The 72089-nt window shown below is 38.5% G+C and overlaps 1 protein-coding gene across 1 annotated transcript; it reads right to left on the reverse strand.

The window, feature by feature from the left end:
- Positions 1 to 11482: 11482 nt before the first annotated feature.
- Positions 11483 to 37013, reverse strand: APELA (apelin receptor early endogenous ligand). The gene is made up of 3 exons (XM_025290430.3): positions 36523 to 37013; positions 35144 to 35233; positions 11483 to 12694 (listed from the first exon to the last, which is right to left on the reverse strand). The coding sequence occupies exons 1-2, from the start codon at positions 36596 to 36598 to the stop codon at positions 35145 to 35147; spliced, it is 165 nt and encodes a 54-aa protein (XP_025146215.1). The 5' UTR covers positions 36599 to 37013; the 3' UTR covers positions 11483 to 12694; position 35144.
- Positions 37014 to 72089: the final 35076 nt, after the last annotated feature.

The following is a 72089-nucleotide window of genomic DNA, read 5'->3' on the forward strand; positions in this document are numbered from 1 at the left end:
TGACTGCAGGTACAGGGTCTGGGAGGGTGTCAACATGGACATTGTGGACTTGTGACTCCAGTTGCAGGGTCTGGTTTGGTGGGGTCGCTGTGAAGACTGTAGACATGTGACCCCATTTATAGGGTCTGGGGGGTGTCACCATGGAAACTGTGGACCTGTGACCGCAGATTCAGGGCCTGGGAGCAGTGGGCACCCTGGAGATTATGGACATGTGACCACACTTATAAGGTCTAGTGAGATGTGGTAACCTAGACAATGTGGACCAGTTACACCAGGTACAAGTTCTTGTGAGGTGGGCCCTGGACACTGCGGACATGTGACACCAGGTGCAGTGTCTGGGATGTTTGTTACCCTGGAGACTTTGGAGATGAAACCCCAGGTGAAGGGTCTGTGAGGAGGTGGTCACCCTGAGGACAATGGACATGTGACACCTGGTACAGTGCCTGGGAGAGATCACACTGGGGACTCTAGACATGTGACCTCAGAACATGGTCTGGGAAGGTGTCACCCTGGAGATGGTGGACGTATGACCTTAGATACAGGGTCTTGCAGGGTGTCACACTTGAGATTTTTGACGGGACCCCAGGTTCAGGGTCTGGGAGCGGTGGTCACCCTGGAAAATGTACACTTGTGACCAGAGTTAAAAGGTCTGGTGAGGGGGGCTCAACCTAGAGCCTATGGACATGTCACTCCAGGTCTAGGGTGGGAAAGGGTGAGTTACCCTGGAAACTGTGAACATGTGACCCCAGAAACATTTTGTGTGAGGGGTGCCACCTAGGATACTGTGGACATGTGACCTCAGGGGGACCGTCTGGGAGGAGTTCACCCTGGAGCCTGTGGAAGTGTGATCTCAGGTCAAAGGCCTAGGAGCGGGGTCACCCTGGAGACTGTGGATGTGTGACCCTGGGTGCAGGGTCTTGGGAGAGGGCTCACCCTGGAGACTGTTGGCATGTGACTCCAGGTGCACGGTGTGGTGATATGGGGCACCCTGCCAACTGTGGACATGTGACCCCAGGTGCAGGGCCAGAAAGGGGGCATCACCCTGGAGACTGTGGACGTGTGACCCTATGTACAAGGGACTGGATGTGGGTCACGTGGGAGAAGTTGGATATGTGAACCCAGCTCACTCTGGAGACATGAATGTGTGACACCATGTACAGTGTATGGGAGGGGGTTACCATGGAGACTGTGGACTTGTAACCATAGGTACAGGGTCTGGGAGAGGTTCAGCCTGGGGTCTGTGGACCTGTGTCCCCAGGTGTAGGGTCTGAGAAGGGAAGTCACCTTAGGGAGTATGGATGTGCAACCACAGGTACAGGGTTGGAAGATGGGTTCACCCTGGAATCTGGACGAATGACCCCAAGGCCATGGCCTGGGATGTGGGACACCCTGGAGATTTTGGACATATGACCCCAGCTGCAGGGTCTGGGAGGTGTGGTCTCCCTGGAGACTGTGTACTCATATCCTCGGGTACAGGTTCTGGGAGGGAGGAATCACCCTGGGGACTATGGACTTGTGACCCAAAGTGCAGTGTCTGGGAAGAGGCTGACCCTGGAGACTGTGGAAGTGTGATCCCATGTATATGGTCTTGGGGGTCACCCTGGATATTGCAGACATTAAAATCCAGGTACAGTGTCTGTGTGGGGTGTCACCATGGAGAATGTGGCCATGTGACCCTAGGTACAAGGTCTGGGAGGGGGTAACCCTGGAGACTTGATGTGTGAGCCCAGGTACTGGGTCTGGGTGGTGGGGTGACCCTGGACACTGTGGACATGTGACATGTGATCATTGGCTCTGTGAAGGAGAGTGAAAATGATGAAGGGACCAAAACCTTCACTGATTTCATAGAGTTTAGAAAGGACTGAACCAAGAAAGAAGAAATTACAACTCTTCTTTCGTACACTATCTCTATCTGCTCCACTTCACTGACTCACCCATGACCCTAAATTGAAGTGGCACAGTTACTTCTGATCTCCTTAGCCATCTTGATTAAACTGTATACATTTTCTTTTTGTCTTCTGAAAATGTTAGAAATTGCAAAGAACTTTTAAGAGAAAAATAAAACAAACACCAAATCACAGGAAGGTAGAGTTTAAAGTACATGTATTTGACAGTCCTATGGTTTGCCCTTCATCTTGCCAGTAAAGAATAAAATACAGCTCTATTGCCACAGACTTGTTCTAGTATGCCACCTTCAACATAAATACCACTAGTTGAGATTTTTATAAATTTTGAGAGGAACTTTGCCTTTCCTCTGATAATCTTGAATTAAGTAAAAGATCTCCATTGGCAGGGTATGATCAGTCATAAATGTCCCAGTGAAAAGGAACAATGAAAACAGAGACAAGTATCAAGAAAACCATGCTATGTTCAACACTTGGAACTTATACAAGTAAGGTCAACTAGACACTCAAATCGCTGAGTGTTTTATTAAACAATTACTGAAGTTGTATATGTAGAAATCTATAAGCATTTAATTATGACTGGTTTTCAACTTTTCCTGTGAATGTGAGAATCTGTACTTGCAGAAGTGTGGCTTATATTCCATGAGATGTAACTGAACTGTATGAATCTTTTCTTTTTTTTGTACAAATTACATAAATAAGTACATATATGTTTTAAACATAAATATCATGGTTAATAGCTTATGTTTACACTTAAATGAACTTGTGTGAAGGAATTCTAATTCATTGGAAAATCATTTAGAGTTTCCCCCAAATATACAATTTAAATAATTTAATAACACATTTCTTTTTTTTTTATTTTTAAACTTTACATAATTGTATTAGTTTTGCCAAATATCAAAATGAATCCACCACAGGTATACCTGTGTTCCCCATCCTGAACCCTCCTCCCTCCTCCCTCCCCATACCATCCCTCTGGGTCGTCCCAGCACATTAGCCCCAAGCATCCAGTATCGTGCATCGAACCTGGACTGGAAACTCGTTTCATACATGATATTTTACATGTTTCAATGCCATTCTCCCAAATCTTCCAACCCTCTCCCTCTCCCACAGAGTCCATAAGACTGTTCTATACATCAGTGTCTCTTGCTATCTCGTACACAGGGTTATTGTTACCATCTTTCTAAATTCCATATATATGCGTTAGTATACTGTATTGGTGTTTTTCTTTCTGGCTTACTTCACTCTGTATAATAGGCTCCAGTTTCATCTACCTCATTAGAACTGATTCAAATGTATTCTTTTTAATGGCTGAGTAATACTCCATTGTGTATATGTACCACAGCTTTCTTTTCTTTTTTTTTTTTATTTTATTTTTAAACTTTACATAATTGTATTAGTTTTGCCAAATATCAAAATGAATCTGCCACAGCTTTCTTATCCATTCATCTGCTGATGGACATCTAGGTTGCTTCCATGTCCTGGCTATTATAAACAGTGCTGTGATGAACATTGGGGTACACGTGTCTCTTTCCATTCTGGTTTCCTCATTGTCTATCCCCTGGATCATAAGGCAGTTCTATTTCCAGTTTTTTAAAGAATCTCCACACTGTTCTCCATAGTGGCTGTACTAGTTTGCATTCCCACCAACAGTGTAAGAGGGTTCCCTTTGCTCCACACCCTCTCCAGCATTTATTATTTGTAGACTTTTGGATCGCAGCCATTCTGACTGGTGTGAAATGGTACCTCATAGTGGTTTTGATTTGCATTTCTCTGATAATGAGTGATGTTGAGCCTCTTTTCATGTGTTTGTTAGCCATCTGTATGTCTTCTTTGGAGAAATGTTTATTTAGTTCTTTGGCCCATTTTTTGATTGGGTCATTTATTTTTCTGGAGTTGAGCTGTAGGAGTTGCTTGTATATTCTCGAGATTAGTTGTTTGTCTGTTGCTTCATTTGCTATTATTTTCTCCCATTCTGAAGGCTGTCTTTTCACCTTGCTAATAGTTTCCTTTAATGTGCAGAAGCTTTTAAGGTTAATTAGGTCCCATTTGTTTATTTTTGCTTTTATTTCCAATATTCTGGGAGGTGGGTCATAGAGGATCCTGCTGTGATGTATTTCAGAGAGTGTTTTGTCTATGTTCTCCTCTAGGAGTTTTATAGTTTCTGGTCTTACGTTTAGATCTTTAATCCATTTTGAGTTTATTTTTGTGTATGGTGTTAGAAAGTGTTCTAGTTTCATTCTTTTACAAGTGGTTGACCAGATTTCCCAGCACCACTTGTTAAAAAGATTGTCTTTAATCCATTGTATATTCTTGCCTCCTTTGTCAAAGATAAGGTGTCCATATGTGTGTGGATTTATCTCTGGGCTTTCTATTTTGTTCTATTGATCTATATTTCTGTTTTTGTGCCAGTACCATACTGTCTTGATAACTGTGGCTTTGTAGTAGAGCCTGAAGTCAGGTAGGTTGATTCCTCCAGTTCCATTCTTCTTTCTCAAGATCGCTTTGGCTATTCGAGGTTTTTTGTATTTCCATACAAATTATGAAATTATTTGTTCTAGCTCTGTGAAGAATACTGTTGGTAGCTTGATAGGGATTGCATTGAATCTATAAATTGCTTTGGGTAGTATACTCATTTTCACTATATTGATTCTTCCAATCCATGAACATGGTCTATTTCTCCATCTATTAGTGTCCTCTTTGATTTCTTTCACCAGTGTTTTATAGTTTTCTATATATAGGTCTTTAGTTTCTTTAGGTAGGTATATTCCTAAGTATTTTATTCTTTCCGTTGCAATGGTGAATGAAATTGTTTCCTTAATTTCTCTTTCTGTTTTCTCATTACTAGTGTATAGGAATGCAAGGGATTTCTGTGTGTTGATTTTATATCCTGCAACTTTACTATAGTCATTCATTAGTTCTAGTAATTTTCTGGTGGAGTCTTTAGGGTTTTCTATGTAGAGGATCATGTCATCTGCAAACAGTGAGAGCTTTACTTCTTCTTTTCCAATTTGGATTCCTTTTATTTCTTTTTCTGCTCTGATTGCTGTGGCCAAAACTTCCAAAACTATGTTGAATAGTAATGGTGAAAGTGGGCACCCTTTTCTTGTTCCTGACTTTAGAGGAAATGCTTTCAATTTTTCACCATTGAGGATAATGTTTGCTGTGGGTTTGTCATATATAGCTTTTATGTTGAGGTATGTTCCTTCTATTCCTGCTTTCTGGAGAGTTTTGATCATAAATGGATGTTGAATTTTGTCAAAGGCTTTCTCTGCATCTATTGAGATAATCATATGGTTTTTATTTTTCAATTTGTTAAGGTGGTGTATTACATTGATTGATTTGCGGATATTGAAGAATCCTTGCATCCCTGGGATAAAGCCCACTTGGTCATGGTGTATGATCTTTTTAATGTGTTGTTGGATTCTGATTGCTAGAATTTTGTTAAGGATTTTTGCATCTATGTTCATCAGTGATATTGGCCTGTAGTTTTCTTTTTTTGTGGGCTCTTTGTCAGGTTTTGGTATTAGGGTGATGGTGGTCTCATAGAATGAGTTTGGAAGTTTACCTTCCTCTGCAATTTTCTGGAAGAGTTTGAGCAGGATAGGTGTTAGCTCTTCTCTAAATTTTTGGTAGAATTCAGCTGTGAAGCCGTCTGGACCTGGGCTTTGGTTTGCTGGAAGATTTTTGATTACAGTTTCAATTTCCGTGCTTGTGATGGGTCTGTTAAGATTTTCTATTTCTTCCTGGTCCAGTTTTGGAAAGTTGTAATTTTCTAAGAATTTGTCCATTTCTTCCACGTTGTCCATTTTATTGGCATATAATTGTTGATAGTACTCTCTTATGATCCTTTGTATTTCTGTGTTGTCTGTTGTGATCTCTCCATTTTCATTTCTAATTTTATTGATTTGATTTTTCTCCCTTTGTTTCTTGATGAGTCTGGCTAATGGTTTGTCAATTTTATTTATCGTTTCAAAGAACCAGCTTTTGGTTTTGTTGATTTTTGCTATGGTCTCTTTTGTTTCTTTTGCATTTATTTCTGCTCTAAGTTTTAAGATTTCTTTCCTTCTACTAACCCTGGGGTTCTTCATTTCTTCCTTTTCTAGTTGCTTTAGGTGTAGAGTTAGGTTATTTATTTGACTTGTTTCTTGTTTCTTGAGGTGTGCCTGTATTGCTATGAACTTTCCCCTTAGGACTGCTTTTACCGTGTCCCACAGGTTTTGGGTTGTTGTGTTTTCATTTTCATCTGTTTCTATGCAAATTTTGATTTCTTTTTTGATTTCTTCTGTGATTTGTTGGTTATTCAGCAGCGTGTTGTTCAGCCTCCATATGTTGGAATTTTTAATAGTTTTCTCCTGTAATTGAGATCTAATCTTACTACATTGTGGTCAGAAAGGATGCTTGGAATGATTTCTATTTTTTTGAATTTACCAAGGCTAGCTTTATGGCCCAGGATGTGATCTATCCTGGAGAAGGTTCCATGTGCGCTTGAGAAAAAGGTAAAATTCATTGTTTTGGGATGAAATGTCCTATAGATATCAATTAGGTCTAACTGGTCTATTGTATCATTTAAAGTTTGTGTTTCCTTGTTAATTTTCTGTTTAGTTGATCTATCCATAGGTGTGAGTGGGGTATTAAAGTCTCCCACTATTATTGTGTTATTGTTAATTTCTCCTTTCATACTTGTTAGCATTTGTCTTACATACTGCGGTGCTCCCGTGTTGGGTGCATATATATTTATAATTGTTATATCTTCTTCTTGGATTGATCATTTGATCATTATGTAGTGACCTTCTTTGTCTCTTTTCACAGCCTTTGTTTTAAAGTCTATTTTATCTGATATGAGTATTGCTACTCCTGCTTTCTTTTGGTTCCTATTTGCATGGAAAATCTTTTTCCAGCCCTTCACTTTCAGTCCGTATGTGTCCCCTGTTTTGAGGTGGGTTTCTTGTAGACAACATATGTAGGGGTCTTGTTTGTGTATCCATTCAGCCAGTCTTTGTCTTTTGGTTGGGGCATTCAACCCATTTACGTTTAAGGTAATTACTGATAAGTATGATCCTGTTGCCATTTACTTTATTGTTTTGGGTTCAAATTTATACACCGTTTTTGTGTTTCCTGTCTAGAGAATATCCTTTAGTATTTGTTGGATAGCTGGTTTGGTGGTGCAGAATTCTCTCAGCTTTTGCTTGTCTGAAAAGCTTTTGATTTCTCCTTCATACTTGAATGAGATCCTTGCTGGGTACAATAATCTGGGCTGTAGGTTATTTTCTTTCATCATTTTAAGTATGTCTTGCCATTCCCTCCTGGCTTGAAGAGTTTCTATTGAAAGATCAGCTGTTATCCTTATGGGAATTCCCTTGTGTGTTATTTGTTGTTTTTCCCTTGCTGCTTTTAATATTTGTTCTTTGTGTTTGATCTTTGTTAATTTGATTAATATGTGTCTTGGGGTGTTTCGCCTTGGGTTTATCCTGTTTGGGACTCTCTGGGTTTCTTGGACTTGGGTAATTATTTCCTTACTCATTTTAGGGAAGTTTTCAACTATTATCTCCTCAAGTATTTTCTCATGGTCTTTATTTTTGTCTTCTTCTTCTGGGACCCCTATGATTCGAATGTTGTAGTGCTTAATATTGTCCTGGAGGTCTCTGAGATTGTCCTCATTTCTTTTAGTTCATTTTTCTTTTATCCTCTCTGATTCATTTATTTCTACCATTCTATCTTCTAATTCACTAATCCTATCTTCTGCCTCTGTTATTCTATTTGTTGCCTCCAGAGTGTTTTTAATTTCACTTATTGCATTATTCATTATATATTGACTCTTTTTTTATTTCTTCTAGGTCCTTGTTAAACCTTTCTTGCATCTTCTCAATCTTTGTCTCCAGGCTATTTATCTGTGGTTCCATTTTAATTTCAAGATTTTGGATCAATTTCACTATCATTATTTGGAATTCTTTATCAGGTAGATTCCCTATCTCTTCTTCTTTTGTTTGGTTTGGTGGGCATTTATCCTGTTCCTTTATCCGCTGGGTATTCCTCTGTCTCTTCATCTTGTTTAAATTGCTGAGTTTGGGGTGTCCTTTCTGTATTCTGGCAGTTTGTGGAGTTCTCTTTATTGTGGCATTTCCTCGCTGTGTGTGGGTTTCTACAGGTGGCTTGTCAAGGTTTCCTGGTTAGGGAAGCTTGTGTAGGTGTTCTGGTGGGTGGAGCTGTATTTCTTCTCTCTGGAGCGCAATGAAATGTCCAGTAATGAGTTATGAGATGTCTGTGGTTTTGAGTTGACTTTGGGTAGCCTGTATCTTGAAGCTCAGGTCTGTGTTCCTTTGTTGCTGGAGAATTTGCTTGGTATGTCTTGCCCTGGAACTTGTTGGCCCTTGTGTGGTGCTTGGTTTCAGTATTGGTATGGAGGCGTTTGATGAGCTCCTGTCAATTAATGTTCCTTGGAGTCAGGAGTTCCCTGGAGTCAGGGTTTGGACTTAAGCCTCCTGCTTCCAGTTATCGGTCTTATTTTTACAGTAGTTTCAAAACTTCTCCTTCTGTACAGCACTATTGATAAAACATCTACGTTAAAGATGAAAAGTTTCTGTACTGTGAGGGTCATTCAGAGAGGTTCACAGCGTTACATGGAGAAGAGAAGAGGGAGGAGGGAGTTAGAGGTGACCCAAATGAGATGAGGCGGAATCAGTAGTGGAGAGAGTGGGCTAGCCAGTAGTCACTTCCTTATGTGCACTCCACAACTGGACCACTCAGGGATGTTCATGGAGTTATACAGAGAAGGGAAGGAGGAAGGAGACAGAGGTGGCCAGAAGGATAAAAGGGGGAATGAAAAGGAGGGAGACAGATCCAGCCAGTAATCAGTTCCCTAAGTGTTCTCCACCATCTGGAATACACAGAAATTCACAGAGTTGGGTAGAGTAGAGAGGGGTTAGGGAGGAGACACAGGCGACCTGGTGGAGAAAAAGGAGAGTCCAAAGGGAGAGAGAGCAGTCAAGCCAGTAATCTTGCTCCCTAGTGAAAAATGGGTCCTGAAGATTGGGTTCTTAAAGGTACAAAATTGGTAACAAATACATAAAAGCAAAAATTAAAAGTCTAGAGTAGAGTTTGGAATTTCAAAAATACAATGTTAAAAAAAAGAAGATGAAAAATAAAGAGAGAAAACAAACAAACAAACAAAAACAAACAATGTCGCAAAAATTATAAAGAAAAAACAGGTACAAAATTGATATCAAATACCAATAAGCATAAATTAAAAATCTAGAGTAGAGTTTGGAATTTCAGATATACAATGTTATATAAAAGAAGAAGAGAAAGAAACAGAGGAAAAAAAAAGTCACAGAAATTATAAAAAAAACTATAGGTACAAAATTGATAACATATACCAAAAAGCTAAAATTAAAAATCTAGAGTAGAGTTTGGAATTTCAAAAATACAATGTTAAAGAAAAGAAGAAAAAAAAAGAAAAAAACAAGGTCAAAAAATTATAATATATATATATATATGAAGTTTGCTGAAGAAGAAAAAAATAGGGTCTTTTTTTTTTTTTTTGCAAAGTAATATGTTATAAAAGTGAAAATTAAAGGAACAATAGAGGACTTAAAATTTTTTTAAAAAAATTAAAAGAAAAGAAAAGAAAGAATGATCGTAAAAATAGTAAAAATATATCTAGGACTTTCTCTGGTTTTGTTGTGAGTATTGTGGGTTCAGTTCATTTTTGGCCAGTTCCTTGGTCTGACTTATGTTTCTCAAGATCTATAGGCCCCTTCCTATTTAGTCCATAGTAACCACAGTGTTTTAATCTATTGCCTGTAGCTTCCAAGGCGTTTCCCTCTGTTATAGCTTCTTCTGTTTGCTGGTCTCTTCAGTGTCTGGTTTCCGCCCTGACACAAAGGGGACAGTGGAGGACACTTTTTTTTTTTTTTTTTTTTTAGGCTAACTTGTTAAGTCGCGCTGTGGGGAGGGAGGGAGGGATGCTGCAAACAAATAGCAGTGGCGTGCACTCGCAGTGCATCAGCCACACTGGGTCTGCCCCCACTCACGGCGCAGGTAGCCTCCCTGCCCACACTGCTCGGGCTCTAGGTTGTTCCTCCAGGAACAATCCGAGGCCGGCCCTGTGCTGCATGTACCTCCCAGGTCCAAGCCGCTCAGGTTCAGGCACTCGGGTAGTCCTCAGAGGTGCAGACTTGGTTGGGCCTGCGTTTTGTGCTCTTCCCAGGTCCGAGCAGCTCAGGTGATGGGGTGTTTGGCGAGTGCCAATGCTGCGACTTATCGCCTCCCTGCCACTCGGTTATCTGGGTGTAAAACCGGCGCACCTTCTCAGGCAGATGTTGACCGTCCAGAAGTTGACCCCAAGAAGTTTTAGTTAGCAAAGTAGCCTGCTTACAGTTTTATACATAATGTCTCTCTGGGGCTGTGATTGCCCCCTTCCGGCTCTGGCTGCCTGTCACCGGAGGGGGAAGGTCTGCAGCCGGCTCTCTCTGTTCAGTCCTTTGTTCCGTGCGCGGGCCTGGCGGTGTCTTAGGTTAGGGCTGGCTTTTCGCCTGGTAGATATCCCACAGTCCGGTTTGCTAGCCCAAATTATTTCGCTCGGATAGTGCTCAGGATATTCAGGCCAGAGTCTTACTCTAAGCGATGCAGCCCGCGCTGCGCCTCCCTGCCCAGTCCCCGCTTGCTAATGGCATGTGCAGGTGTCTGCGCTGCTTCTGCACTGGGGGAGTTACCGTAGGGCTCGCAATCTGCGAGTTTTAATTGTTTATTTATTTTTCCTCCCTATTATGCTGCCCTCTGTGCTTCCAAAGCTCAGCACAGATTCGGCAGTGAGAAGGTTTCCTGGTGTTTGGAAACTTCTCTCTCTCTTTTTTTTTTTAATTTAATTTTATTTTTAAACTTTACATAATTGTATTAGTTTTGCCAAATATCAAAATGAATCTGCCTCAGGTATACATGTGTTCCCCATCCTGAACCCTCCTCCCTCCTCCCTCCCCATACCATCCCTCTGGGTCATCCCAGTGCACCAGCCCCAAGCATCCAGTATCGTGCATCGAACCTGGACTGGCAACTCGTTTCATACATGATATTTTACATGTTTCAATGCCATTCTCCCAAATCTTCCCACCCTCTCCCTCTCCCACAGAGTCCATAAGACTGTTCTATACATCAGTGTCTCTTTTGCTGTCTCGTACACAGGGTTATTGTTACCATCTTTCTAAATTCCATATATATGCGTTAGTATACTGTATTGGTGTTCCCGGGATGGAGCTTCGTCCCTCCCTCTTTTGTCTCTTTTTTTGTCTTTTATATTTTTTCCTACCTCCTTTCGAAGAGTTGGGTTGTTTTTCTGGGTGCCTGATGTCCTCTGCCGGCATTCAGAAGTTGTTTTGTGGAATTTACTCGACGTTTAAATGCTCTTTTGATGATTTTGTGGGGGAGAAAGTGTTCTCCCCGTCCTACTCCTCCACCATCTTGGCTCCTCCCCAATAACACATTTCATAAAAATATTTTGTGTGCAAAATTAATAACAGTAATATTAATAAGCACATTCTAGCCTCCAAAACACTGTGAATAAGCTATGAAAGGGAGACAAATTTTCATATCATAATTTCTATTTCAAAATCTTTATATATAAATCCCAATCTTCTGTTTTGGCAAAATAGGGGTTAAGGGTTAATGGATTCTCCCATTCTAGAATGTTTACAAGGTAAAATTTATAGTCAAGACATGAATAGGTAAGCCTCATATCTAGAATTAACTTATTGTAAAATATGTCACTGAGCTAACAGTCTTTGATAAATACAAATTAAAAGCATATTTAACAACTTGAGAACAACTAATTATCAATACAATTCAGACCTAGGATAGTGCCTTTCTTGGGATATCATATTATTGAATTCCTTCTGATATTTTATTTACATGCCTCACCACTACAAGTTGATAATACTAATATAAAGCCCAACAGAGTGATGTGTACTGATAAACATTGCTCTGCTTGAGACTTCATTGGCATAAGTGTATTTTAAATGTTACTTCTTAGTTGGCCTTTCTAGGAAGCTATCTATACAAATGAAGAAAAAGGGCATTAAACAGAATTTCAAAAGAAATCAAACACTGGCTGCTTATGATGACATGTTGAAGAACAGGTTCAGAAATGAACACTTTGGTTGTAATATAAAATGAGCTGCAATTAGTATTTCAGACTTTCTTTTACAAGTTTAAATGGATATTATATTCAAAGTAAAAAAAAATACATTCATAAACATTAAAGCCTATTATATAAAACTGGCAGCAATTAAGTTTAGTTCTTAGTGTTTCTATATAAATAATGAACTAATTGTTTTCTCCTTATTCTGCAAAACCAGATAGTTAATGCAATTGATCTCAAATTTAGGATTAAAAAAAAAAATCATACATATACAAAGTAATTTTAATACCTTTGGAAAATTATAAGACTAGGAAAGAACAATTTTAAACTTGTATATTTTACTATTATAAAGTTCTAAAACATTAAATGGTTTTTCTTCTTAAACCAAGTAAGAATAACAATGTGCAGAAAAAGATAAACAATTTTGCTCTTCAAGCAAGTAATTATACTTCAGACTGGAATTGCATTTGAATTTGCTATTTTCTCCCTACAAGAGAACCAGGCAGAAGAGAATCCAGGTGAAACTAATAAACTGCCAGGTGCTTTCAAACAACTTCTTTTCATACAGGAACTTCTAAACAATCACAGTATTATGTGGGTTGATATCTTTTCCTTCAGTCTTCTTCTGACAGACTCAGTGAAGTTAGATAGAGAAGATCTATATTTGGAAGCAAAGGAGAAAGAAACATATAATAAGAAACATTATCCAGCAAACCAATTTACTCATTCTTAATTTCTTTTTATAGCCAATTAATTATGAAAAGTTACTAAGGTTTTTTAGTGCTGAAATTAACTTCATATTTACTTACCTTTCAACATAAATACAGCATTGTATTTCTTTAAAAGTCTGAACTTATGCTATTAAAGAGGGTTTTATGTTAAATTATTTTTCATCTAATAAACTTTCTTTACTCAGTGACCCACACTGGTAGTCTTAACTATTTTTAAAAACATTTTGGATATTGATCCTAATACTTACACCCACTAAGAACGTTACTGGGATCAAATCAAAGATATCAGGACCCAAATCTTAATTAGGTGTATTTTATCTAACTCATAAAATTGTCCCCAAAAAAGACAAACATTTTGTCTTTTCTTTTTATGATATAACTTATATGTAGAACCTAAAAAATACAACAAACTAGTGAATATAACAACAACAAAACAAACTCATGGATAAAGAGACCAAACTAGTGATTACCAGTGAGGACAGGGAAGCAGAGAAGGGCAAGGCGGGGATAAGGAGGTCAAGAGGTACAAACTATCATGTATAAAACAAACTACAAAGATATATGGTACAACACAGGAAAATATAGCTAATATTTATAATAATTATATATGAGGCATAAAATTCCAAAATTGTGAATCAGTATATTGTATACCTGTAACATACATTAACTATAATTCAATTTTGTAATTTTATTTTTTATTTGTTTATTTTAATTGGAGGCTAATTACTTTACAATATTGTGATGGTATTTGCTGTACATTCACATGAATCAGCCACGGATGTACATGTGTTCCCCATCCTGAACCTCCTTCCCACCTCCCTCCCCATCCTGTGCCTCAGGGTCATCCCAGTGCACCAGTTCTGAGCACCCTGTCTCATGCATTGAACCTGGACTCGTGATTTATTTCACATATGACAATATACATGTTTCAATGCTATTCTCTGAAATCATCCCACCCTCGTCTTCTCCCACAGAGTCCAAAAATCTGTTCTTTACACCTGTGTCTCTTTGCTGTCTTGAATATAGGGTCATCGTTACCATCTTTCTAAATCCCATATATATGCGTTAGTATACTGTATTGGTGTTTTTCTTTCTGGCTTACTTCACTCTGAATAATAGGCTCCAGTTTCATCCACCTCATTAGAACGGATTCAAATGCATTCTTTTTAATGGCTGAGTAATATTCCATTGTGTATATGTATCACAGATTTCTTATCCATTCATCTGTCAATGGACACCTAGGTAGCTTCCATGTCCTAGCTATTGCAAACAGTGCTGCGATGAACATTGGGGTACATGTGTCTCTTTCCCTTCTGGTTTCCTCAGTGTGTATGCCCAGCAGTGGGATTGCTGGGTCATAAGGCAGTTCTATTTCCAGTTTTTTAAGGAATCTCCACACTGTTCTCCATAGTGGCTGTACTAGTTTGCATTCCTACCAACAGTGTAAGAGGGTTCCCTTTTCTCCACACCCTCTCCACCATTTATTGTTTGTAGACTTTTGAATAGCAGCCATTCTGACTGACGTGATATGGTACCTCATTGTGGTTTTGATTTGATTTTCTCTGATGATGAGTGATGTTGAGCATCTTTTCATGTGTTTGTTAGACATCTGTATATCTTCTTTGGAGAAACATCTGTTTAAGTCTTTGGCCTATGCTTTGTTTGTGTCACTTATTTTTCTGGAATTGGGCTGCAGGAGTTGCTTGTATATTTTTGAGATTAATTCTTTGTCAGTTGCTTCATTTGCTATTATTTTCTCCCATTCTGAAGGCTATCTTTTCACCTTGCTTATAGTTTCCTTCGCTGTGCAAAAGCTTTTACGTTTAGTTAGGTCCCATTTGTTTAGTTTTGCTTTTATTTCCATTACTCTGGGAGGTGGGTCATAGAGGATCCTGCTATGATTTACGTCAGAGAGTATTTTGCCTATGTTTTCCTCTAGGAGTTTTATAGTTTCTGGTATTACATTTAGATCTTTAATCCATTTTGAATTTATTTTTGTGTATGGTGTTAGAAAGTGTTCTAGTTCCATTCTTTTACAAGTGGTTGACCAGTTTTCCCAGCACCACTTGTTAAAGAGATTTGTCTTTCCTCCATTGTATATTCTTGCCTCCTTTGTCAAAGATAAGGTGTCCATAGGTGCATGGATTTATCTCTGGACTTTCTATCTTTCTAGTTCAATTTTCTTAAATGGTCCTGAGGAATCTTAGTACTATAAGACAATTTAGTACTAGAATAGTACTAATCTTAGTACTATTCAACTATTGCTTAGCACTTAGTATGGAGAAGGCGATGGCACTCCACTCCAGTACTCTTGCCTAGAAAATCCCATGGATGGAGGAGCCTGGTAGGCTGCAGTCCATGGGGTCGTGAAGAGTTGGATACATATGAGCAACTTCACTTTCACTTTTCACTTTCATGCATTGGAGAAGGAAATGGCAACCCACTCCAGTATTCTTGCCTGGAGAATCCCAGGGATGGGAGAGCCTGGTGGGCTGCCGTCTATGGGATCGCAAAGAGTTGGACACAACTGAAGCGACTTTGCAGCAGCAGCAGTAGCACTTAGTAATGCATTAGACTTAGAAAGCAATGGATTTAGAAAAGGCAGAGGAACCAGAGATCAAATTGCCAGCATCCATTGGATCATAGAAAAAGCAAGCGATTCTAAGAAAAACATCTACTTCTGCTTCATTGACTATACTAAAGCCTTTGATTGTGTGGATCACAACTAACTATGAAAAATTCTTAAGAGATGGGAATACCAGGCCACTGTACATGCCTCCTAGGAAACCTGTATGCAGGTCAAAAAGCGATTTCAAATCCTAAAATATGATGCTGTTAAAGTGCTGCACTCATATACCAGCAAATTTGGAAAACTCAGCAATGGCCACAGGACTGGAAAAAGTCAGTTTTCATTCCAATTCAAAGAAGGGCAATGTCAAAGAATGTTCAAACTACTGCACAATTGCACTCATTTCACATGCTAGCAATGCTCAAAATCCTTCAAGCCAGGTTTCAACAGTATGTGAACTAAGAACTTCCAGATGGACAAGTTAGATTTAAAAAAGGCAGAGGAACCAGAGATCAAATCGCCAATATCTGTTGGATCATAGATAAAGCTAGAAAATACCAGAAAAACAAAAAAAACATCTACTTCTGCTTCATTCACTATGCTAAAGCCTTTGACTGTGTAGACCACAACAAACTATGGAAAATTCTTCAAGAGATGGGAATACCAGACGATCTTACCTGCCTCCTGAGAAATACGTATGCAGGTCAAAAAGGAACAGTTAGAACTGGACATTGAGCAATGAACTGGTTCCAAATTGGGAAAGGAGTACATCAAGGCTGTATATTGTCACCCTGCTTATTTAACTTACATGCAGAGTACATCATGAGAAGTGTCAAGCTCGATGAAGCACAAACTGGAAGATTGCTGGGAGAAATACTAGTAACCTCACATATGCAGATGACACTACCCTTAATGGCAGAAAGTGAAGAGGAACTAAAGAGCATCTTGATGAGATGAAAGAGGAGAGTGAAAAAGTTGGCCTAAAATCAACATTCATGGCATCCAGTCCCATCATTTCATGGCAACAGATGGGGAAACAATGGAAACAGTGACAGATTTTGTTTTCTTGGGCTCCAAAATAACCGTGGATGATGTCTGCAGCCATGAAATTAAAAGATGCTTGTTCCTTGGAAGAAAAGCAGATAAATTAATTTGTCTACAAAGTCCATATAGTCAAAACTATGGTTTTTCCAGTAGTCACGTACAGATGTGAGAGTGAAAGTCGCTCAGTTGTGCCTGACTCTTTGTGACCCCATGGTCTAGACAGTCCATGGAATTCTCCAAGCCAGAACACTGGAGAGGATAGCCATTCCTTTCTCCAGGGGATCTTCCCAACCCAGGGATCGAAGATGTGAGGGCTGGACAATAAAAAAGGCTGAGGGCCAAGGAAGTGATGCTTTTGAACTGTGGTGCTGGAGAAGACTCTTCACAGTTCCTTGGATAGCAAGGAGATCAAACCAGTCAACCCTAAAGGGAATCAACCCTGAATATTCATTGGAACAACTGATGCTGAAGCTGAAGCTTAAATATTTTGGCCACATGATGCAAAAAGCTGACTCATTTGAAAATACCCAGATGCTGGGAAAGATTGAGGGAAGAAATAGAAGGGGCAACAGAGGATGAGATGGTTGGGTGGCATCATTGACTCAATGGGGTTGAGTTTGAGCAAACTCCAGGAGATAGTAGCCTGGCATTCTACAGTCCATTGGGTCACAAAGAGTCAGACACAACTGAGTGACTGAATGACAACAAAAGCAATGGATTTTAAATATATGGTAGAGCAAAATATAACTAATTTTCACTTAGGAGTAAAATTTCATTGTGGTTTGGATTTGCATTTCCTGATGATTGGAGACTGTTGAGAATCATTTCATATGTATGTGGCTATATATGTATATCTTCTGAAAAATGTCTATTCAGGTCCTCTGCCTATTTTGTAATCAAGTTATTTGTTTTTCTTTGTTTCTGATGTTGAGTTGTATGTTCAGTTCTGTTCAGTTCAGTTGCTCAGTCGTGTCTGACTCTTTGAGACCCCATGAACTGCAGCACGCCAGGACTCCCTGTCTATCACCAACTCCCAGAGTTTACCCAAACTCATGTCCATCGAATCGGTGATGCCATTTAACCATCTGTTTGTCCCCTTCTCTGTTGTCCCCTTCTCATCCTGCCTTCAATCTTTCCCAACATCAAGGTCTTTTCAAATGAGTCAGCTCTTCGCATCAGGTGGCCAAAATATTGGAGTTTCAGCTTCAACATCAGTCCTTCCAATGAACACCCAGGACTGATCTCCTTTAGGATGGACTGGTTGGATCTCCTTGCAGTCCAAGGGACTCTGGAAAGTCTTCTCCAACACCACAGTTCAAAAGCATCAATTCTTCTGCACTCAGCTTTCTTTATAATCCAGTACTCAGATCCACACATAACTACTGGAAAAACCATAGCCTTGACTAGATGGACCTTTGTTGGCAAAGTAACGTCTCTGCTTTTTAATATGCTGTCTAGGTTGGTCATAACTTTCCTTCCAAGGAGTAAGTGTCTTTTAATTTCATGGCTGCAATCACCATCTTCAGTGATTTTGGAAACCCCCAAAATAAAGTCAGCCACTGTTTCCATTGTTTCCCCATCTATTTCCCATGAAGTGATGGGATCAGATGCCATATTCTTAGTTTTCTGAATGTTGAGCTTTAAGCCAACTTTTTCACTCTCCTCTTTCACTTTCATCAAGAGGCTTTTGAGTTCCTCTTCACTTTCTGCCATAAGGGTGGTGTCACCTACATATCTGAGGTTATTGATACTTCTCCCAGCAATCTTGATTCCAGCTTGTGCTTCCTCCAGCCCAGCGTTTCTCATGATGTACTCTGCATATAAGTTAAATAAGCAGGGTGACAATATACAGCCTTGACATATTCCTTTTCCTATTTGGAACCACTCTGTTGTGAGTTGTGAGTTCTTTGTATATTTTGAATATTACCCTTTATTGCATTATCCTTTGAAAAATATCTTCCCCCATTGAGTAGGCTATATTTTTGGCTTGTTGATAGTTTCCTACAATGTGCAAATTATTTTTAGTTTGATATGGTCCCATTTGTTTATTTTTCATTTTGTTGCATTTGCCTGAGGAGACAGATCCAAAAAAATATTGCTAAGACTGATGTCAAAGAGCATATTATCTATTTTTTTCTTCTAGGAGTTTTATGGTTTCAGGCCTTACACTTAAGTTAATTTTTTATATGATGTCAAAAGTAGCTTTTTTTTTTTTTAGAGTAGTATATTCCTTTTTTTGACTGTAGTATATTTAAAAAGTAGTATTTTTTTTTTTTTTTTTGCATATAGCTGTTCAGTTCTCCTAAATTGTTGCATATAGCTGTTCAGTTCTCCTAAATTGTTGAAGTGGCTCTCTTTACCCCATTGTAAACCCTTGCCTCCTTCATTGTAGATTAACTGGTCATACGTGCATGAGTTTATTTTTGGCCTCACTATTTAGTTCCATTGGTCTATGTGTCTGTTTATGTGCCAGTACTATACTGTTTTGATTACTGTGTCTTTATAATAGAGTTTGAAATCAGGAACCATTATCTGCAAGCATTTTCTTCTTTCTCAAGATTGTTCTGGTTTAGGGTTTCTCACGTTTCCATAGAACTTTTAGAATTATTCATGAGAAAAATGCCATTGGTATTTTGATGGGAATTGCATTGACTCTGTAGATTCCCTTGGGTAATGTGGTAACTTTAACAATATTAATTCTTCCAGTTCATGAACATGGTATATCTTTCATTTGTATTAATCTTTACTTTTTTTTATCAATATCTTATAGTTTTATGAATATAGATTTTACCTTCTTACTTGCATTTATTCCTAGGTATTTCATTCTTGATGGAATTGTAAATAGGATTGTATCCGTAATTTCTCTTTCTACTAACCCTGCTGCTAAGTCACTTCAGTTGTGTCCGACTCTGTGCGACCCCATAGACGGCAGCCCACCAGGCTCCCCCGTCCCTGGGATTCTCCAGGCAAGAACACTGGAATGGGTTGCCATTTCCTGCTCCAATGCATGAAAGTGAAAAGTGAAAGTGAAGTTGCTCAGCCGTGTCTGACTCCTAGTGACCCCATGGACTGCAGCCTACCAGGCCCCTCCGTCCATGAGATTTTCCAGGCAAGAGTACTGGAGTGGGGTGCCATTACCTTCTCCGTCTACTAACCCATATAAATGCAGTAGATTTCTATGTAATTTGTATCCTGCTACTTTATTGAATTCATTGATGAGTTCTAGTAGTTTTTATGATATCCTTAGAATTCTGCATATAGCATGGGTCCCCAGCCTCTGGGACCTAATTCCTGATGATCTGAGGTGGAGCTTTACTTTTATACATAATAATAATAGAAATAAAGTGCACAATAAATGTAATGCACTTGAATCATTTTGAAACCTCCCACCTGAAGTCCATGGAAAAATTGTCTTCCACAAAACCCATCCCATGTGCCACAATGGCTGGGGACTACTTATATATAGCGTCATCTCATCCACAAGCAGTAACAGTTTGATTTATTTCTTTCCAAATTAGAATCCTTTTATTTCCTTTTTTGCCTGAGTGTTGTGGCAAGTACTTTTAATACTATGTTGAATTACATTAGCAAGAGTGGGCAATTTTTTCTTGTTCCTGATCTTGGAAGAATGCTTTCAGCTTTTCACTGTTAAGGATGATGTTTGCTCTACTTTTGTCATATATGATCTTTATTATGCTTAGGTATGTTCTCCCTATTCCCACTCTTTTGAAACTTTTAATCAAAAATATACACTGCACTTTGTCAAAACTCTTGTTGCACCTATTGAGAAGGGCATACAATTTTTATTCAATATGTTAATGCAGTTCTATTATATTGATTTATTTGTGGATATGGAACCATCACTGTGATAAATCCCACTTGATCATGATGTGTTATCCTTTTAATAGATTGTTGAATTTGGTTTGCTAATATTATGTTGAGAACTTTTGCATCTATGTTCATTAGTGATATTGGCCTATAATTATTTTATTTTTGATGTCTTTTTCTGACTTTAGTAAATAGATGGGGAAACAGTGGAAACAGTGTCAGACTTTTTTTTTTTGCTCCAAAATCACTGCAGATGGTGATTGCAGCCATGAAATTAAAAGACACTTACTCCTTGGAAGGCAAGTTATGACCAACCTAGATAGCATATTCAAAAGCAGAGACATTACTTTGCAAACAAAGGTCCGTCTAGTCAAGGCTATGGTTTTTCCAATGTCATGTATGGATGTGAGAGTTGGACTGTGAAGAAGGCTGAGTGCCGAAGAATTGATGCTTTGTTGAAGAAGACTCTTGAGAGTCCCTTGGACTGCAAGGATATCCGACCAGTCCATCCTACAGGAAATCAGTCCTGACATTCATTGGAAGGACTGATGTTGAAGCTGAAACGCCAATACTTTGGCCACCTCATACGAAGAGTTGACTCATTGGAAAAGACTCTGATGCTGGGAGGGATTGGGGGCAGGAGGAGAAGGGGACGACAGAGGATGAGATGGCTGGATGGCATCACCGACTCGATGGATGTGAATCTGAGTGAACTCCAGGAGTTGGTGATGGACAGGGAGGCCTGGCGTGCTGCCATTCATGGGGTCGAAAAGAGTCAGACCCGACTGAACGACTGAACTGAACTGAACTGATGATACTATGGCTTCATAGAAGGATTTTCAGTGTTTATTCTTTAGTTTTTTAGATTACTATGAGAAGAGAGTTGTTAACTTTTCTTCAACTGTTGAGTAGAATTCACCTGTGAAGGCCTCTGGTCCTAGACTTTTGTTTGTTGGGAGTTTTTTGATTACTGATAAATTTGATTACTTGTAATTAGTTTGTTCATGTTTTCTATTTTTTCTTATTTAGTTAGTCTTATGAGACTGTACATTTCTAGGTATTTATACATTTCTTCCACGTTGACCATTTTATTGGAGTATCATTGTACATAGTAATTTCTTATGAGTCTTTGTATTTCTGTCTATGGTGTTGGTTGTATCTGCTCCCTTTTCATTTCTAATTTTATTTATTTGGGCCCTCATTATTGCTTTTTCCTTCATGAGTCTGGCTAAATGTTTATTAATTTTAAAAAAATCTATTTCACTTATCTTTTTTATTTAAAAATTTTTGTCTCTATTTAATTTATTTCTGCCCCAATCTTTATTCTACTTTTATTCTTCATTTTTTTCAACTAATTTTGGGTTTTGATTTTCTTCTAAATCTTTCAGGTATAATGTTATATTATTTACTTGAGATTTTTCTTGGTTCTGAGGTAGGCTTGTATCACCATAAACTTCCCTCTTTGAACTGCTTTTGCTATGTCCCACAGATTTTGGATAATTACATTTCCATCTTCTCTGTCTCAAGGTATTTTAAAATTTCCTCTTTGATTTCAACAGTGACTAAACTGTGTTTGCTTAGTCATATATTGTTTAACCTACATATGCTTATTGGAGAAGGCAATTATGGTTTCTTGCATTTTTTTTTTCCCCTTCTTGTAGGTGATTTCTTGTCTCATACCATTGTGGTTGGAAAAGTTGCTTGATGATTTCAGTCTTTTTAAATTATTGATTTTTGTTGTTGTTGTTGTGACTTAGCATATGATAGGTACAATGAAGCCCTGTGCCACAACAACAGAGCCCGCATGCCACATCTACTGAAGCCTGCACACCTAGAATTCATGCTCCACAAGAGAAGCCACTGCAATGAGAAGTTTACTCATCACAACTAGAGAAGGCTCACCTGCAGCAACAAATAGCCAACACAGTCCAAAAACTAATTAAAAAAAAAAAAAAAAAAGGCAATACTTTTCACATTGATCTCCAGATTAAACATACTGCTATCCAAGTCACAGCTGACTTTTTGAAGAAACTACAACCTAATGTTAAAATCTGTATGGGAATTCAAGGGAACTAGAATAACCAAAACAATCTTGAATAACTACAAAATTGGAGGACTCACACATTCTGATTTAAAAACATGCTACAATATTACAATAATCAATAGGACTCATAGGATTAATTCAAGGAGTGACATACAGATCAATGAAACAGAACTAAAAGTCCAGATATAAATTCTTACATTTGTGGTCTACAGATTTTTGACATTAGTGTCAGTAGTGCTAGGGTAATTCAGGGAGTGAAAAATAATAATTTCAACAAATAGTGTTAGAGAATTTGGATATCTTCATGCAAAAGAAGTTGAACCCCTTCCTCACACAATACACAAAATTTAACTCTAAATATTACAGGCATAAATATAAAAGACAAAACTATAAAACTCTTGGAAGGAAATATAAATGTAAATATAAAGTATTTGTGATCTTGGATTAGTCAATGGTATTTTTAATACAACATATAAAGCACAAACAACCAAAGGGGGGAAAAATAGACAAATGGAACTTTACCAAAACTAAAAACTTTTGTGCTCAAAAGACAGCACTGAGAAAATGAAAGGACAGCTAATAGGATGGAAGAAACTAATTTTCAAATCATGTATCTCATGAGGGCTATGTATTCAAATATATAAAAGAGTATGGATGTGAAAGCTGGACCATAAAGAAAGCTGAGTGCTGAAGAATTGATGCTTTTGAACCATGGTATTGGAGAAGACCCTTGAGAGCCTCTTGGACTGTAAGATCAAGCAATTCAATACTAAAGGAAATCAGTCCTGAATATTCATTGGAAGGACTGGTGCTGAGGCTACTCTGGCCACATGATGTGCAGTACTGACTCAATGGAAAAGACCCTGATGCTGGGAAAGATTGAAGGCAGGAGGAGAAGGGGACGGCAGAGGGTGAGATGGCTGGATGGCATCACTGACTCAATGGACATGAGTTTGAGCAAGCTCCAGGAGATGGTGATGGACAGGGAGGCCTGGCATGCTGCAGTCCATGGGGTCGCACTGAGTTGGACATAACTGAGCACTTAACTGAACTTTACATCTTAACTATTAAAAGACAAGTAAGTTAATTGAAAAAAAAATGTGCAAAGAATTTGGATAGACAGTTCTCTAAAGAAGATAGACACATGGTCAATGAGTACATGAAAAGATGCTCAGTATGGTTAATCATTAGAGAAATGTAATCAAAATCACTGTAATGTTAATCACCATTTAACATCCACTACTATGGCTATAATAACAACTATTGGTAAGAATATAGAAAAATTGGAACCCTTATATAATGCTGTTAAGAATATAAATTGCTGCAACCATTGTGGCAGTTCCTCTATAAGTTAAACATAGAAACACTATATAATCCAACAATCTCACTCTTGGATATATACCCCAAATACCTGAAAACATATGTACAAACAAAAACTTGTACATGAATGTCCAGAACAGAATTATTCATAATAGACAAAGAGTGACAGTAACTGACTCCCTTGCTATAGCAAGTTCTAAATAAATAAACTTTTCTTATTCTCATTGAGAAGATCTGGCAGTTTGAGGTTCCTGAGAAAGTCAGAAGGAAAGGGATCCATGCATAGATGGAGGTAATACCTTCCATGACACATAGAGGAAAAGGAGGGTTGGTGTGGGTAGAGTGGGAACTGGATTAGGTGGGAGTCTTGTTTTATACTTGGAAGCTGAGGATATTAATGTGCTGACTTCTCTTTTCTCTATGATATGAGGCAAGGCCATCTTCTTTACAATAATGGTCTAAAACTTAAAGTGAGTAGAAAAAGTTAGAAACAGTTATTGTGGAGTGCAATGCAGCAAGTTGACCACAGAAATGCAGGTTTTTCCAGACAATTTGAGACTGGATGAAGAATTTGAAGCATTTCCAATCCGACTGCTTGTATATTCTCCAACAGTAATAATATGCCTGTCTGAAGACTTCAGAATTCTTCCAAAACAAATGAGATGACGACAGAGCATCAGGAAAACCTGTAATATTGGCAGCAATTATGGAAATAATGAATTATATAATCTTAGCAAAAGAAAGGGACCAGTCAATGGTCAATGCTTCATTGGAATGAGGTTGGAATAGTGACAGTGTGTGACCAAGCTCTGGATATGACAACAGGTGTGCAGGGCTGAAATCAGTAGAGAAACCCTTGGGAAAGACTGTATATTCTGCTTATTTTTCTTCTTTAATAGAATTTTAACAAAACAAAGCAGAAGATATGTGGTTTGCCTTGTTATTTTATTTTGAGTGGTAACAGGATTTAATTTATAATTAAAATATTATCAGGGGTTTTATTTATAAATTAGCAATATTCTGAGGAACTGTAGATACACTGAAAAGATTTTGAACATTTCTTTTGATCTGTCAGCCAGTTTAGTTGCTCAGTTGTGTCCAACTCTTTGCAACCCCAAGGACTGCAGCAAGCCAGGCTGCAGTTTCTGTTGATAACTGCTTATAATTTTAAGATCAGGAAAGTTTAGAATTCATCTAATATTTTGATATTAATGATAATGTCAAGAGAACTGTGGCATTTAATACCACACATCACTATTAAAAAGAAAAAAAATTCATCCAAGAGTGAAATGTATTGATAAAAAGTTGTTAATAAAAAGTTTTTCTCAAGTCACTTAAATACTCTTTTGCTATTAAGAACAGCATATTTTTCAAATATATTACTGCTATGTAATAATAAATTTTAACTGATATCACTAATTGAATAACAGAGAACAAAAAAGTTATGCTACAAAGATATTTTAGATTCCTGAACATGATAGAGAACAGGTACTCTATTTTTTGTTTTTCATTTTAATTTTTTGGCTGCACCATGAGACATGTGGGATCCTTGTTCCTTGACCAGGGATGCAACCCTCACACTTTGCATTAAAAGTGCAGTCTTAACCACTGGACCACTAAGGAAGTCCCTAGAATAGCTACTTTAACCAAATATCTCCAAAAATAATTATTATACACTTTGTAATGGGGAATCAGTTTCCAAAGTGAAGAAAACTCTGAAATTAGGCTTTAGTCTATCATATATATATTTTTTTTCATATAGGGAAATAAACATTTATTATAATAATATATATATAACTACTATATTTTATATATTTATAAATTCAGTACATTGTATGCATTATCATTAAGGCATCAGGGTCTTTGTAAAAGAGCTTGATATCATCAGTAAATTAGGAACTTTAAAATTTTCTCTGACATGATTCTTGGACACTGTGTAACAGGAGGGAAAGGGACAGGGCACGACTTTTCGAAGAATGACATAGCCCAAGGACACAACATAAACAGATTAGAATCAAGGGGTCCAAGATGGCAGCCAATTCGACTTTGACTAGACTTTGATCCTCAATTAGCAAGCTAAATGACACATCCAGAGGCACCATGACAGATACAAGGCACTGTCAAAAGACCAAGGAATGGGTGATGGCCCAATTCCTGGAAATCTCCACCTCTTCCCCAAAATAGTTGGAATAATCCTCCTTTTCATTAGCATATTAAATTACTCAGCCCATACAAACTAACCACATGCCACATGCCACATTTTTCAGCTGCACTTGCCCTCTACAATGCCACAGAGGTCTGTGGAGTTTGCTTCTCTCTGAATCTGAATAAATCTTCTTATGTATCACTTTTTCTCTCACTGAATTCTTTCTGTGATGAGACATCAAGAACCTGAGCTTCCTAATAAAGGAAACAAGGTGCTGTGGGTTTTGGCTAAGTTCAAGTCATGGCCACATGGCTTCGAGTCCCAAGCTGGGTTTTGGCTGGATTCAAGTACTAGCACATGGGTTCAAGCCCCAATCTGAGGTAAACAGTTTCAACTGGGCTATGATTAAGAATACAGTAATTTTCTATATTATATTTAGTTTTGAGCAAGACATTCTACAGATATTATACTCCACTCAAGAATTCCCTATACTTGAAGCTACTTTCAGGCTACAGATGATTATAGTCTAAACGTTAGGGGCCAAGTCTTATCATCAACGAGCTTATATTCTGATATTAATGATTTGATGAAATAAAGTAGAATATGATAAATTCCTTTAAGTAATTACTGGTAAAAATACAGTGAATCTTGAGAGTGGAAAATTATTTCAAACTATTTGGATCAGGGTGGGCCTCATACAGAAAATAGAGTTGGAAGAGAATCCTGGGGTAGAGAGGCAGAGTTTGCACCTGGTAAGATGAGGGAGCCATACCTGGAAGTGCAGACACTTACAGCACAGATGTAGGGAAGCAAAAGTTCGGCTTGGCATTTCATTCAAAGATGGGAACAACAAAGGGCAGAAACAGTATGGAACTAACAGAAGCAGAAGATATTAAGAAAAGGTGGCAAGAAAACACAGAACTATAAAAAAATATCTTCATGGCCCAGATAATCACAATGGTGTGATCACACCTAGAGCCAGACATTTTGGAATGCGAAGTCAAGTGGGTCTTAGGAAGCATTGCTACAAACAAAGCTAGTGGAGGTGATGAAATTCCAGTTGAGCTATTTCAAATCCTAAAATATGATGCTGTTAAAGTAATGCACTCAATATGCCAGCAAATTTGGAAAACTCCGCAGCGGCCACAGGACTGGAAAAGGTCAGTTTTCATTCCAATTCCCAAGAAAGGCAATACCAAAGAATGCTCAAACTACTGCACAACTGCACTCATCTCACACTCTGGCAAAGTAAAGCTCAAAATTCTCCAAGACATGCTTCCTTCAACAGTATGCGAGCCATCAACTTCCAGATGTTCCAGCTGGTTTTAGAAAAGTCAGAGGAACCAGAGATCAAATTGCCAACATCTGTTGGATCATAAAAAAAAGCAAGTGAATTCCAGAAAAATGTCTACTTCTGCTTTATTGATAACGCCAACGCCTTTGACTATGTAGACCAGGAGAAACTGTGGAAAATTCTTCAAGAGATGGGAATACCAGACCACCTTACCTGCCTTCTGAGAAATCTGTATGCAGGTCAAGAAGCAACAGTTAGAACTTGACATGGAACAACAGACTGGTTCCAAATAGGGAAAGTATTGTCACCCTGCTTATTTAACTTATATGCAGAGTACATCATGTGAAAAGCCAAGCGGGACAAAGCACAAACTGGAATCAAGATTGCTGGGAGAAGTATCAGTAACCTCAGATATGCAGATGATACTACCATTATGGCAGAAAGTGAAGAAGAACTAAAGAGCATCTTGATGAAAGTGAAAGAAGAAAGTGTAAAAGTTGGCTTAAAACTCAACATTCAGAAAACTACGATCATGGCATCAAGTCCCATCACTTCATGGCAAATAGATGGAGAAACCATGGAAACAGCGACAGACTTTATTCTCTTGGGCTCTAAAATCACTGCAGATGGTGACTGCACCTGTGAAATTAAAAGACACTTGCTCCTTGGTAGAAAAGCTATGGCAAATCTAGACAGCATATTAAAAAGCAGAGACATTACTTTGCCTACAGAGTTCCATCTAGTCAAAGCTGTGGTTTTTCCAGTAGTCATGTAAAGATGTGAGAGTTGGACTATAAAGAAAGCTGAGGGCCAAAGAATTGATGCTTTTGAACTGTGGTGTTGGAGAAGATTCTTGAGAGTCCCTTGGACTGCAAGGAGATCCAACCAGTCCATCCTAAAGGAAATCAGTCCTGAATATTCATTGGAAGGACTGATGCTGAAGCTGAAACTCTGATACTTTGGCCACCTGATGCAAAGAACGGACTCACTGGAAAAGACCCTGATGCTGGGAAAGATTGAGGGCAGGAAGAGAAGGGGACAACAGAAGATGAAATGGTTTTGTGGCATCACCGACTCAATGGACATGAGTTTGAGTAAGCTCCGGGAGTTGGTGATGGAAAGGGAAGCCTGACGTGCTGTAGTCCATGGGGTCACAAAGAGTTGGACACCTCTGTGCAACTGAACTGAACTGAATGTTGAGAGTCTAGCAACACTGCTGCTGCTGCTGCTGTTAAGTTGCTTCAGTCGTGTCTGACTCTGTGCGACCCCATAGATGGCAGCCCACCAGGCTCCCCCATCCCTGGGATTCTCCAGGCAAGAACACTGGAGTGGGTTGCCATTTCCTTCTCCAATGCATGAAAGTGAAAAGTGAAAGCGAAGTCATTCAGTTGTGTCCGACTCTTCACAACCCCATGGACTGCAGCCTACCAGTCTCCTCTGTCCATGGGATTTTCCAGGCAAGAGTACTGGAGTGGGGTGCCATTGCCTTAGACCCATGGTATTGTTGCCAGGAATGCATTCTGTGTGGGGGCCTTAAACCAGTATCAGACTCTGAATGAAGTGCATGCCCTGGATAGCAGTGAAAGGTCACAAGCAGACGGAAGTTCCTGAGGTGATTTCCCAATAGCCCTTGTGACCAACACCCTCCCTGCCCCTAGGGTCTGTTTACCTATGTATGTGCCTCTTAGATAAGACCCCTTGTGGCAGACCAAAACCCCACTCTTGTTCTGAATTGATCAGTCAATTTGACCCATTGCCTAGGAATCCAAAGCAAACCACCATATGCATGCATGATGGCCCTTCTCTCTGTCTGCATTCTGCCAATTATTTTCCCATGTGGCCCCTTGAGGCATGCTGGGTGCTTGCTTCAGACCTGTGAGTAATAAACTTCTCTATTTCAACATATCTGTGGTCAGCTGTTTAAATAAGGCTCACTATTCTGTACTGTGCCCCCACTTAACAGATGTTAATTTAACAAAGTCAGAATACCCACACTCTGCCTTCAGAGAATTTCCACCATGGGGTGGTGGGGGAGGGGAGGGGTCCAGTCAGTTAATACATTATTACAATGCAGTGAGTCCAGTACTTTGACAAAAGTATACAAACAGTGCTGAGAGCAAAAAATGGGCACTTAATAAAATCAGTAGGAGGTATCAAAACCAGGGAAGGTGTCTCAAAGCATGACTTGATAGTAAGGAAAAGAATAAATGAACAGAAGTGTAACTATAAAGTAAGATGTGAAGAATGGACTGACTTTAAAGTAATGGTAACAGTTCTAGCTATTATCTGTTTAACACTTACTATGTAGTAGGTATGGTTATGATAAGGTACATGCCTTTATTAGCTTAATTTTACAGGCCTGAAAGTGAAGGGAAGCTCACAAGGGATGAGCTGTGTGGCCAGAGCTAGAACTCAGGCAGTCCCTTCTTAACTCTTACCCACTCTGAGAGAGGACAAGGGAGAAGAGATGCTCCTGGAAAGATACCGTTTGTAAAGTGATGCTTGCTAAATTATGGAAGTTCTCACTTCAGCCTCCTGAAGGCTACAGACAGTTAAGGATTTTAATCAAGGTGTGACACTTTAATCAAGCTCATAAGGTATGACATTACAGTTTAAAAAGACCATATGATAAAACAAAAAAATGGACTTTCTAGAAAGAGACCTGGAGGCTGGAGTGAGTAGTTAAGGTGTGGAGGTCATGCTGGAGAGCTATAAGAGGCACTGAGATAGTCACAGAGATAAAGGAAGAAGCAGGTTATCAAGTAGAAATGAAAGCCTGGGCAATCACATAGAACTGAACACTGGGGCACTGTGCTCAGAAGTTTAGGCTGGGACAGTTACATGTATATTTCACGGCACAGTGCCTAATACATGGTAATTTGGAGAACAAAGGAGAAATATTTGAGTGAGAAGAATTAAAGAACCTATTTTTAGCTATTCATTCAATAACTCATCAAATATTTCTGAAGAGTTGATGACAGTTACCAGGTATATAGCTATGACCAGAGCAAATTCTTGTTCTCATGAAACTTACATTCCAACAAGAGAGGAAGATACTAATCAAACAACAAAGTAAATATATGTTATGTATGTCACATGGCATTAGGCTTTATGGAGAAAAACAATAAAAGGAAAACAGAAGTATCTTGGGTAGGGTGAAGAATTGTTTTAAGATTTTATTTTGGTACTTCTTTTTTACATAAAAGATCATCAGGGAAATCCTTCCTGATGACATGAATGGTATTTGAACAGAGAGCTGAGTTATAGGAATAGCTGTGCAGAAGCCATGGCTTATATTTATATATCTACTATGGCCATGGGCTTCAAGTTTCTGCAGGGCAGCTGCAATGACTCCAGATAGGCAGTTGGACACCCTATACAGGGCCTGAAAAGCAGAGTGATTTATTCCAGAGATGGTCAAAAAGGAGCAATGTATCACTGAAACCAAGGAAAGTTCATTCTATTATTTGACACACAGAGACAGCTGATGTATACATTGGATTCAAGAAGAAGGACGTCACTAGAGACCTTTCCCAGAATGCTACAGGAGCAGTGCATTGAAACTAAATGGGAAAAAAGGAAGTACCACTTTTTCCAAGAAATCTGATTGTGCAGAAGAACCTGGGTTGGTCACTAAAGAGCATCATGGGATAAATGGCACACCTTTTTTTCTTTTTTTTTTTAAAGATGAAATAGATCAGTTTTAACATATTGAATCTGCTGGGGAAGAAAGGGAGTAATTGTTGGATCAAGGTTCCTGAGATATGGAGACATTACCCATAACCAAGAGAGAAATCTCTTAATGAAAGGCCAGGAAGGGAAAACAGGACATTACGCAAATGTAGATGCATGTAGTTTGAGGGCAGGGTCCAGTTTGAACCTTGATTATCTCCATTTTCTCTTGGAAGAGGAATTATCTCTTGCTGTGAGTTGGATAAGGATTTCAAAAAGTTAAAGGGAACTAGAGGTCATTACAGGTTTGAAATATAACCAAATGGGATTGAGAGATACCCAAAAGTAAGAAGAGTTATTTCCAGAGAGCCCTGCTAATGTTGGAGACAAAATGCTCCACTGAAGTGGAGATTCTGCGCTAAAGGCAGAAGTTGGCTTTTGGATAAGCCAAAGACTGAGAAGGGCCACACAATAAGACAGAAAGGTTTGGAGGCAGAACAGAGATTTGGCAGAGGTGGATGGGGGGTCAGAAGCCCATGACTTTAAGTGATTAAGAATAAGGCAGACAGAACCAAAGTTGATCACACACAAGAGTATTTGGGTGTGGAGAAAGCATACAAAGCCCCACTGTGGGAGTGGAATGAAATAATACAAATGAACCTATATATATAAGATAGACTCACAGACATAGAAAACAAATGGGGGACAAAATGAGGAGAATGAGGATTAACAGAAACAACTACTATACATAAGATACATAAGCAACAAAGAACTATATCCAGTAGCTTATAATAATCTACAATGGAAAAGAATCTGAAAAAAATTTATAACTGAATCACTTGGCTATATACCTGAAACAAACATACTATTGTAAATCAACTACGATTCAATAAAATTGTTTTATTAAAAAGCAGTTTTATTAATTGTTTTACTAAAAATACAGAACTATAAACACTTGTATTTGGATAGCAATCAAGGGTCTCAGTTTAAATTAATGTGTTAATTTACCTTTAATGTGTTAATTTAGCTTTACCAAAACTATTTTCATAGCCATTACCTCTGAGAAAAGAGCATGGGCGATAGGGGAGTGTGAAAGTATTTTACTTTTGATTTGATATTCTTCCAGACTGTTAGAAAAAAAAATTATACCATGAATATATATTATAATTATTATTAAAAAGCTAGAAAAAGTATGTGTTAACAAGATGTGTAGTTACCTTTGCATATACTATCAATAAAATCAGGCCTATAGCAGGATGACACTGTTGGAAGTGGATATTAAGAGAGTCCAAAGCCCCTAACTCATTTTCACTTTGTAGCTCTCACATCAACCTTTGAATTTGGATTTCCTGACACCCTTCTTTTGCTTTCCTTCACTCTAATTCACTTACAGCTGAAAGTGTTGCCAAAGTATTTTTGAGAAAAAAGAATATCAAGAAAATAAATTTTATATTGAATTAACTATTTTAATTATTTATTTATATTTACTTAACTATATTGATTAATTTTTTAATTAACTCATCTATTAGGAAATCTCACTGGGGATCTTTGAAAAAGACTCTGGAAGAAGGAAAAATAGAGTGAAGATAACATAGCTTTCCCATCAAGTGAGCTGAAAGTCTAAACCACTCTAAAGTGTTAATTTGTAAAAATTCAAAGTCAACTGTTTACTTGACCTGTCCTTTTACAATCTTCCTTAACCCTAACCGAATCAAGTCAAGACAGGTGATTTTATCTAAAGCATGTAGAAAACAAAGTGGACCAATGAAGGAAAGTTCAGCCTCAGAGTTTCGCTACAAATATTTACAGCATTTTATCCAGTTGTCAAAGTATCTTTGTTGCAAGACATATAAAAAATATGCACATATTCAGGATAGTGAGAATCAGGCTATGAAACCTGAAGACAACACTTAGAGCACTGGTTTGGCAAGATCTTGGGAAAGTATCTTTTTTTTTTTTTTTTTTTTTACAAAAAAATTATTGAAGTATAGTTGTTTTATACAGTTTTAATTTCTGCTGTACAGCAAAGTGACTCAGGTATATATATATATATATATATATATATATATATATATATTCCTATTCACATTATTTTCCATTATGGTTCACTGGATATTGAATATAGTTTCCCACAGGGAAATTATCTTAATGTTTCTCTTTCATTGGCTGTTATACTATCACTGGATTCCAAAATGTGACTTTTACACATTCTTCAAAGAACTATAGCTGGAACACAGGACTAGCCTAAACACTGAGAAAATGGATGCTGTAACCTGAGCAGTTCTTTAAAAAGATTACCTACCTTTTGTAAAGTATTGCCATTATTAAATGTTTTTTATGGCTTTCGACTTAGGTTTCCCTTTGGTTTACAGATTTGGTTTACTGGTCAAAATCTTCCTTAACTTTGACAGTTCAAATTTCACTACTCTATCTTATTTACTTACAGCCCCAGTTTTTATGGCAGGTGGTTTGTGGAGAAAGCCAATACAACCTGTGACTTACTAAAGGGCTTTTGTTTGCATTTGTGAGGCATCTTTTCCTGAACATGCAGGAATTTCCTGGCTACTGTGAGGTGCCTCTTGTTACTTTCAAAAAGTCCTGGAAAAATCTTGAACTTCCATTCCTTCTAAGCACAGATTTTACCATTATTTATTTGAGACTGAAATTCATTATCAACACACACCAAGGGATTTTTAATATATAAAAAACTTTTAAAGCATGTTTTAGTTTCTACTAATTGGCTGATCAAGAACTTCCTCTTGTATTTTTCTGGATTTCGCCACCAAATTTATTTTTCATATTTTGATAGTAAAGAGTAACTTGTTACAGATGCAGGTGTAGAGAATTTGGCTTTTTATCTTAGCCCTCTTGATAAATGCTTATTAGTGAACTGCTCTTCCTTTATGTAATGCTCTACTACAGTCTTCACTGGTTTGAAAAGCATGTATTAAATATTAGCTACAGTAATCATTTATTTATTTATTTTTGGCTTCAAAATCACTGCAGATGGTGACTGCAGCCATGAAATTAAAAGACGCTTACTCCTTGGAAGGAAAGTTATGACCAACCTAGACAGCATATTAAAAAGCAGATGCATTACTTTGGCAACAAAGGTCCGTCTAGTCAAGGCTATGGTTTTTCCAGTAATCCATACTTGTAAGAGTTGGACTATAAAGAAAGCTGAGGGCCAAAGAATTGATGCTTTTGAACTGTGGTGTTGGAGAAGACTCTTGACAGTCCCTTGGACTGCAAGGAGATCCAACCAGGCTATCCTAAAGGAGATCAATCCTGAATATTCATTGGAAGGACTGATGTTGAAGCTGAAACTCCAATATTTTGGCCACCTGATGTGAAGAGCTTACTCATTTGAAAAGATCCTAATGCTAGGAAAGATTGAAGGCGGGAGAAGAAGGGGACAACAGAGAATGAGATGGTTGGATGGCATCACCCACTCAATGGAGATGCATTTGAGTAAGCTCTGGGAGTTGGTGATGGACAGGGAGGCCTGGCGTGCTGCAGTCCATGGGGTTGCAAAGAGTTGGACACGACTGAGCGACTGAACTGAACAGCAACCATTATTTCCCTGAATGAATAGTGCCATAAAAGCTCCAGTCCACAGGCCAAATGAATAGACTAATTTAGCAATTGCCTGTGTTATGTTAACCAGGCTGAGGGACATTTCTATGACTTTTTTTAAAAAAAGATATACTTCATTAGAATTGAAGAGCTTAAAATAATTACAATGGAATGTCAATTTCTTATTTTTGTATGAAGTTATTTAAACTTGGGTGATGTTTGGAGTTAACTGATTCAAACAACACTACTGGTGATGGTGGTGGTGTAAAATCAGGAACAAAATTCGATTCAGAGTATATCCTTAAAAATGCAACCATCAATATTAATTCTATTAGTGAAGCTGGAAAACTGCTATGTCATTAAGTTGATTTCATATCTGAAAATAAATATTTTCAGGAAGAATATGCTACTAAATATTGAGGTTAATACATCATCCATTTGGTGGAGCTGGGAAAATTTGTCTGAATGTTTTCAAGCCTAGAATGGTGTTCATGGGAAATGTGCTTGTTCTGAATAACATAGGGAGATATTCAGATTTTTTCAAAACACTAGTTGCAGATACATCTATTATTAATTAAATTCTCCTGGTGCCTGATTTTTTAATTATGAAAATTTTCAAACACACAAAATAGTACTAATCCTCATATAACTATCAATCAGATTCAACAGTTATCAAGATTTTCCTACATTTTCCTCATCTGTCCCATCAAATTATTAGAGCAATTCCCAAATATCATTTCATTTCTCTGTTAAGTATGCAAACCATAGTATGCATTACTTCAAGGGACATCACAGTAAAGTCATTGTCACATATTCAAAATATGCTGATCTGGAACATTGCCAAAATGTAAACATTGCCAAAACCATTTTCCATCAGAAATACCTCAGGGGAAGGGCACTCGTGAATGGAGAGGCATACATCTCCTCTGAAGGCAGTTGGGTCTGTGCAATTTTCTTCTCATTGCCAAATTAGCTGGGGAGGGGGAGGGCGGAAAGAAAATATTAGAGCATTTACAGAAAATTAGATGCTGTTTAATCTGATGATTGTGAGGGAATATTCTGGATCCAAATTATGCTGTGATTATCTGCTATCTTTTCATATATGATTGTGATATAAAAAATTAATGGGATGTAAATGCATGGCAGGTATTCCTAACAGTTTGTATTGATGCTGGGATCTAATAGTAAAATTCTCCTCCTACATGACTTCTTTCTAAATACTCCTAGCCCTTTTAGTGTATGTTGTGAATTTAGCACACATATTTCACAAGAATATTTTCCAAATTGTTCTGTAATTTTAGAAGAGAAACAATTTGAGTAGCAATTCAATTGCTATAAACAGTAAGAAGGGATCATCTATTTCCAGAGTTGCTAATTTGAAACATTTTTCTTATTTATGTAAAAAGGGCAGATCAAGAGACCTCATTTGAACTAATCTCAGTGATCAAACTTCTGGTTAACTAAAAGGCAGAAACTGAATGTTTAATTAGTTATGCACCATTTTCTGTTGTAAATGGATAAGTATATTATCAAGGAAATAATCTAACATATTTGGATAGAAATGTTATCATCTCTGTATTTAAATTAGGTTTGGCTCTTTTCCTTAAAAAACTGTCTAATTTATTTATTTTTTTTTTATCTGCCAGTGCTTTGAACTCCTAGATGTTTAGTTTTGAAGTAAAAACACTTTAAAATAACTTTGTTTACTAAGTTCCTATTAAGAACAACAGAACAGATAATAATCTTTGAAAAATGTGTCAAGTAATTTAATATTATCCTGACCATACACAGTTTTGACTTTTTTTTTTTTTTTTTTTTGGTTTGGCTCTATAAGCATACTACTACTACAAATGGCACTTTTTAAAGTGACACATCTAACTATATATCTAGAAATAACTCTTTTTACTTATAAGGACAATGTAACTATGATAGTTTTGGGATCGATTTTCTTTGAATTTAGAAAAAACAGTGGTAGAATATTTGTCATCATTTTAAAAGCCAGCTATTATTTTAAAATATCCAAATAACAGTCCTAACAGGACAGAAAACATACTTCTGAACTCCTACACACTCACTCCCAACCCCCTTCAACCACTGACCCTCCCCTCCACCCCCCATCCCCCCTCCAGCCCCCCCCCCACCCCATCCCCAACAAGCACACATCTAAGTGATTTTCAACAGAAACACAGTCAGGCTCAGAAGCCCATTCACACAAACAGATATGAAATTAAGTTACTCCGTTACAAATGGGCAAAGTCCTACCTTGCCTTTGTCCGTGGATAAGTAGAAGACTCATCATAAAAATAACAAATAGAAGAAAGAACTGGTGAAATCTCATTTTTCTGCCAATCCACAGTGGAGCTAAAGCTTACAAGGTAACCCCTCTTTGAATAGTCTGTGTGGTATCTGTGTGGCTCTCCTCACATTCTAAAGACAGACCTCAGAGCACAGCTTGCTGCGTTCTCCAGAAAGGTTAATGATCACAGCAGAGAAGGTTTCTGGTGCTGTGAGGCGGTCAGAGCCCCTTAGGCCCCACACCCCTCCTCCACCCGCCTCTCCGGCCAAGGCCACGCCCCTTTATTTCCATAAGTAAATATTGGTGACGCCAGGAGTCCAGGATTTGGGTGGAAATGTCAGCTGCCAGCCCCTGGGAGAGGCTGCCTAAGTCTGATCAGGCTGTGGGGAGTGTGTGCAATAACATACTGGCTTGGCCTCCTCCCTCACTATTTACATCTGTTTACACTTTGCACATTGGTGCCATATCCAGAAACCCAGAGGAATGACAGGAAGTCTGTTTTTTTTTTTTTCAGAAGGCATTATGAAGCTCTAATTTAGACCGTCGAATGCTTTGTGGCAAAGAAAGTGCTGAAATACTTTATCTTTTCCAAACCTATTGCAAAGTGGTGACTGTTTGCCCCAAGTCTCAAAATAGCTTAATCTATGAGGGTTTACATCAATAAACATTCCTAGAATTTAGAATGTTCTGAAATAAATCGGAATTTTTTTCTTATTCTACAAAGTGCCGTTTCTAAAGTAATGCAGATAGTTTTCATCTGCAGTACACCCAGGATTTTAAAAAAGGAAGTTCAGGCAAGCCATAAACTCATGAAATCTGGATTCTGTTAAGATTTACATATGGTAGCTGATATATTTCAGACTCAGTAATTATGAATGAGCTCAGAAGACAAAAGCATCTCTTGTCATCTTTTTCACACACGCTCCAAGATTGCTTGTAGTTTTATTTATTGCCTGTCGTATATAGCTGTTATAAATGAAAATGACTGTACTTACAATAAAGCAAACTGAAATGATAGTGAAGATACACTTGAATACAGGTAGATCCCAAATAGCAAATTTAAAGCATAAGCAAATTGTGAATTGCCAGGAATTTTGTTGCATTTCACTTTTCTAGATTCAGGCACTTGCTACTTAACCTTGGGCTTCCTGAGGTTTGATATTAATGCATAATTTGCTTATCTTCAACATCAGTCTGTAGGAATTCCTGCCTACCTGCTTATGCAAGCACTTCATAACAAGCATGTTTGTGCTTAGTCACTCAGTCGTGTCCAACTCTTCATGATTCCATGGACTATAGCCCACCAGGCTCCCTCTGTCCATGGAATTCTCCAGGCAAGTCACCATTTCTTACTCCAGGAGATCTTCCCAACCTAGGGATTGAAATTGTGTCCCTTGCGCCTCCTCATTGGCAGGTGGATTCTTTACCACAACAAGCAAGAACATACAGAATTTTTTTAAATCATTTTCTTAAAATTTTGAGAACATTTGCCCATCTGGAGACTGAAAGTATGGGGTTAAAGGGCACCATGTACCTGTGCTGCATTTGTACATGACTCTATAACATCAGTTGAATACAAGAGTATGGATTTGTGATATAAAGCTGCCTCATGAATAGCGAAGATATTGTTGGGATTCTTCACCCCTTCCCCCCAAGCTTCTCAGCACAGCAGACTGGAAAGCTTCAAGCTGGAGACACAGAGTGTTAAACTGAGCAAATATAAATGTAAGTGTTATATTGAGCAACAGGTCAATATAGATTTTGATACTATAACTTCAGGCCAAGTCTTAGGTCTACTCAAAGATATAGTAGTCAGCCTTCTGTATGGATAATGTAGTAACTACCACAAACTGTGTATACTGATTAAAATTTTTATTTTTCATTACCAGGTGACCAACAGTTAACTCCTAGGATGTAAACAAGTACTGTGGAAGATATTCCACTAGTCAGGATACAGCAAACTGCTGTATTTAAGTCATGTAACCAGTTTGAACATCAACATTCTGATTTTTTTAAATTGAGATAAAAATCTTTTTTTCCAGCTGAAATAATTATAAAGGATTAGCAAGATAATGCATTACAAATATATGAAAGTTAAGTCATTACTTATGTACATAATTACCTATTTACAAAGCCTATTTTAAATTATTGTTTCTGAAAATAACTTAGGAAGAAGATGATAATGAAGCAGTTGATTTTCACAGTATAAAAATATCATGCATAGGCTTCCCTCATAGCTCAATTGGTAAAGAATCCACCTGCATTGCAGGAGACCTTTGTTTGAGTCCTGGTTTGGGAAGATCCCCTGGTGAAGGGAACGGCTACCCACTCCAGCATTCTGGCCTGGAGAATTCCATGGACTGTACAGTTCATGGGGTTGCAAAGAGTAGGATACGACTGAACAACTTTCACTTTCAGTTCAATATTATGTATAAAACTGATGGGCAAACTGAAATGCTAGACATGGAACAGTGATAAGTGACCCAGCATTTCTGTGGGATGTGGGTCAATAGCTGTGCAAATCATTCAGGATAGTATTGAACAAGCCAGCCTGGGGAAGTCTTAATTGTAAAGGTGCAAGTGGCTCTGCAGGCAGTGCATTTAGCCTGTGGCTGGACGAAATAGTGAGTTGTCTCATTCACTTGAGCAGACCAGACCCCTCCCCATGCCCCACCTCACCATCCCCACCACAAACACACACATAGCACAAGTTGGTCTTGGAGTGGAGAGGTGAGCACCATCCCTTTGAGCCAGTACTGTGCCAAGTACATTGTACACATTACTGTTCTTAGTCCTCCCCAAACACTCAGCTCCCTGTTGATCTGATGAAAAGAGCAACTACTAAAGAGAATACAGCCTCTAAGGCTACATAAACAGGAAGAAGAATAGGTGGAATTCAAATTCCCTGACCTAGACTGTTAATCATTTGGTTCTCCTCCGTTCTAAGAGCCAAATTCTAGTTCTTATAACAATAGCCTATTTAAGCTATTGGAAAAATAAGGGTATGTTAAAAATATACTTTTAATGCTGGGTTCAAGAGTGTCCTCCCCAAATTCATTTCAGCCTGGAACCTGAGAAAGTGACCTTATTTGGAAATGGATTCTTTGTAGATGTAATAAAAGATGAGGTCATAATGGGGTAGTGAGTGCATGCTAGGTCGCTTCAATCCTGTCTGATTCTTTGTGACTCCATGGACTGTAGCCCACCAAACTTCTCTGTCCATGGGAATTCTCCAGACAAGAATACTGGAGTGGGTTGTCATGGCCTCTCTCTTGCTGATCTTGCTCACAGTGCCAATTGTCTTGCTGTATCTCACTGTGCATACTGTTCACTGAACCCATGGTGGGCAAGATGCAAGATGAGAGGCTGGAAGAATATGTGAGGAGCTGTAGGAACTGCAGATGCATTTATTCTCTCCTGACTGGTGCAGCAGCCATAGCAGCAGACATAACATAACCATAACATAGCCATAACAGCCAAAACATAACCTCATATAACATAACCATGATGTTGCTTCAATGTAGCCCCAGTGCAGCAGTAGCCAGGGCTTTCATGGTGAAGCTCATACAGGGGACCCACACCAAGTAGCTTGTGACCAAATGAGTACCTCCTGATATGCCTGCACAGTGCTATAAGTGATCTTAGCTGTTACATAACCATGCAGAGTCACTGTTTACAGGACACAGGGAGAGAGGGCATGAGAGCATGGGGCTAGAGAGCCTGACTGGTGCCATCTTGTTAATTTTCCCACGTCCTCCTCCAGGGGACCTTCTCAAACATAGTGGGGTAGACTGGGCCCTCAATCCAAAATGACTGGCATTCTTATGAGAAAAGGAGAAACATGGGGACACATAAGGACAAACGGAGAATGCCACATGACAACAGAGGTGGAGGTTGGAGTTAGGTAGCTACAAGCACAAGATACCCAAGATCATCAGCAACCACCAGAAGTTAAGAGAGAGGCAAGATTATCCCTGAGCTTCTAAGAAAAAATCAACCCTGATAACACTTGATTTTAGCCTTCTGCCTCCTGGATTGATGAGATAATGCAGTTCTTGTTGTTTTAAACTAGCAGTTTGTGGTACTTTGTTACAGCAGCCCTAGGAAATCAATATACTTTTATATATTCATATTTTCTATAAATAAATATATTCTGTATATAATTCTATATAAACGCACTTATTTTGTATGGTGGTATGCTCTATATGTCAAGTATTTCACAAATGTCCTATTTAGACATGATAATATGATGAGTTTCATCTCCATTTTACAGAAGAGAGAACAAACTCAGAGAAGTGACTTGCTGAAATTAAATAGCTGATGGCAAAGCCAAGGTGAGGCTTGTCTTCACCCAGCTCAGTGCTTTTTCCTCCTGTTTTTGGTCCTGTACCCTTTTGTCTTGCAGTTCTACCCCATCTGTCTTACCTTCGTCTCCACTCACATCTCTCTTTTTGCTCCTGTAGCTCTCTCCCTACGATAGTGTACTCTACAGCTTGCAGCCTCTCTCCTAGGCTGCTTCTCATTCAGGCTCATTTGGTCAGACATCTTAAAACAGAGTCTGCCTGATTGTCGTACTCTGTGCCCCCTTGTCCTCAGTACGGGGCTCACACTTTCACCAGAATCCTGAAACCAAAGTGTTTTGTATAAAATAACATTAAACTCTCAAATAGGCTCTTTCTGTAAACACTTCTAACCATCTAAATTATGCTACTCTCAGCTCATATTTTCTCTTATTTATTTTTGTTAATGCCATGTGTTTCTTTTCTTTGAAAAGACTTGCTCTGTTTATCCCAATTTTTCTTAACTGAAATCCTACTAGGTGTTTAGGGTTTAATCCAATCACTCAAGATCAGTTCAACAAATATTTGTTGTGTACTTGAAGTATTGCCATATTCCAGAGTCTGGTTCTAGGTACTACATATGAATAAAATGAGGAATCAGACATGGTCCTTACTCTTAAATTCAATGTTTACTCATTAAACTTTATCTAATTTAATTTTCTATAAATTCACTAGGTTTCCTCTATAAGCATTTCCTGATTCTTGTCAACTAAACATGATTTCAATTCTGTTCTAGGAATCTGGAAAATGTCCTCTGTTATCACTGCCTTTTCATAACCACAGCACTTAGTGCCTCCATTGTGTGCCATCAAACATTCATCCTGGTCTGACAGTTTCTTGAGGACACATGGACTCCTGCAGAAATAAAACTCCCTGAGTGGAGAGACTTTTCCTTTCTCTTTTTGATGTGTTCTCTGGAGCCTAGAAATATTGAATTCATGTTGACTTGAATTTGGAAATCATGAGATATTAAAAAAAAAGAAAGAGAACTTAAAACAAGAATGATTCTAGAAGTGATTATGTGCTTAGTCACTCAGTTGCGTCCCTGTCTGACTCTTTGTGACCCCATGAACTGTAGCCTGCCAGGCTCCTCTATCCATGGGGATTCTCCAGGCAAGAATACTTAGGTGGATTGCCATGTCCTCTTCCAGGTCTTCCCAACCCAAGGATCAAACCCAGGTCTCCTGCATTGCAGGTAGATTCCTTAACATCTGAGCCACTAGGAAAGCCCAAGAATACTGGAGTGGATAGCTTATCCCTTTTCCAGGGGAACTTCCAGACCCAGAAATCAAACGGGGGTCTCCAGCATTGCAGGTGGATTCTTCACCAGCTGAGCTATGAAGGAAGCAGAAATGATTATAGGAATAAAGAAAATTAATATATGAAAAAAATTCTAGAAAAGATAAATAGGGGGGAAAAAAGAGAAAATCAGGAATTAGATCAAATACTAGGATAGCTATTTATGGATTTTGACCTAGACAAAGATAGAAATTAGGTTGCCATTCAAATCTAAAAAGATATATTCTGTAACTATTCTCCAAAACTTGTAGGAAATTTTATGTTATATTCATTATTACACATTCATTATCTAACTTTCTGTTGAATAAAATTCCACTCTATCTTAGGAAAGTAAATGTTAATATTACCAGGATCTGCTCTTGATTTCTGGTTAACCATCTGTCTCTCTTTGCAGTGGGATTAGCTCCTGCCCATAGATGGAAACATTTAAAACTAATCCTTGTGGAGACAGAATACTGCTTAATTTAGAGTCTCCCTTCCCAAGAGTGTTTCTTCTTTGATTCCTGATTGCTTAGGTAGATGACCCAGGAATGGAACCAGGGTCTCCTGCATTGCAGGTGGATTCTTTACCAGCTGAGCTACCAGGGATGCCCAATTGAGAGTCTAGAGCAAATAATTTTTCCCCTCTACACGCCCCCGCCACAGTTTTTCAGGCATATGAGGGCTAGAAAGGTATCCATACTCTCAATAGTGTGTGCCTTTTTTGGAGTTATGGTTTCTTGTGAAAACATGTGTCTTGGCTCAGATATTAGCTTGATGCAGCATTTATGCAGAGAAGGCACTGGCAACCCACTCCAGTACTCTTGCCTGGAAATTCCCATGGACGGAGGAGCCTGGTAGGCTGCAATCCATGGGGTCGCTAAGAGTTGGACACGACTGAGCGACTTCCCTTTTACTTTCCACTTTCATGCATTGGAGAAGGAAATGACAACCCACTCCATTGTTCTTGCCTGGAGAATCCCAGGGACGGATGAACCTGATGGGCCGCCGTCTATGGTGTCGCACAGAGTCGGACACGACTGAAGAGACTTAGCAGCAGCAGCAGCAGCAGCAGCATTTATGATTGCTGATGTTTTTCCAGCTAGCCACATGTAGCCAAGAAGATGCTGGAGAAATTTTTGAGTGAGCATTGTACTGAATACATACTTTATCACACTCAATGTTTTAGTTTTATACATTTGATATCTTTAACATGTCTAATTCACCATTTCCTCTAAGTAGAAAGAATGCAAATTTTTGTCACACATGCTTTCAGAATCAATCAATTTTTTATTTGCTAGGATTCTGTTTTCTACAACTTCTGTTATTAGTTTTATTCTTCAGCATTAATTTGGGACCCAAGAATAGCGGTAGATAATTAAGGAGCCCTAGGAGAGCTAATACAGGAAATGAAAACTAAAAGGCATGGAGTTAGTGTAGACCCAGAAGTGGTCAGTGTACTGGTGTGAAATCCAGAGTCAGCAAGCATAGAAGTAGAAGGAAATGAGGCCACAGGCAGTTAAATAAAGTCAGAGCAAGACTGGGAATGGGTCAGGAAGAGTCAGACACAACCGAGTGGCTAAGCACAGCACAGACTTTCATTTTTGTTTGGAACAAAAATAATAGAGGTAGCAACATGTGTGGAACATTCAGACACCACTACATTATGGCGATTGTTACTCAAGCTACTGGGTTAAAATTGTTGACCATATGGCATCAAGAAAAATGTTGTCATTGCAGCAGGTTAAAAAGGTATATAAGTGATCTTTATATGTTTTTGTAATGAAGAATAAATTAGATAAAAATCTGTCAATTGCATAGGAAAAATCCCAATTAGAATTATATTATTTTTTTTAAAGAAAGAAGTGAGATATTTTTGGATTTACTGTCTCACCCCTTCTTTTAACCTTGTTTCTATGTTTGTTTTAGTCAAAAATAATCTCAAGAATTTTCAAAATAAATCCAAATGACTCCAAGATAAGTTATTTTTTTTAATTGGATGAATTATGTATGATATAAAGTTGCTAGTAAATTTTGTGTTGGTATTCTTTGAAGGTGTATTTAAGACTTTGATAATCTTGGAATTTTGAATCTCTTTTGAACCACAGAGCTCAAATGGTCTAGATTTTAACATTCAAATGATAGAACAGAAACTTGATATTTGAATCTTGGCTTGTGATGATTTTATTCATCACCAAAAGTGAAGGTAATTTGGTGTGATGGGAATAGGATTATTTTAGGAGTCAGGCTAAGATAATTGAAATTTTAGTCCTAACTCCTGTCACTAAGTCATATGGTTTTGATCAAGTTATTTTATCAGTTCTTTTTATAAATATGAAGTATTTAGTCTTTAAATTTACAAATTCTAAGTTCTCTGAAACCCTAATGTTTGGTTCTACTTCAATTTTCTTTGGCTGAAAATTTTAGAGGGTTCATTAACTGATTTAATAAAGATGAAGTGAAAGGTTGTTATATGCAGGGATTTTGTTGCATTTTACGAGAAAGAAAAATGTAAGCCCAAGGCATCCATGTCTTAAATTGACTTCTCAGAGGTTACACACTAATTGATGTGTAGTTAATGAAGTACGGAAAAATTTGTTTATCAATTTCCAAGCATTTCACCCTTCCAATCCTGACCTTTATTTCACTCCTTAGTAACATCCTGAAAAATTTCATTTCTCTTTCCCACAGAATCCAGTCCATTTAATGTTATCCCATGGTGGTTGGTGAGGTATCTAGCATTGCTGCATTTTGCCTGACTCTCTTCCCAATAACTAATCAAGAAGAATTTTCAACTCTCTCTTTTCTACAGTGAATACCCACATAAGCTATTTGACAAGGATCCTGTTTACAGTTGTTTGTCATGTCTCTTGACCCAGCTGGAAGGATAATTTTATTATTATTTATTATGATGCTACCTCTGCATTCCCCAAACTTGGCACCTGAACTAGAAATGTTTGTGATTACTCAATTATTGTGACTGTTTCAGATTTGTTGAGCCCATATCACACACAACAATATTCAAACTAATTTATATACTATTGAAGTCCAATAAAGATCCTAGAAATATAAATATTCTATGGGTATTGGGGACGACAGGGGATGAGATGGTTGGATGGCATCACTGACTCAATGGACATGAGTTTGAGCAAGCTCTGGGAGTTGGTGATGGACAGGGAAGCCTGGTGTGCTGCAGTCCATGGGGTCACAAAGAGTCAGACACAACTGAGCAACTGAACTGAACTGGAATGTTGGAAATGAAGTTCAATCTCTTACTTCATACAAATGAGAAAACTGGCATTGAAAGGCTTTCAGAAAGTCAAAGTAAGTTAATGATAGAACAAATATGCACCATAATGGTTCTTGCTAGATACAAGTTTAATGTGTCTATCCCATTAAGCTTCTCTCTATCACCTTCTATATGCCAAACATTATTGTAAGAACTTTTTACTTGAATTAACTAATTTAATCCTCACAACAAAACACTTATGTCTGTTTTACAAATTAGGTATAGAGAAACAGTTTTCCAAGCGTACATAACTAGAACTCAGACTGGATTCTCTGGGAAAGAGAAATGATATCTTGCAGGATGTTACTAGGGAGAGAAATAAAGGTCAGGATTGAAACAATAAAATGTTTGAACTCAGACAGTGAGACCTCAGAGTCCCTCTTCTGATTTGCTAGCTATCTCGCCACAGCTGCAGGAATAAAACAATCCTTTTATGTGTTTAATTTTGTGGGGCCTTCCTTAATATTTACAGTGAAAACTATTTTATATTTTTAATAATATTTTATTTGAATTTTAAGTTTTATTCATATCTTGTCTTCAAATGAACAAATCATATTAGATTTCTGACTGATGAACTCCCGGTCAAATCTTATTTTTCAGAAATAAAATGGTTATAGTAGTAGAACATGTATGCATGTATGTATGTGCTCAGAGACATTTAATAATTTAAGTTAGGATATTACTTTCTTGTGAACTGCTTTAAGACATCTACTTACTCTGTAATATAAGCACAAATCTCTGTAGAAGATGTAATACTAACTTATCAAGAACTAAACTAGGGGGATAACTATCTGTCTTTTTACTTCTGTCCCTTTGCTTTCTGAAAGCAAAGTCTCACATTAATTTCTTTAAAAAACTTTGTAAGCCAACACATATGGATCCAATTACTTAATTGTCTGCAGAGTTGTAAGGGCAGTTGCTTGTACCAGTTTTAGCAATTTTGCCAGATCTCCACTGCAAACTGAAGGATGGCTTCTCTAACTGACCCTTTGTCCTTTTTGGAGCAAGCCAATCAGTAGCAGACACAACTGGATGAGTGTTATAGGTGTGTGTGTGTGGAAAATGTTTATGGTAATCTAGTCATTTTGAAAGGAAAACAAAAAAGTACCAAATAGGAAAACCAAACCAGGAAAAGAGAAAGAAGGAGAGGGAGCAAGACAAAGGGAAGGAACTTGCATGTTAAGGAATTTCAATGGAGTCTATTTGTTTACTTTAAGGAAAATCTGTTTCACAAATTTAATTACCATACAGCATGGTTGCACCTGATAAAATATAACACTAAAGCCACACTGAGTTAAATGCATTAAAGGAAGTTGTAGAGCTGGAATTAAAAGCTCATGGAAACAATTTTAAATTTTCAAAATAGTTTCCTAGGCATCGAATCACATCTCAGCATGAGAGGTAAAAGACTGGTTAACATTTCAATGGTTCCACCTGATTATAACAGAGGGCAACACAATGTTATTTTCCATGAAAATCTCACCTTAAAAATAAAATTGAAAAATGTGACCAACCTCCTCACTTTAAGTTTTCTGCTGTAATTCTGCTCTGTTTCTCTGATTCCTGTTTAGTCTCATTCTTTGAAAAAATCTAATGCAGGAAGATTGATGTCAGTGAAATAGGGTGGAAGGAAAACTGCAAAGCAGAATTACTAAGGAGATGGCTTTCTCATCCACCATTTTGGAGACCATATTTCTTTTAATAAATTCTTCAGTGCTACCTACAGGTAAGGAATGAAGCAGAGACAATCATTAGGTGTTCAGTTCAGTCCAGTCCAGTTGCTCAGTTGTGTTCAACTCTTTGTGACCCCATGGACTGCAGCACACCACCAACTCTTGGAGTTTACTCAACCTATGTTCATTGAGTAGGTGATACCATCCAATCATCTCATCCTCTGTCATCCTCTTCCCTTCCCACCTTCAATCTTTCCCAGCATCAGGGTCTTTTCCAATGAGGCAGTTTTTCACATCAGGTGGCCAAAATATTGGAATTTTAGCTTCAACATCAGTCCTTCCAATGAATATTCAGGACTGATTTCCTTTAGGATGGACTGGCTGGATTTCCTTGCAGTCCAGGGGACTCTACAGAGTCTTCTCCAACACCACAGTTTAAAAGCATCAATTCTTCACCATTTTATAGTCCAACTCTCACATCCATGCATGAGGACTGGAAAAACCAGTTTTGACTAACAGAACTTTGTTGGCAAAGTAATGCCTCTGCTCTTTAATATGCTGTCTAGGTTGGTCATAACTTTTCTTCTAGGGAGCAAGTGTCTTTTAATTTCATGGCTGAAGTCACCATCTACAGTGATTTTGGAGCCCCCCAAAATAAAGGCTCACAATGTTTCCATTGTGTCCCCATCTATTTTCCATAAAGTGATGGGACCAGGTGCCATGATCCTAGTTTTCTGAATGTTGAGTTTTAAGCCAACTTTTTCACTCTCCTCTTTCATTTTCATAAAGAGGCTCTTTAGTTCTTCTTCACATCCTGCCATAAGGGTGGTATTATCTGTATATCTGAGGTTACTGATATTTCTCCTGGCAATCTTGATTCCAGATTGTGCTTCATCCATCCTGGCATTTTGCATGATATGGTCTGTCTGTAAGTTAAATAAGCAGGGTGACAATATACAACCTTGATGTACTCCTTTCCCAATTTGGTACCAGTGTGTAGTTCCATTTCCATTTCTAATTGTTGTTTCTTGACCTGCATACAGATTTCTCAGAAGGCAGGTCAGATGGTCTGGTATTCCCATCTCTTTAAGAATTTTCCACAGTTTGTTGTGATCCACACAAAGGCTTTGGGTAGTCAATAAAGCAGAAATATATGTTTTTCTGGAACTCTCTTGCTCTTTCAGTGATTCAGTGGATATTGGCAATTTGATCTCTGGTTCCTCTGCCTTTTCTAAATCCAGCTTAAACATCTGGAAGTTCACAGTTCATGTAATGTTGAAGCCTGGCTTGGAGAATTTTGAGCATTACTTTACTAGCATCTGAGATGAGTGCAATTGTGTGGTAGCTTTAACATTCTTTGGCAGTGCCTTTATTTGGAATTGGAATGAAAACTGACCTTTTCCAGTACTGCAGCCACTGATGAGTTTTCCATATTGCTGGCATATTGAGTACAGCACTTTCACAGCATCATCTTTTAGGATTTGAAATAGCTCAACTGGAATTCTATCACCTCCACTAGCTTTGTGTGTAGTGATATTTCCTAAGGTCCACGAGACTTTGCATTCCAGGATGTCTGGCTCTAGTTGAGTGATCACACCATCGTGGTTATCTGAGTTATGAAGATATTTTTTATAATTCTTCTATGTATTCTTGCTATTTCTTCTTAATATCTTTGCTTCTGTCAGGTCCACACCATTTCTGTCCTTTATTGTGTCATTTATTTCTGTCCTTTATGCCCATCTTTGCATGAAAATTTCCCTTGGTGTCTCTACTTTTCTTCAAGATATCTCTAAGTTCTTCCCATTCTATTGTTGCCCTCTATTTCTTTGCATTGATGACTGAGGAAAGCTTTCTTATCTCTCATTGCTATTCTTTGGAACACTACATTCAGATTCTACTCTTAATGTAGAAAAGGAATATCTTTCCTTTTCTCCTTTGCCTTTAGTTTCACTTCTTTCCTCAGCTATTTGTACAGGCTCCTTACAAAAAAAGACAACCATTTTGCTTTTTTGCATTTCTTTTTCTTGGGGATGGTCTTGATCACTGCCTCCTGTACAATGTCACAAACCTCTGTCCATAGTTCTTCAGGCAGTCTGTCCATCAGATCTAATCCCTTGAATCTATTTGTCACTTCCACTGTATAAACATAGGGATTTGATTTAGGTCATACGTGAATGGTCCGGTGGTTTTCCCTACTTTCTTCAATTTAAGTGTGTCATAGACCTAGATAAAATAAAGAATTCCATTGAAAATGTGAGAAGAGAATTGAAGAAATGGCTTAAAGGTTGTCTAAGCTTCCAAAATAGCATGTACAGCATAGACTCATCTTGACAACAAAAAACAAGAAACACAAAATCCCCATCTTATGTATGCATACAAAAAAATAAAATGTAGCATTATCCTGTAGTTATCGTTGTCTCTGTCTGCACAGGGAAATTTTAAGTGCTCTTTTCATCATTGAGGGTTTTGTTTTGTTTATAGAGAGCATGTATTGCTTGTGCAATTAAAAATAGTTGATCATTGTTGAAAACTGAGATTTGTTATACTATTCTTTCTTCTTTTATGTTTAAATTTTTCACACTAAAGAGTTTAGAAGCTAAGCTAGAAAATGTTAGAAAATAAAAACCACTTGAAACATAGACTAATACTTCAAGTGGCTATTGGAGCTTGTTGGGAGTAAGTGTGGTGTCAGCAAATATAGTCAATAAAAAATCTAGATATTGTAGGGGAGAACAAGATTGTGGAGGTGTAGGTGGATGTGGAGTCCATCTCTCTCCATGGATACATCAGGAATATACCTTCAGACACAGAAGTGCATGCAGAACACCAGCTTAGAGCAGACAGGAGGACCTGACCAGTGGAAAATAATATATAGAACCACACAAAACTTGGTAGGACAAAGGACCTAGGGTGAAAAAACAGGAGGGTTAGTAGGACTGGACCTGCCCTTGGTGGCTGGGGGAACTGAAGCAGGGGTCTGATGGCCACAGTGGGGCAATTGTCTGAGTCAGAGGAAACACATTTAAGGCTGAGAGTGAAACAGTAGATCTGTGGCAGCCTAAATGGAACAAGAATCAGACAGTCCTTGCCACAGCCATACATATGCCAGGCAGGAATCTGGGTTTCCTGGAAGGGGCAGTGGCTGGGAGCTGGACCTTAAGGATTGTTGAGCAATCCCAGTGTGAAGGCTGCTGTTGACTGCGGAAAGATGGATCAAAGGGATGTGAGGGAGGAGATTGGGGTGGGAAATGCCTGTGGAAAAAAGCCAGGAAACCATGGAAGCAAGGTGATACTGCTGAGTCATGCATAGGGGGTGGAGCCATCAGCATAGCCTCTCTCTCTCCACAGGCCAGCATCGGCAGCTGAACAATAGAGAGGCTGGCACATCAAGCGCCTGACACATTGAACTACAGAGTAGGACCCCACCCAGGGTGCCCCTTTAAGTGTGTGATGCGCTGATCTGCAGAGTAGGACCCCAGTCGGGGGGGGGGGGGTCCCCTCTATGTGTCTGACCTGCAGAACAACAGGAAAGGATCCCAGGCAAGGGATCCCTCTAAATGCCTGAATGGGAGGAGCTACAGAGAAAGACTGGCCAAAGAGGCTTCTGATCGCCAGCTACAAGAGGCTCGAAAAAAGACTCTGATAGGGCTATAACTCCTTCCGTGGAGGCAGTCTGTGTCCCTGAACACTTGGCGCTGCCAGGGTCACTGCAAGCTGAGCAGCTGCACCACCTTCATGCTCAACTCTCATTGGCACAGGGCTGCCACCAGCAAAAATAATAAAAAGTCTTATATTTATGTGTGCAGGGTGGCTTCAGTCCTGTCTGACTCTTTGCAGCCCTGAAGACTGTGGCCTGCCAGGCTTCTCTGTCAGAGAGGGGGGTTCTCCAGGCAAGAATAGAATTCTGGTTGCCATACCCTTCTGCCGCTAAGTCACTTCAGTCGTGTCTGACTCTGTGCGACCCCATAGATGGCAGCCCACCAGGCTCCCCCATCCCTGGGATTCTCCAGGCAAGAACACTGGAGTGGGTTGCCATTTCCTTCTCCAATGCATGAAAGTGAAAAGTGAAAGTGAAGTTGCTCAGTCGTGTCTGACTCTTCGCGACCCCATGGACTGCAGCCTACCAGGCTCCTCTGCCCATGGGATTTTCCAGGCTAGAGCACTATATTTCCTGCTACCCTAGCTGCCAATCCCCCTGAGAACGTGGTGTTGCCAGAAACTGTACAACTCAAGCAGCTGCACCATTTCCAAACCTGGCCCTCACAGGGGCAAATCCAAGCCCTCCAGGGATGCTTCAGGAGCTAAACCCCAGTGGATAACCCACCTGTAGATGTGGAAATAAAACCACAATTGAAACCCAGGGGCAGTGTGGCTAAGGAAGACCCAAAACCTTCCCACCAGCTGTACAAGCTGCAAATTAAATCCACACGATCAACTAAGCAGACTGTGTCTATGGAATATATAAAAGGTCATTGAGAGCTCCCACAAAAGAAAATGCTCTGATAGCTGTGGACATTGGAGGCAAGAATACACAGGAGTAGGACCAGATTAGAATCTGAGCAGCCCCCACAGCAGGTCCAGAGATCAGTACATGTTGGAGGGTACCCTAGGAGGGTAAGGTGGACTGTGGTTCCCAGTGAGGGAAAGTACTCTGACAGCAGTGACTCAAGAAAAACATATATTATTTTTATTTTTTGACCTGTTCTGTAGATTCTTTTGGAGTTTTTTTCATCACCACCCGCCCCTCACCCCGTTGTAGTTGTCGATTTTATGGCACTAAGAAATATAATTAAGCTTTTGAGGTTTTCTTTTCTTTTTTTTTTTTCTTCAGTAACATTTTTTATTGCTGTCATAAACCTCTGTCTCTATGCTGGGCTTTTGCAATTCTGTGGAGTTTTCCTCTTCTTTTTTTTTCTATCTTTTTTTTTTTTAAATTTCAATTTTTAATTTTTAAAGTCTATTATTAATTTTTCTACATTTATTCCTTTGCTTGCTTTTCCTACTGTTCTTTCCCCCTTGCAGTTAATCTTTAACATATATAAATCTTTTTTATCTTCCTCTATCTAACTTTGCATATCTATTCTTTCTTTTCTTTCTCTCCTTTCCTTTCAGCATATTTGCTAGTTTTATTTTCATTGCTTTATTCCCCATCTGGCACCTTGCTTTAGTTTTATTTTCCAGTTTGTACTTTAATTAGTTTTGTTCTGGTAGATATAATTTTTGGTTTCCTGTGTTCACCAGGTCAATCTATTGTACTTAGTTTTTGTTGAACTGTTTGATTTTGCTTATAGAGGTATATGTATATGTGTACATTCAGCCACACTTTCTATTGTTGTTTTGCTTATAGGTGTATATGTATATGTGTACATTCAGCCACACTTTCTATTGTTGTTTTGAACCTCTGCCTCTCCATTGGGCTTTTGCAGTTCTATGGAATTTTCTTTTTTTTCCCCTTTTTTCTTTCTTCTTCCATTTTATTTTCTTTACTCTTTTGTATAATTTTAATTTTTACTTTTTTAAAACCTATTATATTTTTTCTGCATTTATTCCTTCTTTTGCCTTTCCTACTGCACTTTTCCCCTTGCAGTTAATCTTTAATGTATATAAATCTTCATCTGCCTCTATTTAACTTTGCATACCTATTCTTTCTTTCTTTCCTTTCTTCTCAACATATTTGTTAGTTTTGTTTTCAATGCTTTATTCCCCACTTGGCACCTTGTTTTAGTTTTGTTTTCGAATTTGTGCTTAAGTTAGTTTTGTTCTTAACTGGTAAATATATTTTTTTTATTTCCTTTGTTCACCAGGTCAATCTACTGTACTTTATTTTTGTTGGACTGTTTTCACTTTGCTCATGGGTGTATATGTGTGTATTCCATGATTTTAATTATTATTTGCCTGGTTTTGCAACTGCCATTTGTCTGGGGTTCATCTTTGGTTTCTTGTTTTTGGATATTTGTTTTACTCTCCTTTAATGCCATAACAAACTACTTGTGGAATCTTTGTTCCTGACCACAGATCAAACCCTGAGCCTTTGGAGTGGGAGCACTGACTCCAAGACCCTAGACTACCAGAGAATTAACCCTAGGGAGTATCACATAGTGAGAAATTGACAGTAACACAATAATAGTAGGAGACTTTAACACCGTACTTGCACCAATGGACAGATCATCAAAACCGAAAATCAATAAGGAAACATAAGTCTTAAATGATATATTAGATGAGACAGAGCTCACTGATATCTTTAGGACATTCCATCCAAACTCAGAAGAACACACCTTCTTTTCAAGTGCACATGGAACATTCTCCAGGAATACCATATCCTGGGTCACAAATCAAACCTCAGTAAATTTAAGAAAATTGAAATTGTATCAAACATCTCTGACCACAATGCTATGAGACTAGATATCAATTAAAAGAAAAAAAAAAAAAAAACTGTAAGAAACACAAACATATGGAGGTTAAACAACACGTTTGTAAATAACTAACAGTTTACTGAAGAAATCAAAAGGGAAATAAAAAAGAATCCTAGAAATGAATGACAACGAAAACACGACAACTCAAATCTATGGGATGCAGTAAAACCAGTTCTAAGAGGGAAGTTTATAGCAATACAATCTTACCTCAAGAAACAAGAAAAACATCAAATGGACAACCTAACTTTACACATAAAGCAACTTAAAAAAGAAGAAGAAGAAGAAAAATTAGTAGAAGGAAAGAAATCATAAATATCCTAGCAGAAATAAATGAAAAATAAATGAAAGAAGCAATAGGAAAGATTAATAAAACTAAAACCTGGTTCTTTGAGAAGATAAACAAATTGACAAACACTTAGCCAGACTCATCAAGAAAAAAAGAGAGAAGAATTAAATCAACAAAGCTAGATATGAAAAAGGAGAGGTTACAATAGACAATGCAGAAATACAAAGGATTATAAAAACAATCATATGGCAATACAATAGATAACCTGGACGAAATGGACTGATTTGTAGAAAAGTTCAGTTTTCCAAGACTGAACCATGAAGAAAGAGAAATTATGAACAACCCAACTACAAGCACTGAAATTGAAGTAGTGATAAAAAAAGATCTCCTCAAAAACAAAAACTCAGCACCAGATGGCTTCACCGGAAAATTCTATCAAACATTTAGAGAAGAGCTAATGCCTATCCTTCTAAAACTCTTTCCAAAACTTGCAGAGGAAGGAACAATTCCAGACTCATTCTATGAGGCCACCATCACTCTGATATCAAAACCAGACAAAAACAACACACAAAAAAGAAAACTACAGGCCAATATCACTGATGAACACAGATTAAAAAATCCTAAACAAAATTTTAGCAAACAGGATTCAGCAACACATCTAAAAGTGCATGATCAAGTTGGGTTTATTCCAGGGATGCAAGAATTTTACAATACATGAAAATCAATCTATGTGATACACCATATTAACAAATTGAAAGATAAAAACCACATGATCATCTCAATAGATGTAGAAAAAGCCTTTGGCAAAATTCAGCACCTATTTATGATTAAAACTCTTCAAAACATGGGCATAAAAGGAATCTACCTCAACATAGCAAAGGCCATGTGTGATAAGCCTACAGCAAATATTATTCTCAATGGTGAAAAACCTGAAAACATTCTCCCTAAGATCAGGAAAAAGAAAAGGGTGTCCATTTCCACCACTAACATTCAACATAGTTCTGGAAGTCCTAAATACAACAATCAGAGAAGAAAAAGAAATAAAAGAATCCTGATCAGAAAAGGAGTAAATCTCTCACTGTTTTATGATACTGTACATAGAAAACCCTAAAGATAGTATTACCAAATTACTAGAGCTAATTAAGGTGGAATCAAGATTGTCAGGAGAAATATCAATAACCTCAGATATGCAGATGACACCACCCTTATGGCAGAAAGTGAAGAGGAACTAAAAAGTCTCTTGATGAAAGTGAAAGTGGAGAGTGAAAAAGTTGGCTTAAAGCTCAACATTCAGAAAACCAAGATCATGGCATCCAGTCCCATCACTTCATGGGAAATAGATGGGGAAACAATGGAAACAGTGTCAGACTTTATTTTTTTTGGCTCCAAAATCACTGCAGATGGTGACTGCAGCCATGAAATTAAAAGACACTTACTCCTTGGAAGGAAAGTTATGACCAACCCAGATAGCATATTCAAAAGCAGAGACATTACTTTGCCAACAAAGGTTCGTCTAGTCAAGGCTATGGTTTTTCCGTGGTCATGTGTGGATGTGAGAGTTGGACTGTGAAGAAAGCTGAGCGCTGAAGAATTGATGCTTTTGAACTGTGGTTTTGGAGAAGACTCTTGACAGTCCCTTGGACTGCAAAGAGATCCAACTAGTCCATTCTAAAGGAGATCAGTCCTGGGTGTTCATTGGAAGGACTGATGCTAAAGCTGAAACTCCAGTACTTTGGCCACCTTATGCAAAGTGTTGACTCATTGGAAAAGACTCTGATGCTGGGAGGGATTGGGGGTAGGAGGAAAAGGGGACAACAGAGGATGAGATGGCTGGATGGAATCACCAAGTCGATGGACATGAGTCTGATTGAACTCCTGGAGTTGGTGATGGACAGGGAGGCCTGGAGTGCTGCAATTCATGGGGTTGCAAAGAGTTGGACATAACTGAGCGACTGAACTGAAAACTGAATATTCCACCAGAAGAGGAAAATTTTTATCATTGAAATCTAAATTAAATCATGCAAGATAGAAATTATAAAATGTGTGCTCATGTTAACCTTCTCATTAATGTGACTATTAAAGTTTGGGAGAAATTCAAGCATTTTATTTTTAACTATGACTTAGAAGCTGGCAGTCATTAAAGACTCAGCACCTGCTCAGTGACACTTAATGAAAAACAGAAGCATCTCCCTTTTGACATGAACTCAAACAATTTAAAATTATTTCCAGTAATAGGCCTGAAACCCATTATGAAAACTGTGGGTTTTTTGTGCCCTGGAATTTACAACATTAGCAACTCCTTGGAACAAAGAACTGGCTGTATCAGCAGAGAGGGAAGCAGGTGTCCACAATTATGTGGCATCCAACAAGGCATCGATGTGGGCCCAATCCAGCCAGTCCAACTCACCAACTACACTTGTAGGTGTGGCTGAGTTTTCTCTTGTACCTGGCCACACTCCTTCCTGGCATTTAAGTTCAAATTCTATTTCAACATACAGATGCTACTTTCCCACATCCTACTGACTCATAAAAAAACATGAATGATAAAAGTACTAGCTAATATTTATGTGTGTGTGTGTGTGTGTTTCCAATTTATGGGCTCCCTTTGTGTAAACTGTCTTACAGCATGACATGTAAAATCCATGCAACCAAGTTCTGTGAATCTATTATATCTTCTCGTTTTTCAGTATTTCATGGTAATCTTTCAAAAGACTATGAATAAGTAATAAAGCTATTTGACAGGTAATGAAAGTGGGCTTAAAGCAATTTCATTACTTCTGAAGGTCATACAGGAAAATGATACTAGGTCTTATTACACATGTGAGAGAATTGAGACTATTACCAAAATTCTCTGTTAATTTCATATTTGAGCTGCTGAGTTCTTTAGGTTTGGTTCATGTCAGTTCTTTCTCTGCTTAAGTGGCAAGGCTCTGGGTGTTTCTACCCTTGGTACCTTCCATACCCTGGGATAACAATCTGGAAGGCGAGGGCTGGAGGAACTGAGATGCTATTTGCTGTGGTGGAGTCCAGTCAAATCTCCGCCCAATGGAGAGGGCAGACATCAACATCCATTGCCATGGGAAGGAGCAAGAGAACCGAGGTGACTCAGGGAGTAGAATACTGAGGCATGGAAGTCACACTGCTGAGTTAAAAGGATATCACAATATCTCTGGTGGAGGACGGAGGCAAAACTCTGGAAAGATGATCATTAGATAGTTGTAGTCAAAGTAGTGAGATTGGTAAGGACTCCTGGAATCAGGAAAAGCTTAAGTCACCCAGTTCAGTGTATGATGCCATGTCCCCCTAGATCTTCTCACCAGATAAGAATGCCTCTGTTTTGCTGCTTCCTCTGACTGCTAAATCTTCTGTTCCTCCTCACACGCTGCACAGCAGGACAGGTGACACAGGCAGCAGGAATGGGGTTAATGGGTTGTGTCATCAGGAATAAAAGGACTGTATGTCCTACAGGTTTCACTCATACTGACTATGCCATTCATCAGCCCTTGTTAACTTGAATGCAATTTAAAATATAATTAATAGGAGGAGGAGCCAAGATGGCGGAGGAGTAGGACGGGGAGAACACTTTCTCCCCCACAAATTCATCAAAAGAGCATTTAAACGTCCAGTAAATTCCACAAAACAACTTCTGAATGCCGGCAGAGGACATCAGGCACCCAGAAAAGCAGCCCAACTCTTCGAAAGGAGGTAGGAAAAAATATAAAAAACAAAAAAAGAGACAAAAGAGGGAGGGACGGAGTTCCGTCCCGGGAAGGGAGTCTTAAAAAGAGAGAAGTTTCCAAACACCAGGAAACCCTCTCACTGCCGAATCTGTGCCGAGCTTTGGAAGCACAGAGGGCAACATAAAAGGGAGGGGAAAAAAAAAAATAAACAATTAAAAATCGCGGATTGTGAGCCCTACGGTAACTCCCCCAGCAGAGAAGCAGCACAGACGCCAGCACACGGCATTAGCAAGCGGGGGCTGGGCAGGGAAGCGCGGCGCGGGCTGTGTCCCTTAGAGTAAGAATCCGCCCGAATGTCCTGAGCGCTATCTGAGCGAAATAATTTGGGCTAGCAAACCAGACTGTGGGATATCTACCACGCGAAAAGCCAGCCCTAACCTAAGACACCGCCAGGCTCGCGCACGGAACAAAGGACTGAGCAGAGATAGCCGGCTGCAGACCTTCCCCCTCCGGTGACAGGCAGCCAGAGCTGGAAGGGGGCAATCGCAGCCCCAGAGAGACACTATCTATAAAACTGTAAGCAGGCTTCTTTGCTAACTAAAACTTCTTGGGGGTCTGGACGGTCAACATCTGCCTGAGAAGGTGCGCCGGTTTTACACCCAGATAACCGAGTGGCGGGGAGGCGATAAGTCGCAGCATTGGCGCCTGCCAAACACATCACCTGAGCTGCTCGGATCTGGGAAGAGCACAAAACGCAGGCCCAACCGAGTCTGCGCCTCTGAGGACTACCCGAGTGCCTGAACCTGAGCGGCTTGGACCTGGGAGCTCAGCCCAGGGCCGGCCTCTGATTGTTCCCTGCGGAACAACCTAGAGCCCGAGCAGTGTGGGCACGGAGGCTACACGCGCCGTGAGCGGGGGCAGACCCAGTGTGGCTGAGGCACTGCGAGCGCACGCCAGTGTTATCTGTTTGCAGCATCCCTCCCTCCCTCCCCACAGCGCGGCTGAACAAGTGAGCCTAAATTTAAAAAAAAAAAAAAAAAAATAGTGTCCTCAACCATCCCCTTTGTGTCAGGGCGGGAACCAGACACTGAAGAGACCAGCAAACAGAAGAAGCTGTAACAGAGGGAAACGCCTTGGAAGCTACAGGCCATAGATTAAAACCCTGTGGTTACTACGGATTACATAGGAAGGGGCCTATAGATCTTGAGAAATATAAGTCGGACTAAGGAACTGCCAAAAATGAACTGAACCCACAATACTCACAACAAAACCAGAGAAAGACCTAGATATATTTTTACTATTTTTACGATCAATCTTTCTTTCTTTTTTTTTTTTAATTAAAAAAGGAAAAAAATTTTTAAGTCCTCTATTGTCCTTTAATTTTCACTTTTATAACTATTACTTTGCAAAAAAAAAAAAAAAAAAGACCCTATTTTTTTTTTCTTCTTCAGCAAACTTCATATATATATTTTATAATTTTTTGACCGTGGTTTTTTTTTTTTTTTTTTCTTTTTCTTCTTTTCTTTAGCATTGTATTTTTGAAATTCCAAACTGTACTCTAGATTTTTAATTTTAGCCTTTAGATATATGATATCAATTTTGTACCTATAGTTTTTTTCATAATTTCTGTGACTTTTTTTTTCTCTGTTTCTTTCTCTTCTTCTTTTATATAACATCATATATCTGCAATTCCAAACTCTACTCAAGATTTTTAATTTATGCTTTTTGGTATTTGATATCAATTTTGTACCTGTATTTTCTTTATAATTTTTGCGACATTGTTTTTGTTGGTTTGTTTGTTTTCTCTCTTTATTTTTCTTCTTCTTCTTTTTTTTTTAACGTTGTATTTTTGAAATTCCAAACTCTACTCTAGATTTTTAATTTTTGCTTTTTGGTATTAGTTATCAATTTTGTACCTGTAGTTTCTTTATTACTTTCACGACCTTGTTTGTTTTTCTTTGTTCGTTTTTTCTCTCTTTCTTTTCCTTCTTCTTTTCATTAACATCGCATTTTTGAAATTCCAAACTCTACTCTAGATTTCTAATTTTTGTTTTTATGTATTTGTTACCAATTTTGTACCTTTAAGAACCCAATCTTCAGGACCCATTTTTCACTAGTGTACGAGATTACTGGCTTGACTGCTCTCTCTCCCTTTGGACTCTCCATTTTCTCCACCAGGTCACCTGTATCTCCTCCCTAACCCCTCTCTACTCTACCCAACTCTGTGAATTTCTGTGTGTTCCAGACGGTGGAGAACACTTAAGGAACTGATTACTGGCTGGATCTGTCTCCCTCCTTTTCATTTCGCCCTTTTATCCTTCTGGCCACCTCTGTCTCCTGCCTCCTTCTTCTCTTCCCTGTATAACTCCGTGAACATCTCTGAGTGGTCCAGTTGTGGAGTGCACATAAGGAAGTGACTACTGGATAGCCCACTCTCTCCACTATTGATTCCACCTCATCTCATTTGGGTCACCTCTAACTCCCTCCTCCCACTTCTCTTCTCCATGTAACGCTGTGAACCTCTCTGAGTGACCCTCACAGTAGAGAAACTTTTCATCTTTAACGTAGATGTTTTATCAGTGGTGCTGTATAGAAGGAGAAGTTTTGAAACTACTGTAAAATTAAGACCGATAACTGGAAGTAGGAGGCTTAAGTCCAAACCCTGACTCCAGGGAACTCCTGACTCCAAGGAACATTAATTGACAGGAGCTCATCAAACGCCTCCATACCGACACTGAAACCAAGCACCACACAAGGGCCAACAAGTTCCAGGGAAAGACATAACAAGCAAATTCTCCAGCAACAAAGGAACACAGCCCTGAGCTTCAAGATACAGGCTGCCCAAAGTCACCCGAAAACCATAGACATCTCATAACTCATTACTGGACATTTCATTACACTCCAGAGAGAAGAAATACAGTTCCATCCACCAGAATATCGACACAAGCTTCCCTAACCAGGAAACCTTGACAAGCCACCTGTACAAACCCACACACAGCGAGGAAACGCCACAATAAAGAGAACTCCACAAACTGCCAGAATACAGAAAGGACACCCCAAACTCAGCAATTTAAACAAGATGAAGAGACAGAGGAATAGCCAGCAGATAAAGGAACAGGATAAATGCCCACCAAACCAAACAAAAGAGGAAGAGATAGGGAATCTACCTGATAAAGAATTCCGAATAATGATAGTGAAATTGATCCAAAATCTTGAAATTAAAATGGAATCACAGATAAATAGCCTGGAGGCAAGGATTGAGAAGATGCAAGAAAGGTTTAACAAGGACTTAGAAGAAATAAAAAAGAGTCAATATATAATGAATAATGCAATAAGTGAAATTAAAAACACTCTGGAGGCAACAAATAGTAGAATAACAGAGGCAGAAGATAGGATTAGTGAATTAGAAGATAGAATGGTAGAAATAAATGAATCAGAGAGGATAAAAGAAAAACGAATTAAAAGAAATGAGGACAATCTCAGAGACCTCCAGGACAATATTAAACGCTACAACATTCGAATCATAGGGATCCCAGAAGAAGAAGACAAAAAGAAAGACCATGAGAAAATACTTGAGGAGATAATAGTTGAAAACTTCCCTAAAATGGGGAAGGAAATAATCACCCAAGTCCAAGAAACCCAGAGAGTCCCAAACAGGATAAACCCAAGGCGAAACACCCCAAGACACATAGTAATCAAATTAACAAAGATCAAACACAAAGAACAAATATTAAAAGCAGCAAGGGAAAAACAACAAATAACACACAAGGGAATTCCCATAAGGATAACAGCTGATCTTTCAATAGAAACTCTTCAAGCCAGGAGGGAATGGCAAGACATACTTAAAATGATGAAAGAAAATAACCTACAGCCCAGATTATTGTACCCAGCAAGGATCTCATTCAAGTATGAAGGAGAAATCAAAAGCTTTTCAGACAAGCAAAAGCTGAGAGAATTCTGCACCACCAAACCAGCTCTCCAACAAATACTAAAGGATATTCTCTAGACAGGAAACACAAAAATTGTGTATAAATTCGAACCCAAAACAATAAAGTAAATGGCAACAGGGTCATACTTATCAGTAATTACCTTAAACGTAAATGGGTTGAATGCCCCAACCAAAAGACAAAGACTGGCTGAATGGATACAAAAACAAGACTCCTGCATATGTTGTCTACAAGAGACCCACCTCAAAACAGGGGACACATACAGACTGAAAGTGAAGGGCTGGAAAAAGATTTTCCATGCAAATAGGGACCAAAAGAAAGCAGGAGTAGCAATACTCATATCAGATAAAATAGACTTTAAAACAAAGACTGTGAAAAGAGACAAAGATGGTCACTACATAATGATCAAAGGATCAATCCAAGAAGAAGATATAACAATTATAAATATATATGCACCCAACACGGGAGCACCGCAGTATGTAAGACAAATGCTAACAAGTATGAAAGAAGAAATTAACAATAACACAATAATAGTGGGAGACTTTAATACCCCACTCACACCTATGGATAGATCAACTAAACAGAAAATTAACAAGGAAACACAAACTTTAAATGATACAATAGACCAGTTAGACCTAATTGATATCTATAGGACATTTCATCCCAAAACAATGAATTTCACCTTCTTCTCAAGTGCACATGGAACCTTCTCCAGGATAGATCACATCCTGGGCCATAAAGCTAGCCTTGGTAAATTCAAAAAAATAGAAATCATTCCAAGCATCTTTTCTGACCACAATGCAGTAAGATTAGATCTCAATTACAGGAGAAAAACTATTAAAAAATCCAACATATGGAGGCTGAACAACACACTGCTGAATAACCAACAAATCACAGAAGAAATCAAAAAAGAAATCAAAATTTGCATAGAAACGGATGAAAATGAAAACACAACAACCCAAAACCTGTGGGACACGGTAAAAGCAGTCCTAAGGGGAAAGTTCATAGCAATACAGGCACACCTCAAGAAACAAGAAAAAAGTCAAATAAGTAACCTAACTCTACACCTAAAGCAACTAGAAAAGGAAGAAATGAAGAACCCCAGGGTTAGTAGAAGGAAAGAAATCTTAAAAATTAGAGCAGAAATAAATGCAAAAGAAACAAAAGAGACCATAGCAAAAATCAACAAAACCAAAAGCTGGTTCTTTGAAACGATAAATAAAATTGACAAACCATTAGCCAGACTCATCAAGAAACAAAGGGAGAAAAATCAAATCAATAAAATTAGAAATGAAAATGGAGAGATCACAACAGAAAACACAGAAATACAAAGGATCATAAGAGACTACTATCAACAATTATATGCCAATAAAATGGACAACGAGGAAGAAATGGACAAATTCTTAGAAAAGTACAACTTTCCAAAACTCGATCAGGAAGAAATAGAAAATCTTAACAGACCCATCACAAGCACGGAAATTGAAACTGTAATCAAAAATCTTCCAGCAAACAAAAGCCCAGGTCCAGACGGCTTCACACCTGAATTCTACCAAAAATTTAGAGAAGAGCTAACACCTATCCTGCTCAAACTCTTCCAGAAAATTGCAGAGGATGGTAAACTTCCAAACTCATTCTATGAGGCCACCATCACCCTAATACCAAAACCTGACAAAGATCCCACAAAAAAAGAAAACTACAGGCCAATATCACTGATGAACATAGATGCAAAAATCCTTAACAAAATTCTAGCAATCAGAATCCAACAACACATTAAAAAGATCATACACCATGACCAAGTGGGCTTTATCCCAGGGATGCAAGGATTCTTCAATATCCGCAAATCAATCAATGTAATACACCACATTAACAAATTGAAAAATAAAAACCATATAATTATCTCAATAGATGCAGAGAAAGCCTTTGACAAAATTCAACATCCATTTATGATCAAAACTCTCCAGAAAGCAGGAATAGAAGGAACATACCTCAACATAATCAAAGCTATATATGACAAACCCACAGCAAACATTATCCTCAATGGTGAAAAATTGAAAGCATTTCCTCTAAAGTCAGGAACAAGACAAGGGTGCCCACTTTCACCATTACTATTCAACATAGTTTTGGAAGTTTTGGCCACAGCAATCAGAGCAGAAAAAGAAATAAAAGGAATCCAAATTGGAAAAGAAGAAGTAAAGCTCTCACTGTTTGCAGATGACATGATCCTCTACATAGAAAACCCTAAAGACTCCACCAGAAAATTACTAGAACTAATCAATGACTATAGTAAAGTTGCAGGATATAAAATCAACACACAGAAATCCCTTGCATTCCTATACACTAATAATGAGAAAACAGAAAGAGAAATTAAGGAAACAATTCCATTCACCATTGCAACGGAAAGAATAAAATACTTAGGAATATATCTACCTAAATAATCTAAAGACCTATATATAGAAAACTATAAAACACTGGTGAAAGAAATCAAAGAGGACACTAACAGATGGAGAAATATACCATGTTCATGGATTGGAAGAATCAATATAGTGAAAATGAGTATACTACCCAAAGCAATCTATAGATTCAATGCAATCCCTATCAAGCTACCAACAGCATTCTTCACAGAGCTAGAACAAATAATTTCACAATTTGTATGGAAATACAAAAAACCTCGAATAGCCAAAGCGATCTTGAGAAAGAAGAATGGAACTGGAGGAATCAACCTACCTGACTTCAGGCTCTACTACAAAGCCACAGTTATCAAGACAGTATGGTACTGGCACAAAGACAGAAATATAGATCAATGGAACAAAATAGAAAGCCCAGAGATAAATCCACGCACATATGGACACCTTATCTTCGACAAAGGAGGCAAGAATATACAATGGATTAAAGACAATCTCTTTAACAAGTGGTGCTGGGAACTCTGGTCAACCACTTGTAAAAGAATGAAACTAGAACACTTTCTAACACCATACACAAAAATAAACTCAAAATGGATTAAAGATCTAAACGTAAGACCAGAAACTATAAAACTCCTAGAGGAGAACATAGGCAAAACACTCTCTGACATACATCACAGCAGGATCCTCTATGACCCACCGCCCAGAATATTGGAAATAAAAGCAAAAATAAACAAATGGGACCTAATTAACCTTAAAAGCTTCTGCACATCAAAGGAAACTATTAGCAAGGTGAAAAGACAGCCTTCAGAATGGGAGAAGATAATAGCAAATGAAGCAACTGACAAACAACTAATCTCGAGGATATACAAGCAACTCCTACAGCTCAACTCCAGAAAAATAAAGGACCCAATCAAAAAATGGGCCAAAGAACTAAATAGACATTTCTCCAAAGAAGACATACAGATGGCTAACAAACACATGAAAAGATGCTCAACATCACTCATTATCAGAGAAATGCAAATCAAAACCACTATGAGGTACCATTTCACACCAGTCAGAATGGCTGCGATCCAAAAGTCTACAAGTAATAAATGCTGGAGAGGGTGTGGAGCAAAGGGAACCCTCTTACACTGTTGGTGGGAATGCAAACTAGTACAGCCACTATGGAGAACAGTGTGGAGATTCCTTAAAAAACTGGAAATAGACATGCCTTATGATCCAGCAATCCCACTGCTGGGCATACACACTGAGAAAACCAGAAGGGAAAGAGACACGAGTACCCCAATGTTCATCGCAGCACTGTTTATAATAGCCAGGACATGGAAGCAACCTAGATGTCCATCAGCAGATGAATGGATAAGAAAGCTGTGGTACATATACACAATGGAGTATTATTCAGCCATTAAAAAGAATACATTTGAATCAGTTCTAATGAGGTGGATGAAACTGGAGCCTATTATACAGAGTGAAGTAAGCCAGAAAGAAAAACACCAATACAGTATACTAACGCATATATATGGAATTTAGAAAGATGGTAACAATAACCCTGTGTACGAGACAGCAAAAGAGACACTGATGTATAGAACAGTCTTATGGACTCTGTGGGAGAGGGAGAGGGTGGGAAGATTTGGGAGAATGGCATTGAAACATGTAAAATATCATGTATGAAATGAGTTGCCAGTCCAGGTTCGATGCACGATGCTGGATGCTTGGGGCTGGTGCACTGGGACGACCCAGAGGGATGGAATGGGGAGGGAGGAGGGAGGAGGGTTCAGGATGGGGAACACATGTATACCTGTGGCGGATTCATTTTGATATTTGGCAAATCTAATACAGTTATGTAAAGTTTAAAAATAAAATAAAATTAAAAAAAAATATATAATTAATAGTAAAAGCTAACATTTTTCTTACCAGATTCTACACTAAGCACTTGCTCTGAATTCTCATTTATGCCTCACTCTTTCTACACTGAGCACTTGCTCTGAATTCTCATTTATGCCTCACTCTTTTCCTATTCCCACTCCAGGACTTTTGCCTGGAAAATTCCATGGATGGAGGAGCCTGGTGGGCTGCAGTCCATGGGGTTGCAAAGAGTCAGACATGACTGAGCGCCTTCACTTCCACTTTTTACTTTCATGCATTGGAGAAAGAAATGGCAACCCACTCCAGTGTTCTTGCCTGGAGAATCCCAGGGATGGGGGAGCCTGGCGGGCTGCCGTCTATGGGGTTGCATGGGGTCGGACACAACTGAAGCGATGCAGAAGCAGCAGCTTTTCCTATTAGACTTGATCCCTTCTTGAAACTTAAGAGCACAGTAAACATAGGGTGGAGCTAACTTTTGCACCAATCTTTCTGATGCCAGATTATAGAATTCTTTACTATATTATACTGTCTTTATTGAAATAAATTGGCATATCTAAAAATTAAAATAAATGAGAGTGTAATAGAAAAGAAAGAAATGAATGAGGATATGTTATCCACATTCTTTTGTAAAGACAAATTCCATTCCCATGTGAAATATGCAGGTTATGTTCCTGCCACTCACACAAAATGTCACCATAAATGACATCAATAAAACATTTTCTTCACTACATGCATGTACAGTCAGCCATTGGGTGAATGTGGCATCTAGCTGGTTCCACTGCTCCAGATGATCTGTAGGAGGTGAAGAGTCTTTAGAACTTTCCCCTGGCTTGATCTCCCCTGGGAAATGGATATTTGCCTTCCCATTGCAAATTACAATCTAATGCTGTTTGATTTAGTACCAAGAATCAAAATCAGTAACACATAGAGAAAGAATGAAAGGTACAGGTAGCAGTCTCTTGGTGGAAATTATAATATATATTACTATCCACATTCCAAAGCTGGTAAGTGATGCTTTTTTGAAGAGTATTTATGGGTAAGTCATCCTTGATGAGGATGACTTGAAGTCAGAGAGCATAAAAAGGACTTGTTGCCTAAAAAGCAAAGGCAATTTGTTGAATTCCATGGACAGTATAATCTATGGGGTTGCAAAGAGTTGGACACAACTTAGGAACTTTCACTTCTACTTTCTCTAATTTGACTACTGCCATTGGGTAGCTAGGGGCTTCTAGATTGACAATTATAGCCCATTTAATCAAATAGAAATTTTGGAAATAAAACATAGACAAATGGCTAAACTTGTTTCGATTCTTCTATTATAAATCATGAAATGCTAAAGTCTTTAAAACCTGAACTTCAAAGCACCTGATGCCAAAATACTGCAGGCAGCCTTAATAAGACAGCTATAAAGTTACTAGAAGAAAGTGAAGAGGAACTAAAAAGCCTCTTGATGAAAGTGAAAAAAGAGAGTGGAAAAAGTTGGCTTAAAGCTCAACATTCAGAAAACTAAGATCATGGCATCTCGTCCCCATCACTTCATGAGAAATAGATAGGGAAACAGTGGAAACAGTGTCAGACTTATTTTTTTGGGCTCCAAAATCACTGCAGATGGTGATTGCAGCCATGAATTTCAGAGACACTTACTCCTTGGAAGGAAAGTTATGACCAACCTAGATAGCATATTAAAAAGCAGAGATATTACTTTGCCAACAGAGGTCCGTCTAGCCAAGGGTATGGTTTTTCCAGTGGTCATGTATGGATGTGAGAATTGGACTGTGGAGAAAGCTGAGTGCTGAAGAATTGATGCTTTTGAACTGTGGTGTTGGAGAAGACTCTTGAGAGTCCCTTGGACTGCAAAGAGATCCAATCAGTCCATCCTAAAGGAGACAAGTGCTGTGTGTTCATTGGAAGGACTGATGCTGAGGCTGAAACTCCAGTACTTTGGCCACCTCATTCGAAGAGTTGACTCATTAGAAAAGACCCTGATGCCAGGAGGGATTGGGGGCAGGAGGAGAAGGGGACGACAGAGGATGAGATGGCTGGATGGCATCACCGACTCGATGGATGTGAATCTGAGTGAACTCCAGGAGTTGGTGATGGACAGGGAGGCCTGGCGTGCTGCGATTCATGGGGTCGCAAGGAGTTGGACATGACTGAGCGACTGAAGTGAAATGAATTGAAAGTTACTAGCTGTTTTTTAAAGTTAATGTTTGCTGACTATTTTGTGACAATTGCAATGTCTATTTCAAAATACTTTACTCAATACACTTACTGGAAGACAGTTTAAAAACTGTAGATCTATATCATGGAGGAGGGCATGGCAACCCACTCCAGTATTCTTGCCTGGAAAATCCCATGGACAGAGGAGCCTGGAAGGTTATATAGTCAACAGGGATGCAAAGAGTCAGATAGGACTGAAGTGACTTAGCATGCAGATACACACATAGATCTTCATTTTTAAGAACAACTCATGAAAACACTGAAAAAGTACTAAGAGTCTTAATATGAAAACACCTTGAAACACAGAACTTTATCTAATTCTCCAGAGTGAGGAGTACCTGGAGAGATTTTAAAAACAAAACAAAATTTCCCTTCTACATGAAAGTCTTGACTATAACTCCTCCCCTTCCCTTAAAATAATAGAAATAATATTGGTTCTTTTTCTTCTTGTATCTCTAAAGATCCATATTAGCCCTCCCCCAAATGAGCACTCTATACTTTAAAATTTGTCTAAGTTACAAATTAACTTTTCATATGTAAATTCCATAGAAGGAAATGGCTGAGAAGACTGATGGTCAGGAAAGAGGCAGGTGATTCAGTTAAGTCTGAATGTTTCTCTCCCATACACACACACATACACACACACACAAACACATATACATATTCTAATAAATTGTCTAAGCACTCCTCACTTGTCCATCTCACTATAGAATTGATGTATTTTGATGAGATCAAGATAAAAGTTTTCTCTTTTAGAAGAGATGAAACTAATACCCACTACACTAAAAGGTATACTTAGAATATGCTAGGACAGAGAAAATTAGGAACAGTTTTGCAATTGAGCCATGTATGTGGAGTTGAGCTATTCTGGTAGATTCTTGTTCAATGATTTAAGGTTTAATTCACAACATTATGTTTCATACACAAATGAAGAGCTGCTGCTGCTGCTAAATCGCTTCAGTCATGTCCGACTCTGCAACCCCATAGAAAGCAGCCCACCATGCTCCCCTGTCCCTTGGATTCTCCAGGCAAGAACACTGGAGTGGGTTGCCATTTCCTTCTCTAATGTATGAAAGTGAATAGTGAAAGTGAAGTCACTCAGTCATGTCTGACTCTTCGCGACCCCATGGACTAAAGCCTATCAGGCTCCTCCGTCCTTGGAATTTTCCAGGCAAGAGTACTGCAGTGGGTTGCCATTGCCTTCTCCGAATGCAACCTCATAACAGAATATTATTTTTATAAATTATTCAGAGCTATCATTTAAAAAAATCCAAAAACTCCCCCCCCCCAAAAAGCCCCAAAAATCCAGATCTTAAATATCTTTTAAGGCTATCCATTGTAGCACAAAAGTTAGTGAGACCAGTTCTTTATGTCTGACGTGTTCTAAGTACAAAATGATAGAGCAAGTCAGTCATCAAATGTGTAGAATGACATATTCATTAGAATATGGGAACATGAGAATGAGAAGAGTAGAGGAAAATATTTTTTAAAGAAAGGAAGAAAAACTCCAAAAATTTAATAGCAACTGCCTCTAAATGTAGGATTATGAGTTATATTTTCTTCTTTCTCATAATTTTCTACACCCACTAAGCTTTATTATATTTAGAGTGAGTGCAGAAAGAGCTATGATTCAAACTTCCAAAGTCAAAAAGGAAGAGGCTCAGATGTTTTCAGTTGAAAGTCATAAGATAAGTTGCTGTCAGACTTCCTGTATTCGACATTTCTGTTGGTGTAGGCAGCTTCGATGGAGAATGACAGGCAGATTTGCCAACATCCATAAAATAATAACTGAATTAAAATACTTGCTAGTGTTTGAATTTTAAGATTTCAGAAAAAGTAAAAAAATAAAATGTAAAGGCCTTCCCAATATCCCTCCTGTAGTTCATTGTCTGAAAACCTGGTAAAAGTTTTTAAACTAATTGATTCCATCAGACCAAAGTGTTTCAGTTTCTCAGGGCTTACAAAAATCGTTAAAATAGGTACTATTAATCTAGTTTGTAACGCACATAGACTGAAGTTTTACACATTTACATAAATTAAACCTACCATCATTGATCCAGGGGTGACCTTTCTCACTTAGCAGTTATTTTCTGATTCTCTGGACACAAAGGGAGAAGACATTGTGTTTGAATGGCTCCTTGTGTCTGACATTTTTTGATCCACCAGACAGGTCTTCAGTGCACAATGAGTCAGCCCTGGGCTGTATCCTCTGTTTTATGCAGACGGTGAGAGAGTACTCTTGTGGGATTTCACTCTTAATTTTGTCTGCAGGCTGTGTAAATTAGGTGCTTTCATGAAGTAAGAAAAATAACTTCCCGACTACCTTACAACACAAGCATTTCTCCCTGAACCTAAAGTAGTTGAGTCACAACAATGGTTTGTAGCCTAGGTGGTCAGAATAAAAAAACATACACAAGAAAGATGAAATTTATTCTGGAAAATATAATTTCCTAATCTGGAAAATCCCTCAGAAATGTTAAATTATTGTGATATGTTGTAGAAATGTTAAATTATATTCTGCTTGCTTTTTGTCCTTTTTTTTTTTTTTTTGCCTTATGATTATTAAAAATAAATTGGTTCCTTTAAAACTTTTGAAGATTTTGTTACTTAGAGTTAGGTTTTTGGAACTTACAAAGGTTAGTGTATATGAACACAGGTAAAGATATTATCATGAAATATTATAACAAAGTTGAGGAGTTTCCTGCAGTAACAAGTCTTTAAATTAGTCTTCTCCACACCCACGATGCACCCTGGTATTCTTGTGGAGAAGCTTGGGTTTTCACATCTGATTGAAACAGTAAATACAGAGTGCAGATGCAGATCTCAGACAGAACCTCTTTGCAATTATTCAGTTATTCATCAAGTATTTATGGAGTGATGACCACATATCATGCGCTGCCCCAGGGTCTGTGAGTCAAAAGAGACAAGATCCTCACTTTCACAAAGTTTATTTTCCAGAGGCAAGAGACCCACTAAACAAATATATATTTAAAACATTTAAGACTGCATTGGATGTTCCAAAGATAAGAAAATAGGCAGTATAAGAGAGTATAACTAGAGGGAGCAGCCAAGATCAAGAGGAAAAGCTGTGTAGGGAGGAAACCTCCACTTTCTTAGGGTCCCTAGCTGGATCTGCAACTTAAACTGACAGAGTCTCAGGAGAAAATTATTCACATTTATTTTATATGACATAGGAGTCTGCTGAAGGAAATAGAGACCTGAAGAAGCAGACTTGAGTATTTTGTGCTAAGTTTGATGAGGAGCAGGCACCAGTGGAAAATTATAATAGGTTTGAGAGTGATGCTGAAAGCTGTTTCTCTGTACTCCAGTGCCAAATCAAATCTCAGAGATAGAGTTTTGGGTGAAGTAGTAAAGGATCACTACTGGTGGCTCAGATGGCAAAGAATCTGCCTGAAATGTGGGAGACCTGGATGCGATCCCTGGGTTGGGAAGATTCCCTGGAGAAGGGAATGGCTCCCCACTCCAGTATTCTTAAGAATTCCATGAACAGAGGAGCCTGGCAAGCAACAGTCCATGGGGTCGCAAAGAGTTGGACACAACTGAGCAACTTTCACTTTCACTTAGAAAAAGATAGCTTTATTGCTTTGCCAGGCAAAGGGGAACACAGTGGGTTTGTGCCCTCAAAATCATGTGTCCCCACTTGGAGAAGATAGTGACAAGTTTTATAGTAAAAGAGGGCATGATCAGCTTGTGGGCATTCTTCTGATGGGTTGATAGTGAGAGAAGTAGGAGTAAACATCATCAACCTTCAGGTTTAACTGGTCTGGGGTCTACATGCTTGTGGGCCACATGCCATAACTTCTCTCACCTGGAAGCGGATTTAAGTATCTGCAAAATAGCTGAAGATACTGTTGTATGTATCCTTTGATGGGGAAAGACGACCTTGCCCCAAGCCTGCTCTTTCTGTTTCTTCTTTTCACACATCTTCTCCCATCGAATTAACAGTTGCTTGAACCTGCCCATTGGAACTTGGGGAAGGGTGAATGAAGGCAGTTTCCTATAATTAAAGAAATGGAGGGCACAGAAAGTCCTTTTGCCCAGGATCCTCACAGGGTTTCCATAGTATTAGTCATGTGAGCTCAGTATAATAAACTGGGGGGATTGCCAAGGTGTGTTTTTCA

Source organism: Bubalus bubalis, chromosome 7, assembly GCF_019923935.1.
Source record: "Bubalus bubalis isolate 160015118507 breed Murrah chromosome 7, NDDB_SH_1, whole genome shotgun sequence".
Lineage (NCBI taxonomy): Eukaryota > Metazoa > Chordata > Mammalia > Artiodactyla > Bovidae > Bubalus > Bubalus bubalis.

Bases quoted from the DNA above. Each gene is read 5' to 3' on its own strand.
- APELA (XM_025290430.3), bottom strand. From the start codon at position 36,598: ATGAGATTTCACCAGTTCTTTCTTCTATTTGTTATTTTTATGATGAGT. The intron at 35,234-36,522 runs GTAGGACTTTGC...CCCCCTCCCCAG, and splicing joins TATCCACGGACAAAGGCAAG to CTAATTTGGCAATGAGAAGA.